This window comes from Coptis chinensis, chromosome 8 (genome assembly GCF_015680905.1).
Source record: "Coptis chinensis isolate HL-2020 chromosome 8, ASM1568090v1, whole genome shotgun sequence".
Taxonomy (NCBI): domain Eukaryota; kingdom Viridiplantae; phylum Streptophyta; class Magnoliopsida; order Ranunculales; family Ranunculaceae; genus Coptis; species Coptis chinensis.
The window spans coordinates 77373002-77443779 of NC_141463.1; the positions used below are offsets into that span (position 1 = coordinate 77373002).

General features: G+C 37.7%; 1 protein-coding gene and 2 long non-coding RNA genes across 3 annotated transcripts; 2 read left to right on the plus strand and 1 right to left on the minus strand.

The window, feature by feature from the left end:
• Nucleotides 1-3699: 3699 nt before the first annotated feature.
• LOC147483175 (protein NRT1/ PTR FAMILY 5.5-like) lies at nt 3700-4446 on the minus strand. The gene has a single exon (XM_086579506.1). It carries the CDS (start codon nt 4444-4446, stop codon nt 3700-3702), a length of 747 nt encoding a protein of 248 aa, XP_086435632.1.
• Nucleotides 4447-45564: 41118 nt separating this feature from the next.
• On the plus strand, nt 45565-59822 carry LOC147483176 (uncharacterized). Its single transcript, XR_015204656.1, has 4 exons — nt 45565-45673; nt 53785-53821; nt 53975-54045; nt 59096-59822. It is a non-coding gene; the product is annotated as an uncharacterized LOC147483176 (long non-coding RNA).
• On the plus strand, nt 48872-50337 carry LOC147483177 (uncharacterized). The gene is made up of 3 exons (XR_015203935.1): nt 48872-48954; nt 49494-49608; nt 50205-50337. It is a non-coding gene; the product is annotated as an uncharacterized LOC147483177 (long non-coding RNA).
• Nucleotides 59823-70778: the final 10956 nt, after the last annotated feature.

Sequence of the window (70778 nt, forward strand, 5' to 3'; positions counted from 1 at the left end):
TATGAATTGTCAGCTGAGAACCAAGTGTCGATCTAACTTAAGTTGGTGTGTCGAATACTGTAATGAACTGATTAAGAAGCACTTGGTTAACACCAACAACAGTTTCTGCACTGCAGTTTCTAGACGTCAAAGTAGACTCTTACGACAAATCAAATTGTTTTATCTCCATGATTTTCACTTTGTTGACTCTCAACAGATCCAGTCATATAATGTTTAGATTCAAACACCTTTTAAGGTTATAGGGACAGATATTAAGACACAACCACCAAGTTCAGGTCACCAAATGTCTAACAAAAAGTGAAACAACTTGTTTTCCTCCTGTCCTGTCTTTGGCAAACTATACTTTATTAGTTCATCTCCCACTCTCTTTAAGTTGTTTGAATAATTATAAGAGTTAGAGCATAAGACACATTCCTAACTTGGTCTAAGCAAAGTCATAAGAATCAGTTTTTAACATTTTAATATGAGTTGGGTCCGAGGGAATTTGTTGTCTTCACTTGTTTTACTTGCTCTACATGAAAAACCTATACTCGAAATCCGTTTTGCGTGCTTCAACCATTCCCTAGGCATATTCTTCTTTGCGGTTGCATGGATCATCTTCTTAAAGTCTTAAAAATTACAATAACAACAATTACATATACGAATTCAAATGCTTTCGTTAAGAAAAATTAAACTCCACAACTCACATGAAGACCTTGTATGTTTATGTTATCTTTACTGTTTTGAAAACATTTTAGTATCAGTTTAGTCAAACGTAAGAGCATCAAACGACAAACGAATATAGTTCCAAGAGTTAGAAGGGCGAAATAAAAATAATTCCTGTACAGATTCTCCAAGTATGATAACTTCAAACTAAGAATCTTTTAATGTTACTTCCTACTTATACAATATTAGGAAATTTAGCTTCTCAAAATGAATTTTGAAACCATATCAACTGACCATATGCAAAATGATTATACAACATCAACTGAAAACCCTAAATTGCCCAAAAAAAGAAGAAGGTGATTTAACCATTAGGGAAATTGGAACACTTAAGATTTGTTCAAACGCTAGTCTAATAATAGAAGAAATGGTCAATAGCAAACAGGGTTATCAAGCACATTTATGTAAGGTAGTGATTTTGAAGAAAAGTGTATAATGGTATTCATTGAGCTTAAGAATAATGAGTTATCGAGTGCATATTAGAATATAGAACAGGTTGCTCAACAGTAACCTTGAATCAAGTTTCAAATAACATAAACAGAACCATATCAGAGCTGAGAAGCATATACTTCTCAGAGTAATCAAATTACTGGCTTATAGGATAGAACATTTGAGGATCACTAAACATTTCATATATCCTCTCGTATTAATCAAAACTCGCAGATTGGGGGTGCATGAGAGCAGCTGGACACAATGAACTCTAGAACTTACATCTAAGTGAAATTCTCTAGTTTACATTTCATCCAACTATGCTCGTTGGCTAATGGCCAAGGGCATGGAGAAAGAGAACAAGCAATGCTTCTGTGCTTGGGTACCAGTGTCCTTTACATATCGTCTACGTTAATCAAATCCTTGGAATGTGTCTATTGCATTTCCAAGTATTTCAGAAAGAAGAGACTAGCTAGATTTAAAAAAGAGGTGGGGATCCCAACTCAGATACACTCGTACACCTTACAGACAGAAATGTTTTTCAGTGATACTCGCGCAACGACTAAAATAACAGTGCAAGACCTAAATCAAATGTATAAGACCTAGTCTTCATTTACTGTTAAAAAATTTGCACGCCTGAATTCAAGGTCATCCAAATTTCTGTCTTTCTTTCTTGTCCTCGTGAGGCCTGTCGGGAGTTTACTCCCCAAAGCATACTTGTTTATAATGTAAACTTGATCAATTACAAAAAAATTGATCAATTTTTTTTTGTTGGTTTAACACCAAATATGCCCATGACACATATTTAACTAGAATCAAAATGGCTTTGCCTATAGGCTATAGCAAACAAACCTACGAACGTGTTACCGTTCAGATGCACAATGACAAAATGTCCTGCGTTGGCTCGCACTAGTCGTGAAACGTCTCTATAAGAAAATGCTTGTTAGGCACAGTGGCACATCTTTAAGTAAGGCAGGCAAGTCTGTTTTACAATTCCGTAATGAGTTAGAGAATGAGAGGTATATGCACCTGAGTCCACGTACTTGTGTAACACACCAGTTATTTTGAACGTCGTTAATAGTCTTCATAGAGTTGTTGTTCAACCTTTATGCAAGGAATATGTATCTTCAGTGCAGAAGCCACAAACACACGGGTCACACGCGTGAAGGGATCGGACTTCCTACTGGTTTCACAAGGACATAGGAACCAGATCCGCTGACAATTATATTGTTGCAGTTACAGTCTATGTTGCCGGAACCCAAAAACGTATTGAACAGGGGTTTACAAATGAAAGGACTTTGATACCTGTAATTAGGACAAGGAGCACAACCACTACTGTGATTTGAAATGAAAAATAAACCCTGCTTTCTATTTTCTAATCATCCACCAATTCCAGAGATGGCCTTCTGGCAAAATTTGTCCAGCATTTTTTTTTTTGGCTAAAAGGGTAATTGATTAATGTAAATAGAATAAAGATTACAAGGAGAAAAAATAAGAGAAATATGATCTGAAGAAGGATATCATGTGTCTGTGTGTACCCTTCTCAATACATCAAAGGTTAATTTATGGACCTAAAGTAGGTGGTATAGTGATTCTCCAGATTTCTCATGAATGGAGGTCGGACTTCCCACCATACTTTTCGACCCTTAAGCAATGACACTCCATGTCTTGCACAGCTATCCGCTCCAGAGTTAGTTTCTCTCCATATTGGAGTGACATTGATCCATAGTGCTTGCTCTTGTCGTATCTGCCATGCTGACCTTACTCGCCAGTGCACTTGACCTGTCTGGAATGCTTTCACAACCAAGGAAGAATCAGATTCGACCCAAATGTGTCTCCATCTTAATTCCAAAGCTTTCTTGACTCCTTCCACAATAGCATAGGTTTCAGCAATTTAATTGGTTGTGATTCCTAAACCTCCCGCTGCTGCACCTAGAAATTCTCTTTCATGATTTTTGATACAAAGAGACCTGCCAATCCAATTAACTGATATGAAAACTAAATAAGCTGTGTAAATGCATATAAAGGGATGGGAAAAGAGAAGGTTTAGGGCCTAAAATCTGTTGTAGTCTTGTATAACATAACCGTTATTGTGTTCGGGAGAAATATTTAATTCGTAGGATTTTACAATTAATGTAACGAAAAGTTACTTCGCTTTGGTCAGTACTTTCGCTTCTTCTATACAACCTGTTTATTTTTATAATCTTCTCTTGTAAAACTACTATGATCTATGAGATTTAAAACATTTATTTTGCATTGTGTTTGTGCAGAAATTCAGCATATTAGAGACAAGGTTATGATGAATATGATGATGATAAAACAGATACTAGAAAAAGTGCATGCTTTTTAAAGAAGAAATTGAAGCTTAGTAGTAGCAGCTTTTCTACTTGACAATATATATATTTCACTGATTTCGACTTCAACACTAAAGACAATACTCTGGCACTCTGCGACCGACGCAATAGTCAAGTGCTTCTACACATTATCAAACGATTGATTTGGATTAAACTCTAATCATCTCTGAGGTATACAAGATTCTTAATTATGTCATTTCATGTTGAATCTTCATTACTCCAAAATGGGTACCAAATAAGGATTTTCTAACAACAGCAAAACAACTGTCCAAAATCCTTCTTGGGCTGCTGTTTGGTCCTCGTCTGTTTCTGAATCCCTATAGGCATACAAAATTGCAATCATGGCATAAAGAAAAAGGTTGATCAAGCTTAATGCTGCCAATGTCCAATAGTAATTATCCAAGCGGCTTTTGTTTAGAGTATCCCCAAACCAGCTCGGTTGTCCTCCTTGTTCACTTATCCTACCAACTACAAAAACAGAAAGAACCTCCCCTACTATTCCTGCTCCAAAAACAGCCTCAGTGAATAAAATCATGTAGTTCTTCATTGAAGCGGGAACTTGACCATGGAAAAAACTTGCAACGCTCTCACAAGCAAGTGCATCAACTCCGCCAAGAAGTAAAAACTGTGGAAGTAGCCAAAATATGGTCATGGGGATTGTGTTGTCAGGCTTCTCTAGCAAACCATGCTTTTTAATCACACTTATCCTTCTTTCCTCAACCTTTGCAGCAGTAATACAACATAGTACGGCTAGTATCATTCCAAGTGCAATCCCAATTGCTGGTGCAAATTTTCTTCTAGATTCACTCAAACCATTTTCCATAGCCTTGTAGAACTTTGTAACCTGAGACTTTGTCATATCATAGAACATTAAGAATGTTGGTAATGGTACTTTGAGCTTTCCAACTTTACGGTTCATTTTGTTCGCTTGCTCAAGAAAGAAAGTGTTCCCTATAGACATTATTAGACCAATTGCAATAAACGTTATCCACATAGGAATCATGTGAACGGTAGTCTTAGTTTCCTCCACTTCTGTAACTGTACAAAGCGTCCATCTATTCTTCTCTTGGGCTTCTAGACTTCTAGTGATTGTGAGGGTTTGATGATGGCAGCCTTGTCTAGGCACCTGGTTTACATCAAAATTTTATTTGCAAGTCAACATCTCAAATAGTTTAAAACCGCACCTCAGTCCTCACATAGATAAACTAAGATTTTCTTTCTAGCCACAGCGTTTTCAGTTTTTATTTCGCTACATTTCAGCGAAATATGCACATCACAACATGTTCAAGCAATTGGAGACTCCAGGCATATTCATAGGCAGAGTACCCTGCAGTAGAATATTTAGAGGGCACCTTGCTGAAGGAGAACGAATATCACTTTATTGCAGCATAAAAGATCTGAGTTACTCGCATTATTGTTTAGACTTTTAATTCTATATCCTTACTATCAAATGTTAGAGAAAGAAGAGAAAGCACTTTTCGCACCTTGCCCACGGGTGCTACGCTTCAAATTATCCTTATCTCTTAGAGCAACGTTAGGCACCAACTCTTCATTAAGGTCACGCTTCTCATAGAGTTCAGAAACATCATTTGGGTGACGAATATGAATCTTGAGCGTAGAGGCCACAAAGACTCGACAAACGCGTGTGAGAGTACTCCCCTTCGGTTTCACATGTACATATGAGCCTGTCCCACTGATAAACACAAGCATCGCGACCAAAGTACATATTGCTGGAATACCAAAACGAATGGACCAAGGCTTTATATAAGGAAGTGCAAACCCACTTACTACTGGGACTAAAATCACTGCAACAATGCTCAGAAGTGCAAAAGCAGTGTTGCTTTCTGCCTCTGCTGTATCAGTTTGATCATTGTAAGGCTCCGCTCTAAAACCATCACTATAGCACACGTGTCCAGGTCGTATCTTCACAGCTCGTATATCTCTAGGTCATACTACGCCACCAGGACGTAACAACGACCCAAACTCAGCTCGTCCCAAATATCAGATACAGCCATACATGGAAACAAATGATCTACCGCGATCCTGAGGCTTAGTCGGCGCACCAATGAAGGAGACATTTACTTTGTAACAGCAGAAGTAATGATGGATCATCAAGATAGTACAAAATATGGATCTACACTTGATAACAGCCTGGAGCAAATAAAGAAGGTCAGCTCAAACATCTATAAGTAGATAGAGATGAACTACGTAAGACTTGATTCAAGTTCACCCAAAAAACTTGACATGTAGGCAATTCTTATCCCAAGAAAGAGTGCATCCATTCCCTATCAACCTTAACATCAGGTCGTAGATACAAATCTGCACCTCTACAATCATCTTGATTTTGTTATGCTATGAATGCTTCTAAAGATACCAAGTGACCAGCTACGCCAACTGCTATTTAAGGTAATGCCGTGTAAAGAAGTATTTTTTGTACATCACTAACACATGCAGTTTCATATGTGCTACATGTCCCTGTGGCCTTTGAAAGAACCGGAGGGGTTGACATTGATAAAAATCCTAGACCCTGCAAAAATTTAGGAATCATTGGTGAGAATATATTCTAGGATCTTGAAGATATTTACTGTTAGCTTTGGATGGAAACAAACAATTTTTTTTTCAAACTTTTTTATAGCATTTCTGACAATGCATTCTAGGAGTGAATATGAAAGGTATGGTATGTACCACTTTGACTTAACTACTGCGTATACATTTCCACTTTATATATATATAAGGGTTAACGAGTATTACCCCTTCCTAGATGAGCCAATTAGGATTTCCCCCCCACTAGATGGGAAATTAGGGTCTCCCCCCAAATACACACAAAAAGAACACTGTCAACCCCCAATTTGATTTTTTTTTTTTTTTTTGTAGGGGGGGGTGGTAATACTTGTTGTTGAAGTATGTAAAGTATCCCACGTTTCTATAAGTGTGGATACGTATTTAGTAGTTATTGTTTTGAGTAGCTTGACACCTAAGTAAGTCAAGTATAAATATATGAACTAAGGGATAGAGAAATAACACTCTTGAACCCTATTCTCCCAGCTTCCACTCTTCTCCATTCTTCTCATTCTTGGTTTTCCTATTATAACAATGTCACAACTCTCCTAATATCACCACTAACATAGTATCGAAGCATCAGGTAATCTAAGTTTAGTGGTATGTTATGAGAGGTATCCTCAAAATCAATATACAAGAAAAAAAAAATCAATTCTTTTTTAGTTTTCAGAGTATTCAAGTTTTAATCTTTCTCATAAGAAAAGACCAACAAAGTTTGAAGTTCTTCTGTCTCGATTCATAGGGGAGCGCCTATACTTTTGCCCTCAATCATAGGCGTGCGCCCATCTGTATGAAATAACACATTTCTGCCGGTGTTTGCTAATCTAGTCTTCTCTTTCTCTAGATGAACTCTTTTTGAAAGCTCTTTAGTTGACAAGGCTCAAGCTTATCTGCCTTTTATTATTTTTGGTGATAAATGTTTCTTTGAGTTGGAGATTTTATTTTCCGACGAGCAGATCTGGTGCTGTTCTCGTTGATTTTTTTTTATGCTCTTGTGTTCGAGGTACTGTTCACGGCACTATTCCTCGCTACTGTCCGAGGTACTGTTCAAGCCACTATTCACCTGTTCAAATATTTTCTAGCCTATGCTTTGTCTATTGGAGTATGGAGTATTGTTATTTAAAGTGGGCATTGGTTGGTATTTAGTCGTATTGGTGAACAAAGTATTTGTCTTCCGTTTCCGCATCCAAGTTACATGTTTGTTAAAATGCTCAGCTATGTTTTGTGGTAGTTATCCACCTACTCTAAGTATCTCTTGTTTTGCTTTGTTCTTTGAAGTGGGTATTTGTTGGCTGTATAACTTTGGGGATGGTTAGTTTTTTGTTTGCGTTGGTATTTGGTTTCTTCCGTTTCAAGTTCAAGTCGGAATAAACAAGTCTTTGTATGTTCCAACTCAGACTTATATATTCCAACTTGAGGGGGGAGAATATGGAGATATGAGGACATTGAGTAGTATTTGAGGCAAAGAGAATATGGAGACATATGTGGAAGAGTACTCATGTCTTCATATTCCATCATGTCTTGGAGTACTCACTTTATCCGGGCGTGCCCCTCCCCCTCTTGGCATCTCAACAGTATGAGCAATGACATCCCCACTATTAAGTATTCATCACTCAGGTTGCAGTCACGCCTTAACTGCACTATTTAGCTCTCAGGTAGCAATCATGCCTAAACTGCACTCATCTATTCAGGTAGCAGTCAAGACTAAACTGCACTCATGTTTCCGATAGCAATCATGCCTAAACTGCACTCATCTATTCATGTAGCAGTCAAGCCTAAACTGCACTCATGTTTCCAGTAGTAGTCATGCTTAAACTGCACTTATCTATTCAACAGGTAGTAGTCAAGCCTAAACTGCACTTATATATTCAAATAGCAGTCATGCCTAAACTGCAGTCTTCATTATTCATGTAGCAGTCAAGCATTAATTGCACTCTTCAGTATTCAATATTTAGGAGTACCCAAAACAGTATTTTGTTGACTTCAACAGTGATTAATAGTAGCAACCAAGAAGCGCAAATCAAATCAGTGTTATTATTTGCAATTTGTATTGTGACAGTCATAATAGCAAATGGAGTGAGCAGCAACCAAGCAGTGCACCACTAAACATGTGTTATGGTTACAGTTTGTGACTATGGGACTACTTCAGTATTCAGGTTAGGCCCAACTGACAGTTTCATTTTCTAGAACGTCTCAACAGTTGTTCGAGTTCTTAAACTAAAAACAATTCTATGACGAAAGGAGGAACAATATTCTTATCTTTATTTCTGTCATCCAAGTTGTAATATACATAATTTGCATAATTACAACTTGAGAGGGAGTGTTAAAGTATGTAAAGTATCACACGTTTCTATAAGTGTGAATACGTATTTAGTAGTTGCTGTTTTGAGTAACTTGACACCCAAGTAAGTTAAGTATAAATATATGAACTAAGGGATAGAAAAATAACACTCTCGAACCCTATTCTCCCAGCCTCCACTCTTCTCCATTCTTTTCCTTCTTAGTTTTCCTATTACAACAATGTCACAACTCTCTTAGCATCACCACTAACACTCGTTAACCCTATATATAATAACAATCTTCCTTTGATGGTATAATGAGTTTGAAAATTCACACGAAAATCATCATTCATAGATAACCATGGGCTTTAAGAAACATGTTGGAAGAACTTACAATGTTATAGGCCACACTAGAGACTAAAAGCATCCAATAGTTACCGGTAAAGCTTTCAACTAGGAAGGAAATTCCAATTGGCATTATTGTTGTGACACCCTGAAACAGATTGACTATAGCTGCGGCATGGGTGAAGTTCAACTTCCATACATCGGTCGGGTATGTTGTTTCGACCCCCACCTACGTGGAAAATGTCCATTAGTAGGGGTCTCTATTTTATTCATTTAATCAACAGGGCTAAAGCCCAATTCGCAATATCATGGATCAATGTACAGGCCCATTAACTCATGTGTGTCTAAAAACCTTAGCCACATGGCTTGCCACTAATGTACATTGATTTATGTCCGTGATCATTTCTTATCAAAAGATAATTATCGGTTGACAGTTATATTCTATCACAATTACTCAAGCAACAAGATTACTTGAGTTACAAGGATTCTCTACTCTACCTATATAAATACCACATTATTTTTCATAAGGAACTACGTTGAAACTTGATCCCTAGATAATAGATCTTGGGTACGTAGGCAGCCATTATTTGGTTCAGTTTCATCTCCCCCAACATCAAATTCCTCTGTTTCTTAGTGCGTTCTTTACCATTATTGCTCTCGTTGTGTTGAAGCAGTTTACTGCCGAAACATAAGTGGCGCCGTTTGTGGGGACCGAACCCACGACCACGTGAAACAATCAAGATGGTAAGCACAAGAAGCAGACCAAATAGTCGACATATTCCTCCTACTAATAATACTCGCAACCCTCGAAATTCAAATCGGCCAATGCAAGAATCGTTGAACAATCAAGTTGCTCCTAGTGGTAGGATCAATTCTCAACATCCGACTGTAGCAGCACAACCGCCACCGCCACCGCCACCGCCAAAGGCGCGATAACCACCGCACCAACCCTAACGATCTTTGCAACAAGAAAACCGACAAGTCGGAAATCCTCTATACGGTCCGCCCTGTCCATGTCGATCCTTCAGTTGACATGGATATGGGCGTGGACATTACTCTCACACCAACTAACGGAAAAGGTGATAGTAATGTAAACCAATTCACCCCTAATACGGTTGAGCGTGAGTTACGACGAGTCAAAAATTTAAATAGGAACTTGAGAAGGAAGCTGGCAAAGAGGCAAAGGCCGGTGGATGATGCTACAAATTCAACAACATCAAGGCGACCACAAAGGGACGCAGGCCATTCTAGTGTATGGGACCGTCTTGAAGATCCACTTCATCGTCCTCAGCAACGTGTTATTTCTCAAACACAATCAACCAGTGCACGCTCTAAGAGTAATGACCCTATTACCCGTACTTATGGGGAGAATCGGATTGGAATGGATAACTACTACCCTAGACATGTCCAATCTAAAAGGGAAGATTTACCTCTGAGAAGCAATTTCGGGAAGGAAGACCAACCGAGATATGTCCGACATGACTGGGAAGGCGGGCATCCCAGACAAGAGCAACAAAACATGGAGAAGTGGTATAATTATTTTGACCACCCGGCCAAAGGTGACTACCGGCCTAGATAGGCTGGTTACAGGGATAGACAAAGACAATCACCGGTCGGAGCTGATCGTGCGTACCTCCAAATATCTCTAACTCCAATAAGAGATAATGGAAGGTATCCTTCTCCACATGGGAACGACCGGGGGTGTCCAGTTGTTCGAGCCAATACTGTAACTCTAACAGAACAACAGTTGAAAGAGTTGATTGCAAAATAACTTAACGATAGAGACTCGGAAGGAGATCCTGTCTTGCATGTTCTATCGTTCAAAAATAAGTTGGTGTTATGGGGTGGAGATTATCCGCTCATGTGTAAGCTCTTTCCATCAACTCTAAAGGGAGAAGCATTACGCTGGTTTAGTGAGTTGCCTTCAAGATCAATTCACCAATACAATAAACTAGAAAATCAGTTTATTAATCGTTTCTGCCACAATTGCAAGACGCCAAAGGATGTCGACTCACTTTTGAACATCAAGCAACAACGTGACGACAAGTTACGTACTTTTGTTACTAGGTTCCGGAAGGCAGCAGCACCGCCGCCACCGCTACCGCAAACGGTGGTAGAAACGCCTCCGAAAGAAGGCGTCACGGAAGAAAGTATAAGGAAAACCTTCATCCTAGACTAGACCGACCTGACATGGAAGGCCAACCTCGCAGATTTGAGGAAAATCACCATCCTAGACAGGTTCGACCAGACAGGGAAAGAAGGCATCACGGAAGAAAGTATAAGGAAAACCTTCATCCTAAACTGGACCGACCTGACAGGGAAGGCCGACCTCGCAGATTTGAGGAAAATCACCATCCTAGACGAGGTTCGACCGCATTGCGGGGAAGAAGGTGTCACGAAAGAAAAGTATAAGGAAAACCTTCATCCTAGATCGGACCGACCGACAAGGAAGGCCGACCCTCGCAGATTTGAGAAAAATCGCCATCCCGCATAAACCGACCCGCATTGGGGAAAGAAGGTGTCACGGAAGAAAGTATAAGGGAAACCTTTATCCTAGATCGGGACCGACCGACGACAGGGAAGGCCGACCTCAGATTTGAGAAAAATCGCCATCCCGCATAGTCCGACCGTGCAGGGAAAGAAAGTGTCACAGAAGCAACTAGAGGGAAGACCACAATCCCAGACAAACTACCGACCTAGATAGGCTGGTTACACGCAAAGAAAAAGACAATCTCCAGTTGGACCTGAACGTGTGTACCGCCTAAAATCTCTAACTCTTGTAAGAGGTAATGGTAGGTGTCATTTTCCACATAGGCTCGACCGGGGGCGTCTGTCTATTTAAATCTTCTGGGTGAAATGGATTTCACTCTTCAATACAATTTTTTCCGATCTGCTGGTGAAAATAATGGAAGCTTATATCGATGATATAGCCGTTAAATCGAAGGATACGGGTGATCATCTTTCCGATCTTTAATTTGTTTTTGATAGGCTTAACAAGTATAACATGAGACTCAATCCCGCCAAATGTTCTTTTGGGCATCTCTTCTGGAAAATTTCTTGGATACCTCATGACTCGTAGAGGTATTAAGGCTAATCCTGATCAGATACGCGCCGTTATTCATATGCCATCACCCAAAAATAAGAAGGAAATTAAACGACTTACTGGTCGGCTTGCCGCTTTTCATAGATTTATTTCTAAATATTCCGATCGTTGTCATCCCTTCTTCCAGACTTTAAAGAGGGCGGCAACTTGGAACATTGATTGTGAGATGGCATTGCAACAACTGAAGAAATACTTGGTCCGTCCTCCTATATTGACAAGTCCTTCAACGGGTCAACCTAGTGGCATATACCGGCATTACAACAACTCAACCTTTCAAGTTAGTCCGTTTCTTTTCATTGATGATGGTAGACCCGTCTTTTTTATCAGAATCAAGTAGATTAGCTGAATGGGAAAGTTATCTTAATGCATATAGCAATATCTTTGAAAGTCGTACTACTGAAAAAGGATATGCTCTGGCTTCTTTGATAGCTGATTTTTCGATTGATGATTCTCCTATTGACGATTTCTTGCGCCAGGAAGAATCTATGGAAGACATTCTGCCGCCGCTAACTGGGGAAGACGAAGACCAACATGAAAACGCAATTCCTAATCCCATTGACCTATGTATTGTTTACTCAGATGGCTCCCATAGTAAATCTGGGTCTGGAATTGGATGTGTTTTTGTTAAACCCGACGGAGAAAAGATTGGGAAATCTGTGCGACTTGCCTTCACCGCTTCAAATAACGAAGTCGAGTATGAGGATGTCATTTGTGCCTTGAGAACAGCTTTGACACTTGGGGTGCGAAAGCTCCACTTATACACGGATTCTCGCCTTGTTGCAAATCAATTTGGTGGGTCTTTTGAAGCAAGAGATGAGCGTATGGCGACTTATCTTAGTTTGATACATAGTCTTGCTCGACAATTTGATAGCATCTCTATCACTCAAAGACCCCGAAATGACTTACGTCATGCAGATTCATTGGCTTATCTCTCCGCCGCCGTTAGAAGCGAAGGGCTTGACACATCACTTTTGCAGTCATCTTTTCGTCAGTCTAAGTTTGAACGTTTTTACACTCGCTTAGTTCATTACTATCATTATTTAAAAAAATCGGCGGTTACCACATTTAGCTTCGTCAGCTTAAGTTTGAACGCTTTTACGCTCGCTTAGTTCATTACTATCATTAAGAAAAAAATCTGACGAAGTTACCACATTTAGCTTCGTCAGCTTAAGTTTGAACGCTTTTACGCTCGCTTAGTTCATTACTATCATTACGAAAAAATCTGACGAAGTTACCACATTTAGCTTTGTCAGTCTAAGTTTGAACGCTTTTTACGCTCGCTTAGTAATTACTATCGCTACAACAAAATTTGACGAAGTTACTACATTTAACTTCGCCAGTCTAAGTTTGAACGTTTTTACGCTCGCTTAGTCCGTTACTATCACTACGACAATATCCGACTAAGTCATCGCGTTTCATTTTGTCGATCGGTTCAAACGTTTTACACTCGCTTAGTCTAATTTTGCCGAGTTAAGTTAGCATTGGGGGCATTTTTTCTCTACATGGGGCGCCTCGTTCTATTTCATTTCAATTGTATAAATCTACAACATTGTCGGTTTTTCAGCGGTATGTTATCCGACACAACAACAATATTCAATAACAAACCCATCTTTATTTTTTTTTTTTCATCAAAAGAAGTTTTAGCTCTATGGTATTACATTCACATGATTACCTAATCAATTGTCTCACAATTGTCTTATGGTTGTTCGATTAAATCTTAATTTTCATCTTCAAAATCTGCATTTGCTTCACTTAGCGCTTTCGGTTAACTATTTTCCGCAGTCATTCCTTTTTCTAAGGCATTGTGCCGCTCTTTCTCAACGACACTTCTATCAGCTTCTTTAATTCATCTACGACATTTATTGACGCCTTTCTGTGCTAAACTTTTCTCCGTCAACTCTTTATGAATATAATTTGCTCGTAATACCGCCGTTTCTCCGTGCAGCGAGAATTCGCATTACATCACCTTTCTTCTCGAAAACTTTCTCCAGCTTCATTATTTTTTATAAGGCATTAAGTCGAACTTTCTGAACGAAAAACTTTCCGAGTTAAACTTTCCTTCAGCTTTATTATTTTTCTAAGGCATTGTGCCGATCTTTCTACAAAAAATTTTCCGAGCAAAAATTTTCATCAGCTTCATTATTTTTTCTAAGGCATTGCGCCGATCTTTCTACGAAAAAATTTCTGAGCGAAAATTTTCGTTAGCTTCATTATTTTTCCTAAGGCATTGTGCCGATCTTTCTACAAAAAATTCTTCGAGCGAAAATTTTCATCAGCGTCATTATTTTTTCTAAGGCATTCTGCCGATCTTTCTGAGCGAAACTTTTTGAGGCTCGTATAACCGTCGTTTCTCCGTGTGGCAAAAATTCGCATTACGTTAACTTTCTAAGCGAAAAATTTATTTAGCTTTTTTATTTATTTTTCTACGGCATTGTGATCTTTCCGTTCGAAACTTTTCGTCAATATCTTTTGCTCGTAATTCCGCCGTTTCAACCTGCGACGAAAATACAAATCTTTTCGTTAGTCTTTCAGACTTAACCAAAATTTGAAGCTAACTGAAAAAAAAAAATTGACATACCTTTCATCATCTTTGTTGAATTTTTTACCACCACTTTGTCATATTCTCCGAACTTTTCTCCGTCTTCTTCGGCAGCCCAAAATAACTCAATAATTGCGCAATTTCTTTGCTTAACGGAATTGCACTCCTGCAACTTAATTGTGAGTAAGCCATTACTACTTCATCTTCTTCAACTTTCGTTTCAAATGTATAAACTTCGTCCATCTCAAATCTCTCGAGTACTAGTATTTTCCGTAGTTCTTTAAGTGACCATCGTCGTGGCATCGTGTGTTCGTTGTATTTGTCCCCTTCTTTCCACCTCACCAAATCTACGATCGTCATCAAGTTTTCTTCTTCTTGATTATCTTTTGCCTGTTTAATATGGTCGTTTCTACCTGTAAAATAAATATAATAAAAATAAAAATAAAAATAAAAAAAAAAAAGCAAAGCAAAAAAACCGAAGTTCACGGACCAAATCGGTCGCGACCACGGCACGGTGCCCCTCCTTTACTTTGAACCAGATCGTGTTTGTTATTTTCACTTTTAAATTTTGGCGCCCAAAGACAAATATTTCTTCTTCCACAAATAAAAACAAAGGTCAATTTCAGAGCTTCCTCCAAACTATATACAAACCAAACCAAATCTGTTTTTATACCGAGATTAATGGCGTGAGATAGTTCCTGCTTGTTAACGAGTAGACTAATAACAAGTATGTGTTTTCATGCATGGCGTTAGACATATAGCGATAGTTGGTTGTTTTCATGCTCACTGCCGGTTCCCTTAAGGAACTTGTGTATACACGCCAGGTATATGTATAGCAGCTCTCAAATCTTGCTGTATCAGGCAAGATGCAACAAAATATTTTGAAGGCGTCCAAGTAACAGGGTGAGCTTTGTGAATGAGCAATTTATTTCGTGATCTTTTCGATCAGTTTTACTAGTGCGATAGTTAAGATGGGATGAAGAAGATGAGAAGAAGAGTTGCCTGAAACCAGAGGACCGTATAATAATCAAACATAGTACTAACCTTTTTTCGTCTTCGAAACCAGCGACGACACCGTACGGAAACTCGATGATCCCTGTCACAATGGTGTAGTAGTAAAACGGTGGTGTTTACTGGTTTTGGTTAAGGTTTTTCTCACGTTCCTTCTGTTTATATTCTTTCTCTTTTCCTGATCTTGCGTTGATCCAGTATTTCAGTCCATGTATAATTCTATTAGCCAAACCGACTTAAGGTGCGAGACTTGATAATAAACATTATCCAATCCGGATTTAATTTTGGAGTCCTAGTTTTTATGTGGTATTTTCACGTGCATATCTTCTAGTTATTTCGGAACAAATTTTTGACTCTTGAACATTTTTCGAATTCCAATTATTTCGTTCACAATAATTGGTGAATTTTTCTCGACAGTTTTCAACGGTCTAATCCTAGTATCGCTATTCCACTGGCACGCGTCGTCGAAATCAACTTTCGTATTGTCACGTAATGCGTTCGGTACAGTTTTCGGCAATCAATTTCTTTCGAAATTTTTTCTGTGCATTTTTCAGCCATTTTTTAACTACAATGCGTCCCGTATACGTTAGTTTGACATTATTTCATTTCCGATAATTCACGAATTTTTTCCGATTGTCCATTTTCCTATCGTTTATATTCACACGACACTTTGTTATACATTCCGCTTACTCTTTTCTTATTCCAAGTTTTCCTTGATTTTTCTTCTCTTCTTTGCCATGTGAACTTTGTTCGCATGACAAAGAGGGGGCGGTGTTTCAACCCCCACCTACGTGGAAAACGTCCATTAGTAGGGGTCTCTATTTTATTCATTTAATCAACAGGGCTAAAGCCCAATTAGCAATATCATGGATCAATGTACAGGCCCATTAACTCATGTGTCTAAGGCTGAACCTTAGCCACATGGCTTGCCACTAATGTACATTGATTTATGTCCAGATTCATTTCTTATCAAAAAGATAATTATCAGTTGACAGTTATATTCTATCACAATTACTCAAGCAACAAGATTACTTGAGTTACAAGGATTCTCTACTCTACCTATATAAATACCACATTATTTTTCATAAGGAACTACGTTGAAACTTGATCCCTAGATAATAGATCTTGGATACATAGGCAGCCATTATTTGGTTCAGTTTCATCTCCCCCAACATCAAATTCCTCTGTTTCTTAGTGCGTTCTTTACCATTATTGCTCTCGTTGTGTTGAAGCAGTTTACTGCCGAAACTATGTCATCAAGACAAATATAACATATGCAGCTAGGATATCGGCCCATGTAAAAACTACATAGGAAAACAAGAGCCAAAAAGTATGTATATCATCAGCAGGTAGGAGCACTTTTAAGAATTGTAATTTGGAATGCAAAATATAAGTTAGTCTTGCATTTATTTTTATTTTTTATTTTGTTTCTAAATTCCCTAATTTTGTTCAGAACTCATTAGATGATAAGAATGTACATTTCAAAACTTCTAAGTCATGCTACCAAAATTAATCAAATCTGTAAAGATTAAAATATTACAAATGGTGACTTGGATCTTTAATTTATCCAAGAATACATATAATAGGATTATCGTTGTACAAATATATTAAATGATACAATAGTCGGTGTTTGTTGCATTAGAGCATCTTTAATGGTGAGACCAAATGAATACCAAACACCAAATGTATCATATCTTCAAATGTATCTTCAATTTGGTGTTTGTTTTGGTGTTGTATCAAATGTACGTCGCGGTTTACCCAACACCGCGCGGTTTTTCGAATATTGCGTGGACTTTTACTGAATTATGGGCTCCTACGGCGCGGTTTTCTAAAAGCAGCATGGACTTTATGTTCAGGCCCACGCGGTTTTGATAAAACCGTGCGGTGTATTGAAAGCAGCGTGCTCTAATTGAAAAAATGGTAAAAAGTGGCCAAAATACGGCTATATTTCTAATTCTTGCACTATAACTTCATGCACTCCAAACTCTCTACTCTCACAAACTCTCTACTATTATCACAAACTCTCAACTAAACCACAAATCCACAATGGCTAATGAAGACCAAAGATCCAAGTTTAGAGGGGCTTTATGGATACTTGAAGAAGATGTTGCTCCCACCAATAGTTAGCTACAAGTTGGTTAAGATGGTATAGTAAGAAATGAATAAAAGTCAAATGAATTTTGGAGTAGGATTCTATATTCATTTCATGCAAATCTCGGAAGAATGAACGAACGCAACTTCATGGGCATGAAACACCGATGATCTACTATTCAATCCAATATCAACAAGTTTCACGCTATTTTTTCTAAGATTCAAGCATCTCCTCCAAGTGGCTATAGTGAAAATGACATTGTAAATATCATTTACTTTATATTTGTTTTTTTATTCACAATTATATTTTTCAATTCTAATTTAGTTTTTTGTTAATTGGTAGGTTGAGTAAGCAATAAAAGCCTAATGCAAAATAGGGTTTGGAAGTGAATGCAATGCTATAATATAGTGAAAGACTCACCCAAATGGAGGAGACTGCAATTGAGAAATGAAATACGACCTAATAAGAAAAAGTCGAAATCAAACAATGGGGAAGAAGGTTCATCAACTCCAATATCAAGTGCGTCCACTCAACCATTGGATTATGATCCACATTAAGTTGATGGGCTTGTGGATAGGCCAATTGGAAAGAGAAAAAAAAAAAGCAAAAAGAGAAAGAAGAAGGTGATTCTAAAGTAGATCATATCAATCCGCTAAGAAACTTGATGCTTTTCTTGTAGATCTTTCTGAAACCATAAAAGAAGCCAATAAATTGGAAGCTCAAAAACAACAGAAGAAACATGAACTCGAATGCGAGTAAACTTCAATTGAAGAAAGATGTACTTCGAGTTCAAGAGGATGAAAATGATAATAAACTACTAGGAATGAAATTAGATGGATTACCCGAAGATGAGCGTGAATTCCTACAACTCAAAAAGGCAAAAATTATACAAAAAATGAATAATCGAATTCATGGCATGGGTGCATGCTAGCAGTGGAAGTAGCGCAAGGGGATATTTTGGTTATGATGATGAGTTCTAAATGATTTACTTTCTATTTATGTATTTCAATTTAGCACATACTTTAATTTGAGTTTGTATTTTGATTTTATTTAGAATGTACTTTAATTGAAGTTTTCCTTTAATTTGAGTTAGTTAATTAATTATTTTTGCATGTACCTTAATATAAAATTGATACTCAAACATCAGTCTTTATTGATAATAATAATAACAATAACGGGATACAACATGGGAATTTAAAAAGACACACAAAATAAATAAACATAATAAAACATGGAACATAAATACATAGAACACAAACACATAGAAAACGATAAATAAAACAAAGTCCAAATGAAATAGAATCAACGTCGACCATGGCTACTCCACAAATGCTGGACCAAGTCATTCTTCAACCTATCATGAACAACTGATGAATGAACCCGATCAACGCCAGTTGCCTAACGAGACAAACCAAAGTGGCGTTCATCGATCTTCAATTGCCATTTCTCTACTTGGAGGTTCATAATCAGGAAGATACTACGGTATATCGACAACACGTTCATCTTCCACAATCATATTGTATAAAATGATGCAAGCCCCCATCACTGTAGCCATGATCTCCAAATACCATAACCTACACGGATTCGCTAAAATAGCCAAACGTGACTGTAATATACCAAATGTCCGCTCAATGTCTTTTCTAGCAGCTTCTTATTTCTTTGCAAAATATTTGTCTTGTCCAACAGTTGGATTAGAAATTGTCTGAATCAAGGTGGCATAATGGGGATAAATACCATCACCCAAGTAGTATCCCATATCATAATGATAGACATTTACAGTGTAATTACAAGGAACAACTTCGTCATTGACTACATCATCAAATATTGGTGACCGGTCAAGCACATTCAGATCATTGTGAGAACCTGCCATTCCAAAAAAAATATGCCAAACCACGTGCCATGAGAAGCTACCGCCTCCAGGATCACTGTTGGTTTACACATATGGCCAGTATAGTTACAAGGAACAACTTCATCATTGACTACATTATCAAATATTGGTGACCGGTCAAGCACATTCAGATCATTGTGAGAACCTTCCATTCCAAAAAAAACATGTCAAATCTACGTGCCACGAGAAGCTACCGCCTCCAGGATCACTGTTGGTTTACATATATGGCCAGTGTGAGACCCTTGCCACAAAGATGGGCAATTCTTCCAACGCCAATGCATGCAATCAATGCTTCCTAGCATTCTAGGCCATTCGTATTCCTCCGACTCTTCGAGCAAGCGCTGAATATCTCCAGCATTTGGTTTGCGCAAGTATTCATCCCCAAAAAATCTAATACCATCACAGAAATGGCGCATGTTTTCATGAACAGTTGGCTCAACAATATGTAACATGTCATCTATTAGATCAGCTGGAGAACCTTAAGCAAGCATTTGTAAACCAGCAATTGCTTTGATTTTTGGGTGAATACCAAACTTACCCGCAGCATCAACTTTTTGTTGAAAATATGGTACATTGTGTTGAAGATTATAAAACATACGAAGGAACAATGACTAACCCATGCGAAATCGATGTCAAAAGTTGTGGTCGGGGAATATAGGATTTGTGCAGAAGTAGTTAGTATTTAAATGCTCCAATGTTGCCTCATACTGACGATGCTTGTATTTTCTTCCTTTCTTCGAACCACCATGTGGTTTTATAAGAAGACTCTACTTCTTGCTGACCCAATAAAACCATGTGATGTTGGACCAAAGGTAGAGCAGTAACCACCAGTTTTGAATAACGCCTAATTGTAGTGTTATCATTTGAAGAGCTTGATGAATCAGAAGAAGAAGAATAATAAGATAAAGACTTAGAAGGCCAGTATTCATACATGTTCTCCATGGTTTTAGAAGAGATTGTAGAAGAGAATGTGCATATGTAAAAGAGAGTGTTCACTGAGATATATAGAATGGTGGAGTAAATGTGGTTGGTTGAAGTTGTGGATATAAATGAAAATGTGGTTGTAAGTGAAGTTGTGGAGTGAAGGCAGATCGGCGCTTAGGGTGGCAGATGTCCTGATTTATAATTGTTTTGAAGGAAAGCATGCATACATCAACATTACAAGAGTATCTCTAATGGTAGGATTCGATAATGTATTATTTGTGGTTGGCCAAAACAACTAAAAATGCACCCCCTACGAAAGTGTAGAAAGATGAAGGAGCATGTGTATCTAGCTAACTAATGCTACTTTATCACATTTGTGTTTGATACATCTGGTTCTCTGGTGTCAAAAGTAGTTGAGTTGCTTGGAAGGTTGCACAAAGTATTGGACAACAATGTGATGACAGTTGGCGCCAATAAATATATGTGTAGGAGAAATGAAAGATTATTTATTCCGCTATTTGATAAGAGCTCTTAGCATAATTTGTAGCTCGTTGACCTTTTATATCTATTTGGATATCAAATAAAAGATTTCTTTGAAAAAAAAAAAAAAAAAAAAAAAATCAACAACTTAATGACAAAAAAAATACTTCGAAGCATAGTCCATGGATTGCACATTCACATTTTTTAGTCATTTTACATCAAAATATGAAAATTTGAAGTGGAATGCATTTCCGGTAATGCCAACCCATGTGGCTAGGTAGGAGGTTTATTAAGTATGATCAGAGCCGAGGACCTTGCTTGCTTAAGTTGGATGCAAAACCCAAGCTACCATACATTAGAGCATCTTTAGGTGAGATACTATCCTAGCATCAAACACCAAATTTTCAATAATTTGGTATTTTTTCATATTTAGGAGAGACACATGTTGATGAAAACACCAAAAAAACACCAAACCAAACACCAAATCGGCCAAAATTTGGTGTTTGTTTTGGTGCTGTATCAAATCTCTCTCGCAGTTTTAGAAAAATCATGTAGTTTTTCGAACACCGCATGTGCTTGGATTAGACAGTGGGCTTCTATGGCGCAGTTTTACGAAAGCCGCATGGGCTTGGGCTTCTATGGCACAGTTTACCCAAAACCGCGTGCGTGATATGAATAAAAATGATAGAAATTAGGAACTATGCAATTGTATCTAATAAGAATGGTCCAAAATGATAAAATGATATAAATGATAAAAAAATGATCCAAAACCTATGATTATGTATCTAATAGAAATGAATTGTGCAATTATTTGAGAATGAAAATGATACTAGGAATGAATTATACTCCGCTCATGTTATATATTCTTATACATCTCATATTATATAAAATTTATTTAGCTCTCTTCTTACTCCCCTTACCACTCGATGAATCTCATCTTTCTATTTGGATGTTCTGAAGCTGCTCCTCTAAGTTCCTAACCTGAGAACCAAGATCTTCTCTGTCTACACGAAGGTTAACTACCTCAGCATGAAGTTCATCATATCCTTGATGTTGTTGCGTGTACACCTGCTGAATATCCTCATACAATTTTCAAGTCTCGTCATACGCACGTTGGGATTGCTGATATGTTTGAGAATATGCCTCCTCTCTTTATTGGCTATAATGATACACGGCAATCCTCATCCCATCAAACATACTAACCTTGTTCTCATATCTTTCTCGTACCTCAGCCTGAAAATCCAAGAAAATACAGTGTGAGTACATATTATATATATAATGAAGAAGATAAATAAAACAACTAAACTCACGATGGTATACTGATCAATCTGCAGCTCTAACTCATAGAAACGAGCATCAAGCACCTCAGGAATGGAAATGTAAGTAGCCTCCCCATCAGGTCCACACACGGCAAACATCTGAGGATTAGTGGCAGACACAGGAGTTGGATGATATGCATTCATAGGTTGTGGGTTGTAAACAGGTTATGGCGGATAAGGAATACGTAGCTCACGTCTCATCCCTTCTAGGCCCACAAACTCGAAGTTGCTAGCCCGACCAACAGGGGGCAACAACGGACCCATAGAGACACGGTTCCACCATCTATAGTACTGATCAGCAGTCTACTCAACAACAAAAGAAGATACATCTGGCCAAGGACTACTACTGGCATGAATGTCACACCCCGAATTTCGACAAAATTCGGAAAAACATTATTTGTCCCCGACTCTTCGATCTCCGAGGTGTGACGACACTCTCCACTTCCAAAAACCCATAAACAGTTTAAATATGTGGATAATTAAAAATAAATAAAAATTTCTATTATACAAAAGTCCTATTCATTTCAAAAATTCTCAAATACTGATTACTTACAAATCTCCTTTCAACAACTATTTAATTAAAATTACAAATGAAAATACAAATAATATTGCCTCAACTGAAAAACCTATATCACCTTAAGGGAAAACAAAACACATCCTGAGATGCAATGCTAACGCAAACCACAAGCAACAACCAATCTTCTTCATCACTAAACCTGTCAAGACTTATCAACTGTGTTCATTTAATGAACACACCCGATAAGCAAACATGCAAATCGGGTCAGCATTATAAAAATGTTGGTGTGAGTAGCCCAAAAATACAACATATACTTATACCAATATATACACAAACCATACGGCAGTTAGTTCCTCCACCGAGGCGCCTTAACTTTCAACAACTAATACAACATCCTTAAGTACAATAATCTCGGCAGGTAGTTCCTCCACTGAGGCGCCTTAACTTCCAACAACTAATACAACATACTATACGCATCATAAATAAGGCATGTAGTTCCTCCATCGAGGCGCCTTAGGTTCTAACTAAACAAATAACCAACCAAACATATTACCATAATTAGATTATTTAAGGCTTTTCTTGCGTGTCCCTAAAATTCACGTCGTATCTATGTCTTACCTAGTTTCCCTGGCTACCACAATCGCTACCCAACGCCGAACATGTACATCCACATGCCTCCCCTTACATAATGAACCACTCCGTGCGTAACCACCCTGAGCGGGATGCCGCACACCAGGTAAATCCTCACACGGAAGCAATTATGTAAGTAATGCCACTATTCGGCATAAAATATCGCGCGTCATCGTTCTATTTTACGAACGGAATAATCAAGCCACTATTCGGCTACGCCAGGAGGGCCATTCAGCTTTACTGAAACGCCAGAGGGCCAATCACATTACTTACGCCCGAAGGCCATTCAGATTAACTGAAACGCCAGAAGGGCCAATCACATGAGTTGTGGTAGCTAGGTTCTAGGATTTTCGTTACGTAATTTATTCAAGTGTCATACATTAATGACTCATAATAAATCCACTATATCACGTCGCGGTGTCAATTGCCTTATTGCACTAATCCACAATATATAGAAATATCTCAATATATCTCATAACCATTTTCATACTTTCACGTGCCAATATATTATTGCACTACACCACACTCCCGTGGGCAAATATTCACCAATACTATGCTACCTCATAGTAGCATCTCACATATATAATAATGGAGCGTTTATATAAATTTCTCCAAGATATTACATTAATATATATATCCCAACATATGATATCATGTCATAATGCTTCAACGTATCGCATACATTTTTATTATAACGTATTAGGAATATAATGTCTCCTAACATCTCAATATCGTCACGTGTCAAAAATACACAACATCAATGTCAAATCTTTCTTAGATAATGACAACCAAATTTATACAAGCTTCCACAGCATTTTATTACTATGTGTGTCCATATAATATACAACATAAAACGTAACACAATTAGACAGTCCACAGTCCACAATCAAAGCCCAATATATATATGCTTTACACGCTACTCACGTCAAATCTTAATTAGATAATGACAAACAATGTTATATAATGTTCGACAATATATTATTACTATATTTATCCATATAATCAAATATGTGAAAAACTGGAAAAGTCAACATTCCACAGTCAAAGTCAACGGTCAAAGGTCAAAGTCAAAGTCAACATGTCATGGTCAAAGTCAACATGTCATGGTCAAAGTCAAACTGTCGTTTCCATGTTCGACAGGTTCAAGGTCGTAGCCATGGTTCATGGCTAAGGTCAATGTATGGCTCGTGGGCTCATGACTAAGGTAATGGTTCGGACCCAACTGGCCGAACCCAAACCTTAGAACCCGAAAGTCTAAAAGTTGAAAGACCCATATAGATCTATTTTAAGTCCTATGGACTGGCCCCAAGCAATATTAGAAACGGGCCCAAAACTTTTAGAATCGAATCGCCCAAAGCACAACTGAGTTCGGCCCGAAAACAAACAAAGAAAACTGTCCCAAAACTTAACTTAAACTGGGCCCAAACTAAACTTAATTAAACTGATCCAAAATACAAAACAAATAGAAAAGGGCCCAAACAAAACACTCTAAACTAGCTAAGGCCCAACCACTTAAACTAGAATCCGGCCCAAACCAAAAAACAACCTAAAATCGGGACCAAAACAACCAAGGCCCAAGCCCAACCCGACCAACAAGTCTTCTTCTTCTCCAAATCCCTCACCAGCGTGACTCTTCTCCACCCTCCCCACCACCACCACCACTCACCAACCTCCACCCCAAACCCGAACCAACTTCGGTTTTGTACCCCGAAAAACCCATCTTTTGCTACCACTCAAACTCGAAGTTCCCTCACTTTCAACCAAATAGCATTCAAATCGCGTCCGGCCACCGCTAAGTTCCAATCGCCATTTCAACCCAGCGGTTTTGGTCCCGAGGAAATCCCCACCACTTTAATACAACCAAAACTTTACTACCTAACTCCGAAAATTCAGCTCCCAACATCAGTCCGACCGCCATTGTCAAGCCTTCAAGCTCCCAACAGCCCTATGCTAACCACCAACCATCAACCCACCAACATCACAACCTAAAACCCCATGTCTAGTTTCAACCAAAACGGTACAAAGCATAAAGCGACAATTTTTCTCTTGCCGCCATTAACACTTTTACAGAGCACCAAAGATAACTTGTACAACCACACTTCCTCTCCACCAATACGGACCCACGACAACAAAAAAGCGATTCAAACAACCAAAAACACAAACCCACAATAACAAAACGAGTTCGAACAACCCAAAAGCGGGGCGATTTCCATTATTTTAGTTTTTAGCGCCATTAACGACCTCGAGTTCGAAACTCCAACAATTCCAACGAATCCTACTCCTAAAGTTTTAGTAATTCAACACCTAATGTTTAAGAGTTAATCATTTAACTGGATGAGAAATAAAATCGATAACACAAACATATATAACTTCTATTTATTTTTCAATGGAAACAAAAATGTAACTACTCACAATAATGAACAGCTCGACGAAATTCCTCCGAGTCCGAGTCGTCGCGCTCCACCCTCCAGCAAATGAGCTTCAAGCTCTGCCTCCATTTTTAATATTTTTATTATTTTTAAAACCCTATTCTCTAGAAAAAATGTGTTTATATACTTGGGTTCGAAACCCAAGCCCAACACAGACTCGGGCCCAAAAACCAGGCCCACATATCCAAATCCAACCCGATTTTTAAATAAATAAATTTAATTAATTAATAAATAGATAAAAACGTATTTTAAAAATATGGGCGTTACAATGAACTTCATGAACTTGAGTTCTACTCCATGACTTAGCATCACTAATATCTGGTATGGGAGCACATGGAACTCTTTAACGTCCTAGTCAACTGTCTCTAACATCTCTCGCCACAGTACCAAACCCTACAGGCATGTGCAGCAAAAACAACTCTATGACATGACAAAATACAAGCATGCCGCACAGTTGGATCGCTAAAGGTAGTAGGCAATCGCCAAGGTCTCCACTCAATAGATGACAACGATCTAATATCAATCTGACCACGAGCCATACACACATTATTTTTAATCTGTCCTCTATTACGAGTCAAGTGAGGCCCTGACCAACCTGCAAATCTAATGCGAGTGTCAACAATCATGTCTATGTTAAGACAAAGACAACGGAAGTACTCGTAAAACCAAACCTCCAAAAGTCATATGAATCTTACAATCTGGGGAATTTTTTTTTTAAATGTATGCGAAGATTTGTCTAATGTCGCTATCAATGTCACATATACTGAACTACCAAGGTCATAATCTCTCATACTATGCAAATCAGACATATAAGCATAATGCCCAAGTCGTACAGTAGAATGACCATTTGGAAACAGAACATGACCAATGAAAAACATAAAAAAATCCCTGACATACATATCAACACTCTCACTACTAGGTATAACGATTAAAGCTAAATCTGCTCGTGTATGAGCATCCAAGAGAGGATCCATGTATGCAGTCTTAATGTGAGAAAGCTTAATCCTAGAAGAATCATACGCATCCGGAGGCAAAAGAGCAAAACATTTCATCATCTGCAAAATGTTCTCGTAGTTTGTACTAAAAGATATCAATTGGCCTATACCAATACTCAACCCAAAAATCATGGTAAAGTCTAGTGGTGTAAACGGAAAATAAAATGTATGAGTTGTATTCCACCATCTTTCTACTAAAGTAATCACTACTGCCCAATCAACTCTTTCATAATCTACATCTACCAAGGGACCCAAAGGTGTTTACAAAATATTATCTCTAATATGTACAAACTCATCCAAGTTCTTAAGAAGGTTCCACCACTCTCTTACACCATATAAAACTTATCTAACTCGGTAGTCTACTACTCTCTTGTGTTATAAAAAAAATAATGCATATAAGATAAACAATTAATTTAAACCTAAATATTTAAATTAATACGTAATATTCAAAATATTTAATCCAAACTAATTACTTACCTAAGAATTAGTCACTACACTCGACACGTGTTTTGGATCATGTGTAGAAGACACTATTTGCATATCCACCATTTTATTCGTATGAAATTGTCAACCGAAGTCATGCATTTGGTAGTCAACGACATATGGATGTAAATCAGTTGGCTCTGCTTCCTCATTTTCTTCTTCCTCTATATTATCTTGTTGTATTTCATCACTAATATCATTTGTGTAATGTCAATATTCATCATCACTGTTAAAAGGTTCAAAATCATTATGATCCATAGAAAAATTTCAAGAGTTTCAGTAGTATTTTTATTTTTATTTTTTTACTAAGGAGAGGAGTTTAATTCTAGAGAAGAATGTGAGAAATGAGGAAAGTCGCGTGGTTTTGGTAGATTATATTATAAGGAGATAGCACGCAGTGTATCGAAAATCGTGCGGTTTATCGAACACCATGTGGGTTTGGGCTTGTATTTTGGGCTTATATGGTGCGGTGTTCTGAAAGCTGCGCGGCTTTTTCACGTGGTGTACCTAAATCAGCGGGATTTGATGTTGAATCTTTAATGTCTGGACTAAAGATGTTTGGCATTTATTTGGTTTGGTGTTTATTTGCTCAAAATATTTTGTGTTTTTCAGGTCTCACCGTTAAAGATGCTCTTAGGAATGTTAGAAGAAATTGTTGGATATCCCTGCTTTAAAAGACATAAATGTTGCTTATGAGAACAAGAGATATAAAATGTGATTAATCCTATTGCCTAAACCTAGAGTTCACTCAATTAATTTTCAAGACTAGATAAACTTTCATCCTAAAATTTGTTGAGTGTTCAATTACCTATGATTTTGACAAGTTTTCTTGACAAATGTTTTTGTTGTAAAAGTAGTTAGATAATCGACTAGAACAAAATGACAAAGGAAGAACGGACTGTTAAGGCGTGTGAATACATTATCCTTAAGAAGAGATTTCACCCCTTCATATGGTGTAAAGGCTTCACAGGCACAACTCTCTCTGGCGACTAAGGCTTGAATGAAAGAGCTGGATTTAGGTCTCTGTAATTGAATATCTTTACTTGATGACTACAAGCCTTTATATAGAGGTTCAAGTCACTCACAATGAGTTAACTAACTGATATAGGACTAAAATAATAATATAGAATGCAAAACTGGTTTCTAAGAGTTTACTAACCAATGTGGGACTATCATACAAAATACAAGGAGAAAAAGAACACACTTGTTCATCTTCTCAACCAAACTTAAATAATTAAGTAATTTGAAATATCAAAAGGAGAATTCCAACAATCTTTGACTATTTCAAAATATTTATAGTCCCCCACTATTTTAAAATAGAATATGACAAAATGATTAACGAACTGCCAGAGAGAATCAAAATTATAGTGCATAAAATATTGGTGCCTTACGGGCTTGAACCAGTTGCAAGGCAACAAATCATATCTCACGTGAAAGTGGTAGAATAAAATATTTGAACCAACATTCCCTTGTAGTGAGATAGAGGACATGCATCCGGCCACACTGCTCTTTCATTGTATTGTTTGTTCTGCGGTGTTGCGCTTTTTATCCCTACGCTACCTGTGCTACGTGAATGCTCTAGAATATTTGCCCAAATATCCATAAGAACCGACCCAATTCTACATTCACATGGGTGGATATCCATCACGTGTACATTACAGTTTAAATACACCACCTCATTAAAATATGGGCTATGGAATCCATTAAGAGTTAAAGAATTCATCCTTATTCACTGCAATTCTAATTATACAATGTATAATATAGTACCATCTTGCCATAGCATGGGACTTCTCAGAATAAATAAAACGCTAATATTGCAAGATGATGATGTGACTTGTTTTTCCCTTTGAACCTACTTCATGAGATCCCCAATCACATAGATAGGGTTGTCGTCACTGTCGCCCTATATATAGGCATAAATCCCATCCACCTTGACGTATAATCACTTGCCTCCAAATAAGTAGGTGCGGTCAGACATGTGGCCAAACTAAGTCTGACCTAATATAATCTCTAACAGCTGCTTGATTAAGTTATATCTCAAACTTATATGAATATTTTTCTCATTGCACATATTTGTTTATGTCTTAGCTATTGCAATGAGATAGTTGAAAAACATATACACATCTGGAGGCTGTTTCGAGCTAATGGGAAGATTTGTCAAGAGGTTGCTAACCCACTCAACATCATCACATGCCTTTTCGAAGGCAATTAGCTTGGATAATATCCAAGACACTCAATTTCTACCAAGGGTAAGCACATAAACATTACTGGATCTAGTTTATAACACATTACCCTTCCAGCAATGATGGAAATCTACTAAATATAAGTTCATAATCAATGGCTCCACTATAAAACTTGGATAATCTAACAATATACATCATTGTTCCTTATAAGGACAATGGGTTATCAGCTCAGTATGCCATTAATGTAGGCATTATATATGTCATATCTCACATATATAGTCATATTATGTTCATGCTATCTATATGAAAGGAAATCCACGTATTACAAATGATTCTAATGAATCTTAAAGAATAGAAGAATTAGATGAAAATGTTTTCTCCAAGATAATACTATTATCAATCTTCTTTTCATCGTTCAACATTCCAAATTTTATAGTGAGATAATCCACGCACTTATACATCACCTTGACTATTAATCCATAGTCAAAGGAGGATAATGCCTAATAAAATAATCCACAAGTGTTTCATCTCATTGTCTAAAATAATCACAGGAGGATATTGTCTAATAAGACAATACATAACCTTTCATCTCTTTGACTAAATTAGGTTTAAGAGGATATTGATTGTTTCACATATTGTTTCCTCTTGTAGACAATGATGGTCATTACTTAAAAATTATATGACATGGTTAAGCTTCATGCCAAAGGTAAAAAAAAAAAAAAAGGTAAAGAATGCATTCATGCCAAACATACTTAATATCATACCATTGGTTTAGGAAAAGTAAACTTTAATTGTACCCTTCACAACAAAAGGTATATGATATTCAGTGCCAGCTCAACCTTTAGGCAGCTGCCTTAAGGCCTCAAATTTGGAAGGCCTCATATTCCCTAATTTATCCACATATTTGTTTATCATTACCTAATTTTATAAAGAAAAAAACACCAAAAAAGGATATGATAATCAATTTGTTTACAAATGGGTTTTCTATCCTCGCACTAAATTTCAAAGTGAATTAATTTGGAGTGTATACAATCCAATAGTCCACCGCACAAATGACATCTCGAAGTATTAATATGAATTCAATGGCTACAAGCGCGTAGTAATTTCAGTTTTTGTAAGAGTGTGCTAATTTAATCAAATTGTATCATTGGAAGAATAAAAACAAATGGGGAAATCCCACATTTAGTGAAAGAATCTCCACATTCTATGCCTTTTCTTCTTCTCTCTTAATTAATCTGTCTTAATTAAAGAAACTACCATTACACTTCTTTCATTAAATATTTCTCTCTCACTTGTTCTATTTCACCAATTTCAAGTTTAACCATTTGTCAATTTCGCTCTTTGAGTTTTAAACGGTTAATCATCAATTCATCATCTAAAACTCACAGTTCTTGCGAAACTTGATTTTTTTTTTTAATTTTAATATGAATCTATTATTTTATCTTGCCCGTTATATGGACTCCACTTATACGAACTCCAAAGAAACTCCACCATGAAAAACAATGAATTAGAAGCTAATTTTTTGGTGGAGATGTTCTTCCTACATTATAGATCATCCTTAGAAAAAAATCAACACATTTGAAGATGTCTAAACGTATCAAAATTTGCTTACAGTGTTATAAAATTATCCAACGGTCCAAATTTTTTAAATTTGAAAACAACTTTTGACAAGGTTAAACATTTTCATTTGGGCTGATTTTTTGTAGGAAAATTCTCTATTATAAGAAGACTATCTTCATAAAAAATCAGCCCTCAATTCATCTTATAAATCCACTTTTGGTGGTGGAGTTCATATAACGGGCTCGTTTATTTATTTATAGTTTTGACGTTTATTTGGTTACGTTATCGTCGTTTTCGTTTGATTTGCATCTTCATACTAGATTTTGGCTCTTAATTAATTTATGATAAAATTGTGAACATATAGTGAATTTTTTTGGTGATAATAGATGGCCTAGGAAATAAATGCCACATCTTGGCTTGAGCCGACCTTGACAAAACCACAAAAGATCAATAAAGATTCAATCTTTAAATGGTTTCCCTAACAAAAATGAAATGATTAGAAAATTTCTAAAGTCACAAACAATAACTCAAAATAAAAGACTTATCTTTTTAATTGTCGTATGAAAACATTATCCTCTGTTATACTATCTAGAATCTCTTCATAAGATTGTTGTAAAAGCAGTTAGATAATTGAATAAAACAAAAGGACAGAAGAAGAGTTAGATAATTGAATAAAACAAAAGGACAGAAGAAGAACGAACTGATATACACTTTAATAGCCTACTCTACTAGAACAGCAACACAACTATCTCTGGCGGCCAAAACTTGAATGAAAGAGATAGATTTAGGCCTCTGTAATTGAATATCTTTGGTTGATGACTACAAGCCTCTATATAGAGGTTCAAGTCACTCACAAAAAGTTAACTAACCAATGTGGGACTAAAATAATAATATAGACTATAAAACTGGTTTCCAAGAGTTTACCAACCAATGTGGGACTATCACACAAAATCCAAAGAGATAAAAAACACACTTGTTCATCTTCTCAACCAAGCTCACATAATTAAGTAATTTGAAATATCAAAAGGAGAATTCCAACATTTCATAGCCTTGCTCCATTCCACTTTATCTGGAAAGATGAAAGCAAGAGCTTGCGTACTTCATTTATATGTTTAAGCAAAGTGAAAGTACTGAAGAACCAAAATAAAATAAAGAAATAACAACAACAGTAGCTTTAGGTGTGTAAGGTACACAACGGACTAATTCCGTACCTAGAGTGAAGATGTTAATCTGCCCGTTGGAAAGTTGGAGATGAAAGTGCTTCACATTTAAAGAACCTAGAGATCCAAAAGAGTTGGAGATCAACTTCCTTCTGTTTTAACTCTTTCCCTCTTTTCTAGTTGAATTTGCAAAGTACACAACAAAAGATGAAACTTCGATGAAAAGAAGTTTGTCATATTACATTATAGATACTTAAAAGTTAAAACATTCATTGATGCATATATGTTTAGCTAGTTGGTTGACAATAATACGGCGTTCTCATTTTTTTTTCCGGAAACATGTACTGTTTAGTTAGTTGGTTACTCACTTGCTTTCACATCGTGATTTAAGAAAAAAATTTAATTCATTTAACTATTCAAGTAAACTAACCTCCTCTAGTATCCTAAGATCGATTCTCCGTATCATAGTACAAAATATCAGGATATGGGTGTTTATCGATACTCAATTTCTTAATATGTAGCGTGGATATATCCCCCTCTTTGGAGATATTTTACATTGTTTGATATGCAAATATCGTTGATATATCTAAAATATCGACAAATATCATGGGTATTGTAGATATTTCTGGATATATCACGATATATCATTTATATTTATTTGAAATATAATTGTAAATATTAAATAAAATTGTTATCTAAACAAAATATCTCAAAATATCTCAAAATATCACAATATATCCTAAAATATCATAAATATCAACGAAATATTATCGATATTTGCAATTGTATATATCTCTAAACTTATCGCGATATTTATATATCTTTTGCTGAAATCTCAATATTTATCACGATATTTCATGATATATCGTGATAATTTGTACTATGCTCCGAATTACATATCTGTCACCAAGTTTACTCGTGACGCCAAATAGGCCCATGAACTTGCTAAAAGGGCCTTAATAAGCCGAGCCATGGGTTATCCACCAATTTCTACTTCTAGTTCTAGTTCTTGTACACTTCTCTACACTATATATCATATACTAGCCATGCAACCCGACCTGCGGTCGAGCCTGCTATTTTTTAAACCTATCATGTGGATCTGTTACTTTTAATTGGGCTTTTATGTTATTCAATTTCTATTTAACTTTAACGGGGGTTGGCCATTTTTTATTTTGGGCTTTAGGCCTTAGTCCAATTTTATTTGTATGTTACTACGGTTATTACCAAGTGTTACATATGTAAGAAAAGATAGCACGTGTACACATTTTGGATAAATGTTTTTGAGGATGTTTTGAGTAAAAAACCTTCAGTTATCTTATCCCCCATTTTTTATCTCTTTAATTTAGCACTGAATTTTCATTAAAAAGTGAACTCTCCATAAATTCTTTTTCAATATAATCACTTCTGAAACGAAAATTGAAATTAATGGTGGAAAAATAAAATTGAAATTAATGATGGTAAATTTATTGGAAATGAGGGTGGTTGAACTATTGGAATTTGAGAATCGATGATGAAAGTTGCAGTAACTTTGAAGAACCATATGTTGGAGAAGGAATTATTATCAATTCTTCAAATACTGCAGTTGGGCTTAACAGTAATGGCTTGCTCTCCAAAGATGCCACTTCCAAAGTGATAGAGTAGGCTGGGAATACAGGACATGGAAGGAAGAAGGTATTTCAGTTTCTCAACTATCTCGCGTTGCATAGCCATGGAATCTTCTCTAACATATGTTTTTTTTCCTTTAGGTTAACTGCAATCTGCGAGATTGGCTTTTTGCTCGCCAACGCTATTGGGGAGAGCCTTTTCTAGTAGCTTTCCTGGATAGTACAACTGAAATTTTCTCGCTTCCCAAAACTGAACTGCCTATTATTTTACCTGAGTTAGATGATTTTACTCCAACTGGAATGGGAGAACCACCATTGGCAAAAGCTGTCTCTTGAGTATGTACTAATTATGTGGAACATACTTTATCTACTTGTTGTATTTGTAGTTGTGGTTGATTCCATGTTCGTGAGTTTGAAGAACTTCAAGGTTTAGTGTAGACATAGTATATTTAGACGTAGAACTTCGTCATACACGTTCAAGAACTTAAAGATATTGGATTTTCAGCTATATCTAAAAGTTAGTTGACTTGTTCTCGAGTGTATACAATATGTAATTAGATGGTAAAATCTAAACTATTTAACCTATCATGGTTACTTACATCTGCGGACATCCATTAGGCCTTTATTAAATATATTTAATAAAAATTAGTATGAGCTACTGAACTTAGCAAAATCAATTGTATCATTTGCTTTACTAAGTTTAACAAAAGTAGATATTCATCTTGATGGATTCCATTATAAAAAATAAAAATTTATTTAGATGAAATGATATTGATTACAATTTCAATATGTATCTTCATTCAAGCATTCTTTGTTTCAATGCCTTCTTTTTCTACTCTCCGATTGTCAGCGTTGCTGTTTTCTCTCCCTTGTTAAGATAGTTGTATAAATACTTCGTTGAATAAATACTGATACTGATCTTCTCTGTCTATTTGTGAATCTATTTCTAATACATATGTAAATGTTAATTGGTTAGAAACTATAATTAAAAATTATTTGTGAAAATAACATGTGGCATATCTTCTTCTTCTTGTTCCAAATATAATGAATTGAGTAGTCAAGGTAATCCATTGTTTGAATATGATGAAAATTTAATGTGAAAAAGTCTTTGATGTACTTTGAACAACAGGTATAGTGTTGTATTTATAGATTTTCTTTTAGGTATTGTTTTAGAAGTTAAGTGAAACACAAATTGTTAAGAGTTATCTAAAAGGAAATTCATGCAAAACAGACTTCTATCTTTAGAGTTATGCAAAATGAAAATTTCATAGGTTTTCTTTTAGGTATTGTTTTAGAAGTTGAGTGAAACACAAATTGTTAAGAGTTATCTAAAAGAAAATTTATGCAAAACAGACTTCTATGTTTAGAGTTTTGCAAAATGGATTGAGATTTCTGAATTAAGAATGAACATAATTTTGTGAATTCTAAACTGCTAGTAATTTAGACGGTTTCCTAATTATGATTGGCCCTTTGGGAAAGAGAAGCTTTTTATGGTAGTGGACGTATTTGTTGTTGAAAAGTTTGTTATTGGATAAGTTGGAGTGTTACAAATAAATTGATGTTATAGGAAAATAAGCAAACACATTTGAAAATTTAATCAAACTTGATTGGTAGTTGAATTGAATGAATTCTCTCTTGAAATAACTATTAAACGAACAAATAAATGAAAATTACTCTTAAAATAATTTGAGTAAACAAATGAACTAACAACTTATTCTAAAATCATAGTAAACATCGATGATTTGTTTAATTTATTCATCTTCGTTGTCGATTATGCATATCGAATTGTCAATACTACCATATGACATTACTAATTTTCTTTCCAAACTCTTTTTTGTCTCAATCAAACTACATATTATTTTTTCTTGATCTTTATTAATCCCAATGTAGTGTTTGAGAAGATCATAATTGCTGTCATATATCTGTAATTTGTTGTAGACATCTTGTAAGTACTTTATTGCATTTTTTGCTGCTGACTGTTTTGAATCAATCCTCGTACATTTTCTTTCTCCAAGAATCTTTTGAGTATAACTTTTGTATGTAGTGATCTCAATTTCGACCCATGCTTCAAATTGATTGTTTTCATTAAACTTTACTCCATAGACTGCTTCAGGTGTGTTAATTTTCTTGAGTGTTCTTTTCAGTACACTTTTGAATGAAACTGGAACAATTGTCATTGTCTGCAAAACAAATCAATTTGTAATTAAAATAAATGTAACAATATATGTATTGTTTATATAAACTCTAACACATAACTATTTTTTGAAAAACATAAGAAAAAAATAAGAGAAGTTATAGGTGCTAAGTAGAAGAGATGATATTTTTTTCTCTGGCTAAAGCACGAAAAAAATGAATAGAAGATATATGTGTGAAGTAAAAGATACGACCTTTTTTCTTTGGCTTGAAAACAGAGATTAATGAGCAAAATTTTATGAATGATTATTGGCGTATGTATAATTCTGTATTTATAGGATTCCTTTTAGGTTTTGTTTTAGATCAGTCTGGTATAAGAGCACCTGATTAACCTCAAATTAAGTTGTCATGGCTCTGATACCAAACAAAGAAAGAATGTTGTTTCCATATATAGATAGTAGTATGTACATACTACTTGTGGACTATGTTCATTTATTTTTAAATCTTACTGCTGTTATGAAATCTAAAATATGCAGTTGAGCAAACCAGGTTTTAGTGATGAATTTGACTCGATGAGAAAGAGCTCTTTATGTGCTCTCACTTTATCACGATCAGAAATGCGGGAAACTTTGATTGGTTGAAGCCAGTCCATGAAGATTTTCTATTTTCTTATGTGTTATTCCCCTCTATCGTCGGTAAGTAATCAGTATCTCAACAATTGAACATTTCTTTTAAGCTTATCTTGTAGCTTATACGTTTCTTGAAAATTTCTTTCAAATCCCAAGGATTTGTTACTTGGTCAAAGATATTTGTGACACTTTAAGATGTTTGTATTGAGTGCACCAAGTGAGGCTAACTTTAGAATTCTGGAACACCAATTCAAAATCAATTGATTTATGAAGACAATTGGAAGTCTACACCTCTACAATGGGTCAGTTTGTGATTAAATTCTTAGGTTAGTCTGCCACACTACTAATTTTTCTTATTTCTCTAATTGTTACTCTTTTCTTCTGATTCTTCTATGCTTTTTTTTTTTTTATTCTTCAGTCAATTTTTTACTCATTTTTTCTTTTGTGCTCGTCCTATGACCGGGGTTATTTTTTTGTCTTTTTAGTGGATGTTAAGTTAGAATCATTCGTCTACTAAGGAAAATAATGTAATTAGCAACTAACTGAACCACCAATTTAAGTTCCTATATTTGAAGATACACATGCTGATATTGGTTGAAAATATAAATATTGAGAATACATTTGTTTAGTTTCAGAGGAATTCACATCTGAATTTTAACCAAAGTGTAGTGCAAACTATCTTCAATATTAAAATTGATGAATTGTATCTGCCTTCAATCAAACTTAAATGGCTAAGAGAATTGAGTAACCTAACCAAAGTACATAAAATGATAAAATGCTTGAAATGATATGAATCAAAAACAATATAATGAAAAAGAAATTGGTGCAAAACATTAAAATTTAATTTAATATTCAAACACAATCCATAATAATAATAATAATAATAATAAAAATAAAAGTCTAACAATCAAATATACTAATCATTGTCCCATTTTTTTTTTGGACTTCCTAATTAATGCATCTGCTGCAATATTGTTCTAAGCAAAGAGTATCACTCCTCAAGCTCATCTTTCTGAAACAATTAAATCGGTTATTTAATTGTAAATGGATCATAGCACTATAATGAAAAAAAAAATCAATCATGTACTTTGTTTACCTTGAATTTCAAGCTTTTGCAAGCTTTTTTTATTATTATTTTGGTGTTTCTTCTGGAGGTTCTGCTTTAATGGTCTTTTTAGTCTTCCATTCCTGAATGTTGCACACAATATTGTTAATTTTTTTGGGTAATTTTAATGAAAGTTAGAAATTTACTTTTCTAATGAATAGATTTACCTTTTTTATTGAATCAGTTGGTGTGAATTGATCTGAATTTGATTCCTGCATTAATAGATGTAAAACCCAAAAAATTTAAAAAGTGGTACAATAATTGTTTTGTGTAAGATATGATAGTAAAGTTGAATAGTACCTTTTCCGTGAGATCAATAATTTGTGATGGTGTCATAGTAGTTTTCTCAGGGGTTGATAGCTCCAAAGATGTTTGGCTTGATTCTGATTTCTGTTAAATAAATAAAAGAACAAAAAATTGGTCCGTCTTATAGTACCACAGTGATTTGACGTTGTCATTATAGACTCTTGAAACCTTAGCTTTGCACATGTATGATTTCTCCTATTGACAAATAAAATTAATTCATTTAGATTGTTTTCTAATATCATTTTTTAAGTAAAATAGGTAATTAGACGTTCTTACCTTTACAGTGTTATCCAAATCCATTATTTCTGCCAAGGTTTGAAACTTTTCTTCTTTTTTTATTTGGAGTGAATTTATATTTCCTCCCTGCACTTCTGCTGCTTCCGTCTTGATTTGCAGCGCTCTGCATGTTAAATGATTAAAATAAGGTGTAAACGTTGTTGTCTTTCTATACATTAAAAAAAAACTTAAATAAATCTTACCTCTCTATAATGGATTCCACTTCTGGAATTTCAAGATTTGTATATATCTTGGTAGCGAATGTTGACTGGAGATAATAACCTAGCCAGGTTTAAATATTAGCTAGTATTGTAACTTATTTTGATAAACAAAACCAAAATTATTTATGTGTAAAGAAGTAATTACTCTTAAAGTTTTTAACAGAAGTTGACGTCACTATCAAGACATATACTTTGTCTGGTGAACAAAATCATGTGGAATTTGATCCATAGTACGGCCCCACAAAGTAATTTTCATTGTTCTATATCTGCATTTAACACAAAAAAATGGGTCAACAGGTATTAAAGTTTTCATATAACAGATTTAATTAAAAAAATATTAATACCTCTCATCTGCAAGTATAATGTCACGCCTTTGTCTTGTAATACCGCCTCTGATAATTGACGTTTCTTTTGGTTTGACCTTGAGTAGCATTCCGACAACAGCTACAGTATAACAAAATAAGTTATTGTTTGTTTTGTTATTTTTTTTTTTAAAAAAAATCACATTTATTTTCACAGTTTGGAAGTATACCTGTGAGTAGGGGTGGGAATTTGGCCCTAACGACCCTAACCCGGCCCTGACCGACCCGACCCTAAGCCCTATAAAGCCCTCACAACTAAAGCCCTCACAGAGTTTAGGGCCGGGCCGGCCCGACCCTAATGCCTTCTAGGGCAGGGCTAGGGCTAAGATTCTAAAACATAGGCCCGACCCTAACCAAGCCCTAACCGGCCATGTTTCATACTTTCACTATAAATACACATACCATAATTGTCCAACTCTTTGTTAAATATTTTCAATTAAAATAACATTGTCCTTTGTAATTTATCACTTACACCCAAGGGTACTTCCAATAACTTGTTTTATATAACAAAAACTTATCAACTTAGCAGCCATGAAGAACAATGAGCACTAGCCTAATAAAAAATAAGACTTTATTCCTTTGATTATCAAGTCAAAGTCCATAACTTATTATTCTCAATTTCTTTTCTCACTTATTTCTTATAAATTATATTTTTATTCACATCCAAGCCAAGTCTAAAAACTAAAGGTTTCCTTCCACACCATTAAAGCAAAAATACGAGTAGACATTTGTAACATAGAAACCAAAAAACACCCTTTGTCAGAAAAATGACATTTGTAATCTCAAAATTTCTCCATCACTTGTTCAAAAGCCAATATTTTCATTTCCATATACAAAGCTTGAATCACTTTTAAATTAGAAGAAAGGTAATATTATATTTGTTTGAATCTATTATAGAAATAATTTATGATATTACAAATAGTTTAACAACTTCCATGACCCTTAACCAAAACTATTATGTTTCTTCTTTATATCTATTACTTCTTCCTTTAAAATGATAATATAATTATTTATCTATGTATTTCAATGTTAAATGTAATTTTAGTGAGGTTTGAGTACAAGGAAGAACAAATTCCGAACTCTCGATGTACTTCAGTTCATTAGATTGTGGATGTGCATTTTAAATTTGTGAACTTATACAGGATTATTACTAGATTGGTTGGACTTTGAGTTTGTAGATTATTGTACATTTTTGTAATATAAATGAGTTTTAAAACTGATGTAGTAAAAATATATATATATATATATAGGCCCGGCCCTAAAGCCCGGCCCTAAAGCCCGACCCTAAAGCCCTTAAAGAGGGTTAGGGTCAGGGCTTGAGGTTTAGACTTGTGACCCGGCCCGACCCGGCCCTATGCTGACTTTAGGGCCGGGCCGACCCGGCCCTAATATCTTAAGGGCTTTAAATGTTTAGGGCCGGGCTAGCCCGACCCGGCCCATTGCCCACCCCTACCTGTGAGTACCATGTTGTCTTCTCTTAAATGAATGTCTTCGAAAGGTGTGAATAAGAACATGTTCCTTGGTATTTGAACACCTTGCTTGTTGGTTTTATTGATTATTGTTTTATCATTGAACTCAAGTTTGAAGTCATGATTTGCAGTACGAAAACTTCTGTCACTTTTAATAACTATGAAATTTTCCAAAACTATTACCGTGTCTTCTTGAAGATGGTTATTGAATGTTTTTGTTAAGTTTATCGGATACATGGCTTGGATTTCATGTCCCTGTGATATTAAACGGTAATTAGCATTGTTAATTTTGTTTTAATAAAGACTGTGTTTGAATCACATGAAGAAAATAAATGGCTTACTTGTTCATCTATCAGTAGAACATCTTTACTTTTGATAGCAAGATTCGATGCATAAAGATCGTCCCACTTACGTACGACTCTGACTTGTAGCTTCCATGGAGTATATGAATCTGTGTTGTTGATCGATGTTGTTTATTGCATGATATTTGATAGGCATGTTGTTAACCTGCAAAAAAATATGTGAACAAAAGAAATCTAATTCTTAAATTTGTTTTTTATGAAAAGGTGAATTAAAAAATAAGTAAAAGTTGCAAAATTTTACCTTGATAGCAGTAAAGGTCGATGGAGCCTAGGTTTTTGTTTTGTTTTCTTAGGTCAACTTTACAATCATATGGATATTTATAACTTTAACATATGAGTAGAATTTGACTTTTAGGTGAATTCTTTTTATGGGAGTCCTTGTTTGTCAAAATTCTTGTTAAGATAGAAATTAAAAGTTTTTTATCGACCTTTAAGTATACTTAATATATCCGGAACTTAAGTTTTGTTTACAGTTTGTAGTTTATGTAACTTCTTTTTCTGGAGTCTTTGTTTGATGAAATTCTGCCTATATTAGTATATTTTCTTTTGCCGAACTAAAGTTTTGTTTAGAATTGAAGTTTAGGTAACTTCTTTTTTTTGGAGTCCTTGTTTGATGAAATTCCGCATGTATTAGTATTTTTTTTTTTTTTTTGGATCTATTAGTATACTTATTAACACTTACTAACATATGTTGGAGTGAAACTGGACTCATATAACATTATGGATCTACTGTAGTCTTTGCTTTAAAATTACTATTCATGTGGAAAAAGCCCAAGACATGCCGAACTTTAAATATGGATGTTCTTGACTCATAATTGAATTTGATTAGTGAACAAAAATATTAAGTTATTAAGTAACTAATACAACATATTTTTTTTAAATGTTTTTCTCTATGTTTGGACATTGTACTTTGGATCACTTTAGTCTTGTTAGGACATTATTTTTCATAAAATTATACATAAAGAATTTTACTTGATGGAAATGTGATTTCTTTGTTTCTCTGTCTCATGTTTCATATCGAATGAGACATGTTAATTTTAGGCATGTTAATTTGACTTGTGAGGTTTAATATCGAATGAAATAAGGAGCAAGTATTTTCCTGTTAGACAACAATTCGTTACGCAAGGCTAACGTGCAGCTCTTGAACTTGAACAAATATACCCACAACAATCATTCTAAATACTAGCTAGCTGATATGTACAATTCAATATATATCGCCACATCTTCGACCTCCAAAGTTCAAATGATCTAACCATAAGTGAGCACAAATCCGATTCCCTCAATGAAGTCGTAGTAAATATTGTTTTCTATTTTACTCAACTAATAGAGCATGTTTATGTCCATCTAGCTCCAGGATTGAGAAGTCCTCGTACATGTATGATTTGTCACAAATCAATCATTCCCACCACTTAGTCAAGCTCCAGTAGTACAATTCATCTAAACTTTTTGCCTTACCAAATAAGATTTCAGTCATATCCTCTTCAAAATCATTACTCACAACAACCGTCGGGACGCTCCTATCATAAACTTTCATAATCGTCATCAGAGATTGAAATTGTATTGTCCAAACCCAACTCCTATCCATGCTCACATCTCGAAAGTGGTTGGTAATTAGATTGACATGCTTCCTGACACACCTGGGGGGGAAAAAAAACAACAACAACAACAACAACAATATTCGTTATTAGATTAATGCTCAAAACACTTAGGATCCTAAACTGAAACTAAGTGGGTAGCTTATGTTCAATGATAAGGTACTAACCCATTATTATTTTGTTGGTATTAGTCTTATATATAGAATGATATGTTTCTCAACTTGGCACCGTCAAAATCATTGGTTAAGCGCTGAAATTTGTTCTTAATTAGGTAGGTTCTAATACTAAAATCAATATACTCAAATAAACTTTTGTTTTCATCAAACAATACATACTAAACATTACCTCAAATTCGGCCAATTGGTACCTACTCAGGATTCTACAGGGCAGTTAAGGATCATATTGCCAATATAGAGTTACTGAAAGAAACTACGACACAGACCGCACACACCATAAACACTTGGAAGTATTTATCATAATATCCTTTAATTTCAAGTTAAATAAATTTAAGATATAGCGAGCTTCACTCCAACAATACAGCCTAAAGAATGGCAAAAAAGAATGACTCTGAATAACGGTTATCCCTTGTAGCAAGGAGTGATGCCGGTATAGGCATGGCAGGTATGAGTGTATGACCCTCAAGACAAACGTATTATACCAACACACTTTCTCTTCTTATTACAAAATGTGATTATGTGATCATGATTAATAACTAATCATGTAATCATACTACAGTTGATACTTTTTATTATATACCAAATAAGTGTTTAATATAAGTTTCAAGCAAAAATAGTTTTCTGTAATTAAACTAATTTGAAGGATACTCTCGAACCTACCTAACAGCATCTGGGTTCGTTTAACGGCTAAAGAGTTTCACATACTGCACCAAAATCCTACATAAAAATATTAGAGCATTTAATTACATAAACAGATGCAAAAATAGTTGATTACGGTGTATGTAGTACCAAAATTATTTGGGCTATTGGATCGTTTAGCTTTGACAATCAAAGATTGCATTTATTTGATTGTTGCAATTGTCTACAAACAGTAAAAAAATAATAATATAAGTTTTTGATTTTTTAGATTCTTACCTTTTGACAAAGCTTCATTGTGGCAAATTGTTGAATACTTCATAATAGACAATATTTTTTGTATGCTACTTCAAATTATCTTCTCTGTCCTCGATTAGAATTTTCAGACCATCACTGGAAGTTACACATGATACCGCAACATATAGTTGGCCATGGGAGAAAATAGTGTTTCTAAGATAAACTCCAACATTCTTCAACGCATTTGTCCTTGGCTTTTGTTTATTGTGATTGAATAGCAAAGTTTTATTGGGTATTCTCTTCGCTTCAAGATGAAAGGCCACTTTGTGTTTTCAGACAAAAAGTCTATCCGATGGATAGTGAGTCTGTCTCCTCTATTGCTTCCAGTAATAATTTCAGCTTCCAAAGCAAATTTTGACAAATCAATCACTATAAGTCTCGTACCATTGCAAAGACCTTTGCTCTGGTTTATGTTTCTAAGAAGCATTATAGGTGCTCATCGTTTTAGCTGAACCAAATGATTAGCCATTCCTGGGAGCTGGAGAGTGTTGAGGAATTTAGTAGGATACAAAAGATCTTGATTTGCAACCTTATTATCTGAAAGCGGACTTAATGTGTCTACACTTGAGTAACTAACCAATTCTCTAGGAACTAAAGATAGGACATGAGAATTTATTTCATCTACTGATTCATTTGTAGGTGTTAGAATGCACCTATCTCTAAGATACTCAGCATCATCATATTTTTGTAAAAGATCTGTGTACACCATCTTCACAATGTTTTCTATCCCATCACCTTCTAATTGAATAAGAATGTCTTATGGGATTTTAATCCAAGTAGGCTCTTCTCCCTCACACAGTGATCTTCTTGGAATTGTGCCTTCACTAATAGATAATATCCATTTGTTGAAATCTACATCTGATTGTCCAGATTCTCTGTTATGCAACCGCATGTTAATTGTCAAACGAAACACCTCTAGGTAACACCATAAGTAGGATCTGTTTATGGATGCAGAAACAATTGTTTCTCTTGAACCCTTTTCGATAAATGGTAATATTTGTCTAAAATCACCACCAAAAAGAATAGTTTTTCCTCCAAATGGTTTATTCTTGAGCTTTATATCATTTTTGACATTATATCTCTAAAACTATTGTCAATGGCCTCGAAGTCAGTCTTTTTACTCATAGGTGCTTCGTCCCAAATAATTAAATCAGTTGCTACAATCAGGTCTGGCAAGTGAGTTCTTTTTCTAATGTAGCAAGTTTTAGACTTATCTTTCTCCATTGGAATTTTGAATCTTGAGTGAGCTATACTACCTGCATGAGCACCATATAGCAAATATTAAAAAATGTAGTAATGATAATAATAACACTAATAACATTTATAATAAAGACAATAATATATTTTTTTAAACACCTGGCAAAAGAAGCGATGATATGCCTGATGATGCAACTACAAGCACTATTTTTCTCTGTGATCGTAACCTTGCAATGATCATATTCCATAGATATGTTTTCCCCGTACCTCCACTTCCATATACAAAGTATAACTTCCCTTTACCACTCTCAACAGTAGCAATGACAGCGTCAAACACCTGTCTTTGTTCAACATTCAATCCAATGTGCAATTCTTCAAATTCTGCAAGGAGTGCTTCAAAATCATAGTTCAATTCCTCCCATAGTAACCTGTTATCTAGTGGATCTGGTTTTGGAATATCAAACTGGAAATCAGCAAGTGTTCGGCCATTTTCTTTCATATCATTTTCAAGTTCAAGAAGCGTACATTTTTTTAGTTCCTCATTGGTTAATTGTAGTTGATTAATCGTTTCATAGCCAATATGCCATCCGAAAGCATCTCCTAATGCTGATCCCACAATCCAACTGTGTCAGATACTTGACAAAATAGTAAAATTGTAACCAATAACTTGCGCAATGATCTACTGTTAGACCATTTAATTTTCCTGCTTCTTTAATCGTCGAGTGCCATTCACTGTCACGTTGTAGCAATCCACGCGCACGACATACTGATTTGAAGTCTGCATAAGTTTTACCATGCACAGTCCTTATATCTTCAAAACTCTGTGGACCTTTTACTATATTGAGAAGCATACGCAAGTAAAACCTTTTACCTTGCGTTGGTTGTGCATAATATATCCTACCAATTTTGATGCCATTATGAGCTCTTTCTGTCCAGATCTGCAAAAAAATATGACAATGTTAAAGATTACTTTAATTTTTGTTTCCGATCTAACAAAATTATAATTCATACCTTTGTGTCTTTGTGCCACACAAATTCTAATAGGAAGTCAACATAAGTTAATTGTCGAGCTTTTTCACTTTTCTGATTAGTAAGCATCCATTCTGTGACCATTGTTCTCTTAGCCTTATCACTTTGTATAACCTGAAATGTATTAGAACTATCACAAAATACAACATTTTGTTGATTCTCAAGATGATAATTCATTCTCTCAACAGATGGATCTCGAAACTAAATGTCAAAATCAAAGATTCTCCAGCTTCCTTCGGATGCAGAGATATATCGAAAGTCCAGATAATGTTTGATTTCATCAACTTCGTGAATGGTACATTTTCTTGTATTTTTGTCGTACTTATAAGTCTCCTCAATAATGCCTGTAGCTCGATCTGGACCTTTGGTAATATACTTGAATAAGTATTTAATCATCCGTGTACGATTGCAATGCTCAACATTAATGTGAGACTGAAATTCCTTGCTGAGTTTAGGATTGTAAGGAACAACCCATCTATTATCAATCTCAACTGGGTTATAGTGACCAACCATTACAGTGCGCTTGTTGTTTCTGCTTCTTTTGTATACAACAAAACCATTTTCATCAAATTTAGTCTCACTGCAAAAATCTTTAGGGAAATGTCTAGAACATTTGTTCTCTTTCATGCAAGGAGAACCCTTTTTCTTTTCACCACACGGACCATGAATCATTGTACTGACTATATATAGTTTCGTAAAGTATCGGATATGTATCTTTGTCAGATAATTCTGCTGAAATCAGCTTGTCTATATTGGATCCAGTTTTAGGTTTGTCTTCCGGATGCAAAAATAGCAAAATGTGAGCATGTGGCAACCTCTTTTCTGAAATTCAATAACTTACAGCACTGTGAAAATAATAATAGTTAGATATTAGTAAAATATTTGTAGAATTAATAATATCATTGCGTATTGTTACCAATTCTTCCTTACTTAGTTTTATATATGTAAAATAAAAAAGGTAATTTTAAATAGTATGTACCTACAATGACTCTACCAAAATGATTCCCATAACGGAGTCACTACAACAAATATGACATATGACATCGCTAATTTTACATCACTTTCAGCGAAGTGATGTCATAAGAAAACTATGACATCACTTTTCTTAACATGTGATGTAATAATTATCATAATTTTTTTTTAACATCACTTATTTCAGAAACTGATATAGTAGAGTTGTACAACATCATTTTAATTAGTGATGTTGAGATAATGATGTAGTAACACTTTTTACGTCACTTTCATTCACTTATAAAGTGATGTAATATCTATGTATTCAACATCACTTTAAAGGTGTTGTCACTCGTATCACTTATAAAGTGATGTAATATCGATATATTCAACATCACTTTAAAAGTGAATTTGCCAAGTTTTCAAAATCACTTATAATGTGACTTCTAGAAGTATTATTATTAATATACCTCTTAATTAAGTTAATTAGTTAGAAAAAAAAAAACCATCTAAAAAATTAGGTTAAATAGAAATGAAACAGGGTGGACGCTGGTTTGCTAGACTAGCCGCCCTTAAACGAAGAATAGAAAATAAAAAACCGCCACCAATACTCAAAAGGCTTCAACCCCCACTACACCATAACATGATATTTGTAACACACACTTTTTTTGCTTTGTCACACTTTTTTGCCGTTGGTAAGTCGCCTATGCTTAATAAACGTTTCGAATGTCGTTAAGTGTTATTTTAATTCGGTTGGTTTCTAAAATTAATTTGTAACACTTATTAATTGCACCAAACTGTGTGAAAAGGGTTGCAAATCCAAAACCCATAAACAACTTCTGAAATTTCGGAGAGCCAAAACCAACACAAAATCGCTCTATTATTTTCCACAAACCAGAGAAACACAACCATCTCTTTCTCACACTTCTTCTTCTAAACTTAGGTTTCCTTCTCTTACGCCACCTTTCAATCTTCTCAAAACAAAAACACTTCTGGATCCGCTTCTCAATGTTCTCTCTTGGACGCTTATTCAATCTTCTCTCTCTCTGCCGATTTAGTAAGTACCCATTCGAATCTTCAACTATCACTTTGAATTCTATTTTCCATTTTATAGGGTTCCATTGCTAAACTAGGGTTGATACCAATTCGATTTTAATTTTCTTGCTTCAAAGGTGCAATTTTTATTTTGAATTTACTTGGTGGTTTTGCTTCATTTTATTAGAAGGCTTGTTGAATTTACTTGGTACATAGAATGAAGCACTTTCGTGGTTGAGAATAGCCGCCTCAAGGAAGATTGGGATAAAGTGCATTAATGAAATTGTAGTCAAGGTCAAGATGAGAAATCGTAAGATTGTTTAAGGAGAATATTGTGTTACGAAATGAGGTAGTTTCTTCATATATGATATTTTATATTTTATTGCTATCACCAATGCTAAGACCATCTTAGCTTAATCATATTGCACTATGAGTTTCGACGAATACCCGTGTAGTTTTATGAATTTTGAGATAGTATCGATAGGGTGTTATGTCCCAAGTCCCAACCTAACGGCCTCGGTGGTGATGATTTCATCTTTTTATGTTTCTTGAGCATATGTAATTGTGTGGTTCCTTACAATTCCCAAATAATAAAAAAGTTCTCTCTTGGAAACTTGATCACTATTCACCGAAGATTTTCATACTCTTTTAAACAATTTTGCAGCTAGAAAGAGCAACCGCCATTCTTTGGCAACCTAGAAGATGCACGCCGGATGTCTTCATATCAACACATGTCAATGATTGCTTGGACCTACAAGCTGCAAGGGGTGATGCCGACGTAACTAGCACTTCTTCCTCGTCCCGATAGTATGAAGAGAGTATACAAAGACCAAATTCATACTTGGTGCAAAGATCCTTATTTTGTCGAAAATTACTTGTTGTTTCGTCTTTTTAGGATGGTTATGGGAGGGGAAGGCCTAATGTTCGAAAACATGTACGCTTTTTCTAACTTTTCAAGTTACATTGGGAGGATTTTCTTTGTGCATCCTATTTGTGACCTGTTTTTGTTGAGTCGCTTTACAAAGACTTGTTTATATATGGAGTATCTTTGCTACATAGCTTTAGGAAGTCTTCGGGCTTGATAATTGTTTCTTTTCCTGGTTTTGTGTGTTCGGTGCCGGAATGGGTACCGCGCTTTGTTGCTAATGGTGTTGTTGTTACCGCCTGGTGCCGGCCGCCCATGGACCTCTTGGTGCTTGCTTGGGGCGGGGTGTTCTTCATACGGTGTCTATCTTGGTGTCACTACCACTACTGCCTACTACCGCCATGGACCTCGCTTGTTGGGTGTTGCTTTGGTTGAACCTCGGCCGGTGCTTGCTATCACCGGTGGTGGTGTCGCCGGTGCCTTTGGTGTTTAGTTCTTCTATGAAGGGCTAGGTACCCTAATGTAATTAGGGATTACCAATCAAAATATATAAAATATATTGTAGTTTTTGCACTTTTGCTGACTTTAAAATCTTTTCCATGTGTTTTGATGGATGAAATATGATTTATCTTACGGCCCCGAATTAAATTGGGGACTTTGATGGGTGTATTTGTACCATGCTTGCAAAATATAATGGGAATCATCTATTTTATCCGATTTTCTTGGTAAATACATCTACCCTATGCTATTAATTATTATCCGTATTAGTCCGTAACGGTAGACTTTGCATGTATAAGTTAGTAGATCAGTTGGTGTGTCCAATTCTATTTTCAGAAATCAAGAAAGAATGTTAAGGGTGTAATATATGGTCAGTTAGGATTCTGATCATTGTATAGGAACCTTCTTGTGGATATGATACAACTAATCCTATCGAATGATTCACCTGTTTGAAGAGAGATTAGTATGTATCCTACGAAAGAGACAATGATGGGAAAGGAATTTAACCTTGGATAAGGTATTAAAAATGATTTGAAGAAATAGAACAAAATAGGTGGTATGACATACAATATAAAGGGTTGTAAAGTGAGAACTCTTGTGGCTGACGTCATTCACAAGGGATTAAGGCAAGAATGGTTAGGAGAACAAACAACTGAGGTTCTGTCTTAGATACGATTTTTTTGCTTTTGTTGTTGTTGTTTTTTCATTTTTTAAACGTACTCTCTAGTAGTGTTAATGGAAAAATACTACCCTCTTCCCTTTTCAGGATAGTTGGTATGGCTGGCATACTAGACTCGTTATTGTTAGTCTCCTTTTGTGGCTTGTGCACTTTCTTGACTACATTATCGTTAAGTGCTATTGCTACTAATGGTGCAATGAAGGTATGTGATACACGAATTATGCCTTTTATCATTTTATTGATTATTGCTTGTCCACCTTTTTTTTTTGAATAATTTATTATTGCTCAAGTTCGTGTTAGTATGAAAAGAGTATTGTAACTAAATTATGTAAAATTCTGTTGTAATGAGGCACAATTAGAAATCACCAAAGTATACATCCGTGTTGTAACTTGTAACGGATTCAGACTTTCTGTGATTGTGTACAAATTAGACACCTGTAGAAACAATATAAGGAGGTTATCTATGACTTATGTCTGTATGTTGAGGATGAAAGACTTGGACACACAATAAGAAAAGTTTTGAAGGAGAATGTCTAATTTTTTTTCTTCTCTGATAGAAATTTTTCGTGGATCAAATAGTTGTATGTATATGGAGTAAAACATTGGAGAGACAGGTGGATGGTGGATGTTATCTTCCTCCTTTTTATGTAATGTATAAGGAATAGAATCTTGGAGAAACAACAATGAATAGAATTTCCTCCTTGCACCTCAATCGAAAGTGTAATCGGGTCATTCTTTTAGGTCTTGCAATAGATGTTGATTCCTTTCTTACCAGATTTTTCCTTTTGTATCTTCTAGGGTGGTGGACCATATTATCTGATTGGTCTAGCTGTTTATGGTCAGTGGGAAAAGAATCCCAGTTTCCTCATATCCTATAGTTGTTTGGATGGAAGAGCCATTAGTGGACATATGTACTTGCATTTGAAGGTCCCACTTGTATTCTCATTTTTTTTTTGTATAACATTATTATTATTATAAAATTAAAAAAAGAAAGAAGTTACATGGAAGGCCGATGGATCTTCTAGTCTTTGGGCAAGTTTCCAAAGTTAAAGTAAAAAAAAAACTGACTAATGAGAGGCCAAAATCTTTAATCAAAGACAAACCTCGGACCTTAGTTAATTTGAAATGAAAATTCAAGGTTATTTAATAAATGAAGTTGCTAGGAGGATTGCAGAATGCAGACCAAGAATAGGAAGATAAGTATACAAATGGACACTCTGAGCATTTTCCATTGGTATTTCCAAGTTGTAGTTGTGATTTTGTTATGAAAATACCTCTAACCAATTGAAGATTATCTGCATTTTCTTTTCTTTTATAAGTTATCTTTTCTTTTAGTTTATGCACTAAAATTAACTCGATAAATGGTTCCAATCTTTGCACAAATTTGGAATCACGGGGGTTGAGCTCAACGACATTTAAAGACAATTTGAGTTCAGAATTTCAACGCACCAACAATGTAGGGGTACCGATCCTGATGGATCAATTGACAGAATTTTAAGTAAGCAACACAAAAATGCTTAATGGTTTTCGTGCGGTGTATACCTATTCTCGCTTTTGTTATGGTGAATATGTGACTTATTTGGGATCTTATGGGCTCCCTTTAATTAGTGTCACTATTGTTGGATAGATTCAGAGCTTCGTTCTTCACACTTTTGGATATGCTTTTTATGTCTACACACATTGCCTTTACCATGTAGTATCTAGTATTGAAGTGGGTCTTTAGTGGTGAAGTTGATTTTGTCATGGCTGATTTCACTTGTTTCTTTAGATTCATAAATTCATTATATGTACAACCAAGGGAATCAACTCATGGACCTGGGTGTCAAACATTTTTTTTTCTTTCTTCTTTTCATTTTTTTCACTTGTTTATCTTGAAGAGAAATAGATCTTCTACCCAAGTTCAATCCAGGGAAAAACTACCTTTCTGTTGCTTTATAATCTTGTTTCAAGTGGCCACTGAGTTTTTATAAATGTTCATTTCATATATGTTTTTGTGCAATTGGTGAATCTTGTTGGATTCTCTCAGAAGCAAACTAACCTCCTATTCTAGATGACTTCTAAGTTTTCTAATAAAATTGTTCACCATTCCAAAGTGCATTGGTGGGTCTTTTTTCCGTTGTTCTTTCGAATTATGGCTGGTTCAAATCGTTCGCCCCGCTTGAAAGATACTCAGCGTTAGATGCCGGTTGGAACCCCGTCGCTTCCCTTACGACAACCGCTTTATATTTAATCTAAATGGTTGTTATTTGGAGCTCTCGCAACTAGAGAAAAGCTCTTGAAAGACAGTACTCATTTTTTTCAAATTTATTATTGACTTTAGATGGATTGTGTCTCTTACATTCGTTTCTTGGGATTCAGGATCCCTTACTTGAATTTCACCTAGTTGCCTCTCAAGTGTGTGTGTGTTTTCCCCTTTGATTGAAAGTGAGAAATATTAAGAATATGATAGGAAAACAACTTATAAGCATACAATTAGCATTCATCAAAAGAAGAGAAAGGCTCATCAATTATTAATGTACACAATATAGTTTACTTCTCACATTGACAATCTCTCAATTATGCTCAATCCTCGCATAGCTCCACAATGGCCTAAATCTTGTTTGAAATGGATACCGTTCATTTGATCTTCCAAACCACGCTGAAACTGTTTGCAAAGATCTAAGACAGTTAGTTGAAAAAAACATAGTCACAAGGTCGAAAAAGGTTTTGTTTCTTATAACATATTTTCTACGGTGTATCATGTATGTAATCGAAATCGGTTCCATCACTTGAGGCAAACCGCCCTTTCGGTTCCATATTTGCAACATTCTTACTGTACCCCTTAGATTCTTTTAACCATGCTCCCTTACTAGAGTATCTTTTTGATGCTCATCGTGTTTTTTGCTCTTGAATTATAATTTAGCAAAAAGTTGTATTATTAATATCCTGTCTTAACCTTGGACCATAACAACGGAGTGTCGACATTGTTTGTTTAGGTCTATATTTTCCTCATTCCATTGGTTAAAACCTTCTTCCAAGTTATAAATTCTTGTCATATACAGGCAGACTATGGATCTGATATTTTTCCTTGTGCTCTCCTCTTTTGCCCAAAATATAGTTTCTGTATTACTACCTTTGACATATAGCCAAGTTGAACGTGCAGGACTGTTCGATGCGACATCACTGGTTCGCCCTCTCTTGCAGCTAGTCATATGTTGCATCATATCAGGATGCACTACATCTGTTATTTATAAGATGTTACGGCATCTGTCTTCTGCCGCCTCATTTATAATGTCTTCCTCACTTCATTTAACGCATCACATGTTCTAGGTTGAAAATAATAGGAGTACTGAGCCTTACATATTTGACCATGCTAATATCTCCAGACATGCTTTGAAGAATATTTCTCTTAGCGAGTCTCCAAGGGTTTGTTTGTGTAAGATGGATGTAGGAAAACTTGTTATGCTATGAAGTACATTATTTGACTGCCAGGTTTTGTTCCTTGTATAGCCTATCTTGCTTCTCTTGAAGATCCAGACATTGACAAACTATTCTTCCATAAGTACAAGTCTGCATTGATTTTATAGTACAATGTTTCATACTGCAGAAAAAAGAAAATAGAGTGATTTGTTAGGCTGTGATAGGTTCTTGGATTAAATTGATTGCATCAAGCCAGGCTGTGATAGGTTCTTGGTTGGGTGATTGTGGTTCTCTTTGGCTCATTTCGGTACTGCAGATTAGATTTTGTTGGTATATGTAGGCTCATTACAATTATTTGTATATAGTGTAATATTTGTAATTGGAGATGATATTTGTGTGATGAATGTGATTTTAAGATACGTTTCATCTTTATTTGATGATAAAATATTTATTTGATGATAAATGACCAGGAAAATGGTATTATATTGGGATGATATTGGTAATTTTATTTTATTATTATTATTATTATTTTATTTTTTTTTTGATAAATGAGACATCACTTTTAAAGTGATTTATAGAGTTATTTCACATCACTTTACAAATAATTTGGAATTTAAATGAAACGTCACTTCTTAAGTGATGTTAATCGACTTTATTGATTTCACTTAAAAAGTGATGTTAAACGTTATAACATCATTTGTGGACATCGATTAAAAAGTGATGCAACATTATAACATCACTTGTGGACATCGATTAAAAAGTGATGCAAAGTTATAACATCACTTATAGACATCAATTAAAAAGTGATGTGAAGTAACATCACTTGTGGACATCGTTTAAAAAGTGATGTGGAAAACCTTGACTTTTCACGTCGCCACCAGTTACATCACTTGCAAAAGTGACTTCGTATATTTTTGACATCACTTATGGAGTGATTTTAAATGTCTTTTTTGTTGTAGTGAGTCTTTTCATTATGTAGTCCAACTTTATTTTGAAAGCCCGACATCCAACATCTGGTACGTCCTTTAATTTTAATCCAGGGTCATACTTTAAAGAACTCTTTATTTCTTCCCAATGTGGATTGCAAGTTACAGTTATGAAAAGATCAAGGGATCCTGCCCATCTACATATGGCAATAGCATCTTGATAAGTCTGCACCATATATCTAGGTCCTCCTATAAATGATGATGGAAGGATCAAACGCTTTCCAATCAATGATGCCGAGGAATCTCCTGTAAAGGTAAATATTTCTCGAGTTTATCATATTGAAATTTTCTATTATACAGATACAAAAGATAAATGTTATCTAAAATATGATATTTATAATACCTGCAACAACTGCATCCATTAAATGGTTATACATATCAGATCCAATGGTAGCTTGATTTGAAAGATACCATTGTAACCTAGAATGTTGAATACACGTATAACCATCAACAACGTAAGTTAGACAAAGACGACCACCTATCCACAATGTTGGACTTTCTCTAATTCTTCTTTGCAAACGGAAAGCATAAAATTGTCTCATGGTAACAGTACACCTCTTTTAACTATTTTGCACATTGTTTATAGCAACTCCTCTTAGCAAAATCCCATCTCTGTAACCATCTTCTATAACTCGTTTATTCTATGTAGAGCATCTCCTTGAGTCTCAACAATTATGTCCCTGTGATCAATAATTTCTAAATCATCTCCTACTATCAAAGCTGCAACTTCAGATGAAGTTGGCAAATTGTATAACCTTCCATCAGCGATGCGATTATTAATGAGTCTTAAACGAACAGGAAGGACATCATCTTCTTGAAACATGTCTCTTGCTGATCTAAACCACTCAACAATCACATTGTTTTCATCAAACATCTTCATCAATTGGTCAACAATTAATGGATCAGCAGTTCCTTCTTCTTTAAGAACAGCATTCATTCCATTTTGACGCTCATGTTCAATATCATAGATATACAATTGAGCAAATTGAGGGGGCTGATTTTCCAGAGGAAGAAGCAAACCAATTTTATGATGATTCTGACCACTAATTATGTATGTGTACGGACCACCCCATTATTTAAATTCTTGTCTATTTTACCGCCTGTAGAAGTAAACTGAAACATACAATTGTACACTCTCATATTCTCTCTGAAAGCGATAGGTCTAGATCCTCCTTGCAAGTCCATAAGTTTTGTTAACAAAGGAGGTGCAGACTCTAATAAAGATAGTTGGACTTTTCCATTTTGACAACAAATTGAAAAGGTAGGTACACCTTTATGTCCTTTGTTGTTTCTTTCTTCTTCCCAAACTATTGCTCCACAATATGAACATTCTTTATTTGGGGATCCAAAGTAAAATATCATTTACATTTGTAAATTTTATAATTCTAAAAGCAAATATATAAAAACGTTGTTATAAGTCTAACCTCTATGTTTTTTGTTATATTTCTTGTGGGCCAATATACTATATTTTCTTAATCGTGCCAATTTAGCATCAGATGACTTGTTTGACTCCATTTAGATGAAGCAAATGCTTGAATAAAAAGCAAACACATGGTAAAAAGGACTCATCTTAGTTCAAACACATAAGTAAATACTGGATATGTGGTTTTTCTACAAAAAATATGAACTCCAGATGATTGCTTCTTTTGGAAGAGGCAAAATAGGGGGTTAGGTAACTTATCATCTACTAAGATTATATATTACACTATGTCAAATTTATTGATGGTGTTCTTATTTGGTCAAAATTTCATCACCGTCCATTCTTTTGAGTGCACTGCAAACTGGGTGGTAATCTTCTTCATATTTGGATACAGGTGTTTGTAATTGATTAACTTCTTAAATGGGATCCATAACACCAAATCGAAGTCTCCGCATTGGGTACTCTTTCTCTCCCTTCACCTTGATTAATTGAAACTTTGTTAACTTAAAGATGTCTTAGGGAATTAGAAGGAACTGACGTCTCTCTCTAGGCTTTAGTATGAGGGTGGGAATGAAAAGACGAAGAGCTAATTGACTATAGTTACACAGATGAGAGTGGGAATGAGGAGGTCAAGGACGACTGTATAACTGCTTATCTTGTGAGATCGAAAGGTCTCTGGCTCTCTCCTTGGGAATAAGGGGCTTTTTGCTTTGGTTGTCTTCTTTTTGTGGGTTGTACTTGGGCATAAGGGGATTTTTTTTTTTTTTTTCCATTTAGTGTCTTACTGATAGACCTAGGGTTTAATTTAATGAACCTTAACTGGAGATGATTGCTTCTTTTAGAAGAGGCTAAATAGGGGATTAGGTTGGTTGACTGGGTGGGGCAGGTTATTCTCTACTAAATTGTACAATCTTAGAAACCTATACAACTATGTAAGAGTGTTTTGTTGTTGTTGATCCTAAGGTCATGTAAATACTGGGATTGCATATAATAAAGCTCTTAATTTTGTGATAAAACTCGTTTATGTATAACAAATTAGACTTAAAAAAATGTAATTCCATAAAAAGCTAAGGTGCGAAAAACCTGGACAAATAGCAGTTAGGCGGTTGAGTTGATTTAAGGAACCTCTCTGATCAAGCTCTATCACTCTATTAGCAGCAAATTTGAAGCAATCAAGAGAGGGGCACTTGGCACAGATGATTGAAAATATGAACTGAAGATGATTACTCTTTCTCTCCCTTCACCTTGATTAATTGAAACTTTGTTAACTTAAAGATGTCTTAGGAAATTAGAAGGAACTGACATCTCTCTCTAGGCTTTAGTATGAGGGTGGGAATGAAAAGATGAAGAGATAATTGACTATAGTTACACAGATGAGGGTGGGAATGAGGAGGTCAGGGACGACTATATAACTGCTTATCTTGTGAGACCGAAGGGTCTCTTGCTCTCTCCTTGGGAGTAAGGGGTTTTGCTTTGGTTGTCTTCTTTTTGTGGGTTGTACTTGGGCATAAGGGGATTTTTTTTTTTTTTTTCCCATTTAGTGTCTTATTGATAGACCTAGGGTTTATTTAATAAACCTTAACCGGAGATGATTGCTTCTTTTAGAAGAGGCTAAATAGGGGATTAGGTTGGTTGACTGGGTGGGGTAGGTTATTCTCTACTAAATTGTACAATCTTAGAAACCTATACAACTATATAAGAGTGTTCTGTTGTGGTTGATCCTAAGGTCATGTAAATATTGGGATTGCATATAATAAAGCTCTTAATTTTGTGATAAAACTCGACTTTAAAAAATACCCAAATTCAAAGTTAGTTTGGTAAGAAAGCGAGTAATTATTTTTTAAATAAAGACTATTTTAAAAACTTTGGTTACATAGCTCACTACGAAGAATGGATATTAATTGTCTTTAGGAAAACCCCGCAACACTCGAGTAGGCAAATTAAAATCTTTTTTTTTTTTTTTTTTATTTAGTCATTCCTCCTTTATGAGTTTGAAATTATCAAACAACTTAACAAATATTTACCTAATACTGCAAATTAAAATCTCTTTTTTTTTATTATTTAGCCATTCCTCCTTTATGAGTTTGAAATTATCAAACAAGTTAACAAATATTTACCTAATACCCCCACACAGTCAATCGAAATTAGATATTACGTTTCTTCAAATTAGAAATTGCAATCGAAATCAAATTAGAAGTTGACGTTTCTTCAATGTCCAACTTCTATTTCCTCACCAATTTCTCTGTATATATATTCACTTAATTTTTTTTGTCGAAGGGCTTTGTTTTTGTATTTCTATTGTCATGTTGAACACTTTGGAGAAACCGACGGTTCAATAGAGCACCGTGTGTTATTTCTATTTCAATTTTGCCGTTTGATTTTTTCTCCCATCTTTCATCCTTTGTTTAAGTTTTTCCTCGTATTACAATAAAATGGCATGTCGAAAAGTTTCTCCCATCCAAATTCGATATATCTGCTGTAACACTTGTGGACATTATATTGGTGAAGGAACAAAGTTCAATGCACGTAAAGAGGAACTTACCCAGAAATATTTTAAGAGATATTAGAATAACTGGGTTCTATTTTAGTTTTGAGGGTGAGGAAGAAGAGAGTTAGTAGGAAGAGTTTGAAGGGTTTGGAGAGTCGAACTAGGGATTCTAAAAGAGAGATGGATAGAGTTGAAGTCTTTCAAGGATAGACGAGCTAATGTGAGTGGGGATGATGATATGTTGGAGGCGTTGAAATGAAAGGGTAAGGAGAATAAGAACTTGGATGATGAGAAGAATGAGGCTATTGTGAAAGCAGTTTTTAGGCCAAGATAGACGTTAGTATGTCATGAGTAAACTGTCTAGTTTCTGAACTATATATAGTCCACATAATTCCTTGTTCTTTGCTAATAGCGTTCTCCACAATTCTACCCAATTTTATGCCCCATAGTCTCCGGTTAAGTTTCTATCTTTGCCTTCGGAGGAGTTTGAGATTTAATTAGAATAAATTCTTCCAATGAAAAGTCCATTTATTTTCATCTAACTTGAATGTAGGAAACTTGAATTGATATGGCTTGTCTTTGGCAGAGGTTATCTAGAATCAGATTAAGGTGCATTCTTCTCTTAGTACTGTCAGAAACTGATACGTTGCTATCCATCTTTATTTAGAATCAGATTAAGGTGCATTCTTCTCTTAATACTGTTTTCTTAATCGGTAACCTACAGAGTTGCACTCTGTTTTGGTTGCCACAGTTAAATGGTCTTCTACCATTATACGCGGGGACAACATTGTTTGGCAAACAATTCAGATCAGAGCAATGAAATTTTTTAACTAGTTAAGCCGTATGATTTTGATGCTTGCTCAATGACTTTGAAAAAAAGTTGGAACCTTCTAGATCTGAATGAAGGGACTTGAAGATTTTTGTACTATCTCTACTTCATGGTCCTTCAAAATACTTGCAAGTCTGAATTACAATCACAAAATGACATTGCCAGAATGTCTCTGTGTATACCTTCCCAATGTACTTATGAAATGATTAGTGCATTGTGTCTCTGTTGTTGATGCCTTCCCACTAAATGTTTCTTCATGCTAGCATTGCTCTCTTCTTATTTCAATTGTGAGCATATAACAGTTTTGTCCAAAGTTATTGTTATGTTGTCGCAGTGTTAATATTCTGAAAATCAATGGAGTGGCAGTTTGATTACAATTGCGAGCATATAACAGTTTTGTCCACTGTACGATATCAACAAAAGATATTTTCATTTTCGTATTTTTGAAATGGATAGGTATTATGAAATTTTGTGATTCTTAAGCAGATTTTGAAATCTCATGTTCATTTACATTTTTTTTATCAGTTTGATTCCCAGTCGTTTTGATTCATGGAACTAACATATCAGGAATTCCCAAGGATCATGATATCTGCCTATGTCGAAATTTTGTGTCAAAAATCAAAATGGCTGGATAACTCTGCAGCCCTTTGAAAGACACAAAATTGCTTATTGCTTGGTAGGAGCACCTGCTGAAGGCTGGAGAAAGAAAACTTTTCGCATATCCTCAATTAAGGGTTTTAGGGCATTAGCACACAAGTAAGCTCAGTGAGGTATCTTATCAAACACAATTTCTTTAGTTTGAATCCATGTTTAGTTATCTTTGTAAACGTGTAGACGGTGTAGTTGTTCATAGAAGAGAACTGTTGAATATAATTTTCACAAATCACAACCACATTGTGTTTTCTAATTTTCTTAAACCCCCATTTGCCTTTAAATTTATTTTTAGTAACCCCACTGTAAAGGTGTGATTTGGTTTTCCCTTACAAACAGTCTTTAGAGGATTGGAATGGGTTATTGGATGAGACCGAGTTCGACTTGAGAGCGAACTGCCTACGTATCTTACTCTGGGTTTTATGGGGGAGAGTAGAATCAGGTCTGGCGTAGTTCATAGGAGAGGTATTTATAGAGATTGAGCGTGTATCCTTGCTCTCCACGTGTAAAGGGTGTCCTAAACGTGGGGTGGAGATTAGGATGGCACGTGAGAACTGTTCTCATAGGTCTGCTGTAATGATGTGGAGTGGCAATCTGTACAAGTAGCTTGCGGCCGTGATCAGTGGCTGACGGTCAAGATATGTACAAGTACTCTTTAGTCATGATTGTTTCTGTGTCACTTCCTAACGTAGTTCGCACGATATTGCGATCTGTATGTAGCGTTCTACTGGCTCATGGATGCGACCTGTATCCATAGGTCGATGTGTTATTTCCACCATGTTAGGCGCGTGCTGGATAGAGAATATCACTCCCCTACACAGCCCCCTCTCAGTAGGTTGTGAGAACGACCTGCTGAGAGAGATCGGTAGCGCGCGTGGAGTATATGAGAGGTGGAAATCTCCAGCGACTTGTGAGGATTGGCTCATGTTAACCATGTGAGCTAGTGGGTGCGAACGCGTTTGCTGCGGTGTGTAGCACGCGTGACACGCGATCCGGCGATTCGCAGAGAAAAAATGTGGCGCCCCGTTTTTTCGGGATGTGAAAAGACAGGACAGTTGGTTGAAAGTCGTGGGCAGCTAGGGCTAAGGTGTAATCATGATGCCTTGGAAACTGGAGGGGCGGTTGCTCAAAAATTTCACTTGCTCTGCTGATACTTCATTTGGCTGCTTCGTCTGGTATACAGAACTTCATTACCCCATCATCCTTCAGGTTAGTTCTCTACCATTTTTGAACCTCTTCTTCTTGTTTGGTGCTAAACCTCTGTGCTAGAGTTGTTAGGATACCCTGTTAGATACTAGTAGCTAGATTTGTTAGGTTTAGAAGAGAAAATGTCGGACTCCGATGATACTCGATCTAATGAGGTTCGCGAAGTTTCTCTTGGCTGGGATGACGAAGGTGATGAGAAAGATGAGTCTGTGTGTGAGATGGTTGAGAGTGATAATGAAGGCGAGGCGGCTGAGGGGGCTAGCAGTGAGGAAGATGTGGCTCGATCTGCGTCTGTAGCTGCTGAAGCTAGCACTTCAGGTCGCGGTGAGGGGTCGTCATCTTCGAGCGGCCTGCCGCCTCGGGCTGTGGATAAACATGCTTTGAGGGCGTTCCCATATCTGAGAAAGAAATATGGGATAACCATTAGCGATCTGGAGATCCATGAGCCCTGGCCGAACGCCCGGTTTTAGTGACAGTACACCCCACCAAATCATGGGGTAATCATCGTGAGGGACACCGAGGGCACATGGCGATACCGTTCTCCAAGCTGGTTTTGCGAAGTTCCCCGAACCGCTATGGCAAGGCTTCTCTGCTCGGTTTGTAGGGGAACACGTGGCGATTATTTAAGGTGTTTGACCTCTTGAACGCCAGTGGTGAGTACCGAATCGAGGTCGCTGATGTGATCGAGCACTACCTCGTGAAGCGATCTAGGTCGCTGAACTTTAGCCTCGCAACGCGAGGCGTATTTGTCCGCTCGATGGATGGTAAGAGTAATGAGTCGTGGGACAAACGACCGCTGCTCCTTGTAGGACGCTACTGTGCTAGCGGGTTCAGTGTGAACCATAAAATATGCAACTTTACTGGTGGGTAGCGGTAGCGTCATCGATTAGTTTTCCCCATTAATTTGGTTTTGTTGAACTTTTCTATGAAAATGTTGTTTTGTTGCCTATGCAGATATCCGCTGAAAAGGAGTCAAATCGACAAGTGATCGAGAAGTTAAACGCTTGTCACGAGACTAAAAACAAAAGCTACCGAAGTTGCGCATTTCTTTGAAGAGCTTGAGGACACCATTCATTCGGAAAAAGAGTAGAAACGTAATGCCGGAAAGGGGTAACTTGAGTGGGAATACGTCGAAGAAAGATGTGATGGAGAAGCGTAAGAGCAATCTGGTGACGCGGGAAGAAAAAAACGGGCGTCTTGGGTTGAAGCGACCATGGGAAGTCTTTGGGCTTCGGGTGCGGATCATTAAAGGGCGAGGGACGCTCCTTTCGATCTAGATGACGCCCTCTTTGACATCCCAGAGTATCGAGCTGCGAAGGCTGCTCGGGTGTCTGAGACCGCACTGGGTGGTGAAGTGCGAACTGGGGGAAGGGCGGCTCGCAACCCGAGGGCGAGACCGATGCCCGACTTCAGCGTCCTAGGTGAGGACGCCCCTGAGGTTGCCCCGGAGGTCGCTCGACCCCGGGTTGTTGGAGATCCCTCTGGCAAGATGAAGGGAAAGGTTGGCACAAGAGAGGCTGGTAAGGGGCCGTCCAGTACTGGGAAGGACGAGCTGGAGCGCAACCTAATGTACATTGATGAGGTAACTGGGAAGAAACGTTATGTGAGGAGGTCCGACTGCAGCTACAAGTCCGCCCCTATAGCTGCTTGCCTGTTAGAGGGGATGACCCTGGACGGTGATAGGAAAGACTTGGATGCCAAGGAGCTGGAGTCGAACCTGAGGGGGATGGACAAGGCGATGTGCCTGGTAAGTAACTTTTGCGCTCTACCTGACTGTGTGATTGCGCTACATGCTGTTGTTTGATAATAACCTGATATATGGTGCGATCTGTCACAGCTGATCGCTGGGTACCAGAAGCTGAAAACGGCTGCGCAGATAGCTGAATTGGAGAAGGCAGACGTTGAGTCGCTAAAGGGACGAAATATGCCGAATCTGACCGGGTCGGTGCAAGGCGAAAAAGGCCCGATCGGATCTTGTTGAGGCCTCGGCCACCGCTCGACTCGAGAAGACCTCTGCGGTGAACGAGTCGACCGAGTTGAAGCATGAGGTGGAGGCGTTGAGGGGCCAACTAGCCACTAACGCTTTTAAACTTATGCCGATCGTAAGACTTCCACTCTGCAAGCCAAAGAGGCCTATCTCACCATCCGTGCTGAGGTGGAGGAGCTGGAAAGGAAGATGGACGACTGCGGGGAGGAGCCGAACGCCGGGTTTCGGCAAGCTCGGCGCGCGACCGCCTGAAAGCGGCCGCTCGCTCCTCTGCGGTCGTGTCACCCTCCCTCGCTGGTCTGATGGGTGAGCAGCTTCAGGAGTCCAGCGATCTCCCTGTGGTTGGTGCTGATGCAATTGTGGCGTCCTCCGGTGGTCCAAGCTCCGTGTCTGTTGTGAATGTTATTCTTGGAGAAGGTTTAGGCGAAAATGTTTAGGATATATGTTTATTACATGCTGTTGTAATGGGCCTCTGGCCGTAAACAATAGAGCTGGTTTCCTGGGTTGACCTGGGCAGCTCGCTTGTCTTCGTTGTTATTGACTATGATACTAAATGTTTTATTTGTGCTGGATTTCCTGAGTATTCTCAGCAGCACGGTTAATCTGTGAACTGGGGTGTCCTTGTTGTCGTTAGGTCGCTACCTTTTTGAATGTGAACCTTGTTGCTCTTTCGTTTTATGCCTTGTCTTGTGTATGAGAGGAATGTTTATATTTGTAAGCGTGTGCCTGCTATTATGAACTAAATGGTGCAGGTCGTTCATATCGATGAGGACGCCGGACGTTCTGTACTCTGGAGCGGCCTGAACTGCATTGCGTGCGTGGCACGTGTCGGAATATGGGCGGTCAGGGGGTGTGAAATGATGGCTGCCAGGTTGGCTGGCGTTTGGTGTCTCAATGCCATAATGGTGTGCATTGGGAAGAGACGTTTCGTGAGTTTAAATACGACCGGTCTAGGGAGAGCAACGGCATTTGCTTCTTCTTGTTCTTCCTACTGCTGCTGCTCTTCTTCCTACCTGCTTCGGCTTCTCTCTGCTTTCCCTTTACTCAGGTACGTTTTTCTGGCTTTCGTTTAGATTGTGACATAGAAACTACTGGCTGCTCTAAGCGTCTTTGTGTTGTTTTCTGTGTGTAGCTTTCATTATGGCTCGGTGTGTGCCGTACGTCAGAGGAGAAGGGAGTGTAAGAGCGAGTTCCCCTCGCTCATGGAGGAGATGGAGTTCCGTCCTCATGTGCATGGGGACCGTGGTAAGAGGAAAGCTGTTGTATCTGGTGGCAAGAGGAGCAAATGATCCAAGGGGTCGGGTCGCTCGACCGTGGTTGATGCTCCGTGATGTTGATTCTGCTTCTTGGTAAGAAATTTTGTTCGTGTTTGTAATGATCCTGCTTGTTCTTTGCCCCTACGAGGGTTAAACATTAGAGTCGTGTGTCTTGGGCTTGCCCCGAAAGCGTTAACTTTTTTTTTTTTTTTTTGAACCGGGTTTCCACGAAAATGGCAGTTCGTTAATTTTTCTTACTTTGTTCCCTGGTCCGATCTGGATTTCCTGGGTGCACCCAGCAGATCGGTGGGTTTGAACTGGTTATCTGAACCCTGTTGTATATCTCCATGGTAATTGTAAGCTTAATGTTTTCCTTTTGCTTGATTGACTGTGACTAGTGCTAGCTTATTTAGTTTATTGGGCTTGTCTCTAGGATATGTTCTCATTAAGCGTTATACTTGTTTACTCTTGTTCGGAAAAGCGATCTAGGAGATGTAGGTGTCCGGCTAGTGTAGACTTAGGGGCTCGTGGCCTTGTGATTCCCTGAGGGCGTGTTGCTTACTGAGATCGTTCTTTCGTAGGTTCTAGGAGTATAGGTTCTCAACGAGTAACACTCGGAGGGGCGAGGAGCCCCAGACGCCCCCGAAAGCCGCTCGCGTTGCTTGCCCGATCGTCGTAGTAGCCCCGGGCGGGTCTTGCCCCGAAAAGCGTTCTCGCTGAGTTGATCGTAGGAGTATAGGTTCTCAACTTAGCGAGATTCGGAGAGGCGATGAGCCTGTAAGCTCCCGAGAGCGTTCTGCTCGCATGAGAGCGTGTATAGCCCCTGAGGGTGTGCTGCTCCTGAGAGCGTTCTCGCTGAGTTGACCCTAGAAGTATAGGTCCTCAACTTAGCGAGATTCGGAGAGGCGATGAGCCCCAGGCTCTCCTCGAGCGCCCACGAGGCGTTGCTCGCCGCATGAGAGTGTATAGCCCCCGAGGCGCTTTCCGCTTGCCTGAGAACGCTCTCGTTTGCCGAGTTGACCCTAGAAGTATAGGTCCTCAACTTAGCGAGATTCGAGAGACGATGAGCCCAGTAGGCTCTCCCGAGGCGTTCGCGCATGAGAGCGTGTATAGCCCCTGAGGGCGTGCTGCTCGAGAGCGTTCTCGCTGAGTTGACCCTAGAAGTATAGGTCATCAACTTAGCGAGATTCGAGAGGCGATGAGCCCCCGAGGGCTCTCCCCGAGCGTTCGCGCTCACATGAGTCCTCAACTATAGCCCCCCGAGGAGCGTCTTTGCTCCGAGAGCGTTCTCTTCACATGAGTTAACCCTAGAAGTATAGGTCCTCAACTTAGCGAGATTCGGAGAGGCGATGAGCCTGTAGGCTCCTGAGAGCGTTCTGCTCGCATGAGAGCGTGTATATGATGCTTGTGGTGCGATTGGCTTAGCTTGGAGACTTGAATAAACAAAAATTGTCGTTTATGATGACAATCTTCAGTAGCTTACACTTGAACTTGTAGTACATGTGGACATGAATTACAATACATAATGCCGCTACTAGTAAAACTATTTTAGTAAGTATGTGTTCCAAGGTCGTGGCAGCAACTTCCCTTCCTGGGTTTTAATCCAATACGCTCCATTGCCAACGACGCGTTCTACAATGTAAGGGCCTTCCCACGTAGGCGCTAGCTTTGAGTCATCTTGAGTTTTCTTCAAAACTAGATCCCCAGGTTGAAAAGATCGGGGGTGTACTCGTTTGTTGTAGGATTGCTTTAGGACTTGTTGGTAGGATGCTACTCTAATAGCTGCTAGATCGCGCCGTTCCTCGAGGAGGTCGATCTCTCGAGCTAACACTGAGTCGTTAAGGCCTGACTCGACAAGCTCAGATCGGGTTGTTGTGATTGTCAGCTCGGTGGGGATGACGGCTTCTGTGCCATAACATAAGAAAAATGGCGATTCGCCGGTGCTGGAGCGAGCTGTGGTGCGGTGAGCCCATAGTATGTTTTCGAGCTGATTTGGCCATTGGCTCTTGTTCTTTTCAATCTTTTTCTTCAAATTCTCTAGAATAGCTTTGTTGCTGGCCTCTGCATGACCATTGCTTTGAGCGTACTGGGGAGTGGAAAATGCGTGAACTATCTTCCATTTGGCCAGGAACTCTCTGACCGTTTTGCCTTTGAACTGGGAGCCTTTGTCCATCACTAGTGTGTGTGGTAAGTCGAATCTGGTGATGATATGAGTCCAAATGAAATTCCTGACATGTGATTCTTTGACGTGTGCCAACGGAATTGCTTCGACCCACTTAGTGAAATAATCTGTGGCAGCAAGAACGAAGCGAAAGCCGGTGCTCTTCTAAGGGATGAATGGTCCCATAATGTCCATGCCCCACATGTGGAACGGCCAAGGGCTCGCGATGTTGATCAATTCGCTGGTCGGGCAGATAATGTTGTGACCAAATGTTTGACATTTGACACACTTGAGGACATACGATTTGGCATCGATCTGCATACGGGGCCAGAAGTATCCTTGGGAGATCGCTTTGTGGGCCAGTGAGCGACCTCCGACATGATTGCCACATTCTCCTTCATGGATCTCGGCGAAGATTAACTAACCTTGCTCTGGACTGATGCACCTCAGATGAGGTCCTCCTGCGGACTTTCGGAATAACCTGTTATTCAACAAACAATAGCTACGTGCCTGGTGTGGGACCTTTCTGGCTTTGGTACGCTCATCTGGAAGTGTGCCGTGCTGGATGTATTGTATAATAGGCTGCATCCATGTTTGACACATCTGATCTTCAGAGAGTGGGCACAGGTCGCTGATTGCCAAGACATGGTTTGCTTGGTAGGCTGGTCGATCGACCACTTCAATGGTCAGTTGTCTAGGGGCACAATTCGGTGTCTGAGTGGCTAAGTATGCTAAGCTATCTACGTGACGGTTCTCGTCACGCAAAAAATGGTGTATCGTAGCTCTGCTAAAGGAAGGAAGCAAATCATTAACAACTTGAAGGTACTTGGAAAGGTTACCTTCGCTGGTAGTGTACTCTTTTGCGACCTGGCGAACGACCAGTTGCGAGTCACTAAAGATTTAGATCTCCTTTACACCAAGCTGGATTGCCGCACGCATTCCCATTATTAGTGCTTCATACTCTGCTTCGTTGTTGGAAGTTGCGAAGTCTATGCGGACTGCTTTCTCTATCATAGTTCCCTCCGGGGATACTAAAACGACTCCGATACCGCTACCTCCTGGGTTGCTGGAACCATCGACGTAGAGGGACCAAACTGTTTTTATGTTTGCTTTTGTGGGTGCGACCTCTGTTTCTGACTCCCAATTGGGGTCGTCGACTGGAAAATCTGCTAGGAAATCTGCGACGACCTGACCTTTCTGCGACGTGCGGGGGACGAATTCCATGTGGTGCTCGCCCAACTCTTCGGCCCATATTGCCATCCTGGTGGTCTTATTTTCCTTGTGAAGGATCCTCTTCAACGGGAGATCGCTAAGTACTTTGATTGGATGGGCTTGGAAGTAAGGTCTGAATTTTCTTGCCGAGTATAGCAAAGCAAGGACTGCTCTCTCTACGTGGGAGTAATTCCTCTCTGCTAGAGTTAGTGTCTTACTTGTGAAGTAGATCGGCTTTTCTGAATTGTGTTCCTCTTTGAATAGGACCGAACTGATGGCGAAATCCGATACTGCCAGATAAAGCCCCAAAGTTTCTCCGTTTGTCGGTTTAGCTAAGACGGGGGTGTTGTCAGGTATTCCTTAAGAGTGGAGAATGCTTGGTGGCATTGATCATTCCATGAAAATTGCTCGCCTTTCTTTAGTATCCGGCCGGCATTTGAACGGATGCATTTGAATCGGTTGAGTCGCGGATTTGCAACTTTTTGTACTTCTTTGTTTGTGGTCCGCATGTCGATGAACGCCCGAATTTGGTCTGGATTTGCTTCGATACCTCGTTGCGAGACCTGATAACATAGAAATTTTCCGGAGGACGCTCCAAAAAGGCACTTCTCTGGGTTCAGCTTCATTCCGGTTCGTCGTAGTCTGGAGAACGCTTGCTCGAGGTGAGTGAGGTGGTCGCCTGCTTTCTTGCTTTTGACAACCATATCGTCGATGTATACCTCCATGGTATCGCCTAACATGTCCTGGAACATGTCGGTTACAAGTCGTTGATATGTCGCCCCTACATTTTTCAGTCCGAATGGAAGAACATTGTAATAATAAATTCCTTGCTCAGTGATGAATGAGGTCTTCTCCTGATCTTCTTCGGCAAGTGGTATTTGGTTGTACCCATTATATGCATCCATGAATGATAGCAACTCGTGCCCACAAGTCTGGTCGACTAGTTGGTCGATTCTTGGTAGTGGGAAGCTGTCTTTTGGAGTTTCTTGGTTGACGTTGGTGAAGTCAACGCACAAGCAGACTGTACCATTCTTTTTCGGGACTGCCACTATGTTTGCGACCCACTCTGGGTAATCGACCTTCCGGATGAAACCTACTTGTTTGAGCTTATCTACCTCATCGTTGATTGCTTTTTGAAAGCGTAATGACAGTCTCCTAGGTCGTTGTCAAACTAGTTTGGCACCAGGTTTGATGTTTAACCGATGGCATGCCACGTTAGGGTCTATGCCAGGCACGTCGATATACTACCAATCGAACACGTCTTTATTCATGGACAGAAAATTTACAAGATGAGCTTTAAGTGTGGGGTCGAGGTTAGCCCCGACATAGACGAGTTTAGGGTCGTCTTCAGTTCCCAGATTCACTTGCTGCTTATCTGGAGTCGGTGTTTGGTTATGCGCGTTCTGAGTGCTCGCTGGAAGATTGTGCTTTGCCGATGTTGGGCTAGTCTGATGACTGGCTGGAATAGCCGTAGGAGTTGGGGCGTCTTCTGTGGTTACAACAACAGGGTCATAAGTGATTTCGCGTTGCGTGACAACGTAAACCGGTGGTGTCTTTCGCGACTCCCGGGTTGGATGAGAGCTGGTGGTGCGGCCTCGAGACTTTGCTTGCATGCGATGTTTTCCACTGGGGCGACCTCAAGGATTTGCGATGCTGGTATGACAGCTGACTTGGTAGCGGTCGGGAACCGGGCTGGTGAGGGGAAGTTTTTATTGGAGCCCCCAGCGTTCTATTTTGGTGCGCTAGCTCGCACCTCAGCCACTAAGTCTTTGGCCATTGTGTAGCTAGTGGGCTCGTAGTTGACGGTGATGGGAGGTTCAGCGATCTTGTTTGCTGCGATGATCTGGTTACAATGATGGGCCTCGAGCTGGTTGCTTCGAAGCTCCATCATTCCCCTTGGGCCAGGGAAACGGATCACTTGGTGCAACGTGGACGGTACGGCCTGCATCTGATGTATCCACCGTCGTCCTAGAATGGCGTTGTAGGATGACTTGGTATCTAGGACGCCAAACGCTGCGTGTTGAAGTTTAATTTTTGTCTTCCCGAACCCACCGAGACCGGGAGTATGATGTCTCCTATTGGATCGGCCCGGAGCCATTGAATCCAAGAGGGTGTGATGGGGTCTATGAAGACCGACTTTGGCAAGTTCATCTCTGATCGTGTGGTAGAACAAAATATCGCAAGAGCTGCCGGATCGATCAAAACTCGCTTGACGGTCCAGTCACTGATTTTGACGTGGACCACGAGTGCGTCGTTATGCGGGAGGCAGACCTTGTTGAGGTCGGCCTCTGAGAAGGTGATGTCTCCTGTTCTACGCCCTGAACTGCGTGGCGCTGGTGCGGCTTGTGAAGAAAAGTTGTACACTTCATGGATGGCACCGACGCGCGCCTTTTTTCCCGCTAACTTCGAGGCGGAATCATCCCGGAGTGTGATCATGTGGATGGTTCCGTGCCGTGCTCACGCCCTCTTGATGTCGACGGCGATCTTGACGGACGCGTTCTGGAACGCCCTTCCGCCGTGAGGCGACTTTGGGACCGCAGACGCTCCGTCGGGTGGGGTCCCGCCAGTCATTATTATCGGGCCATGAGTTTGTGGCGCAGTCGCCGTCGTCGTATATTGGTGTATCTTGCTTGATGTGCCCGGCCCGACCAGTCTTGCAAGTAATGCTTGAGCCCCCAAAGATACGCCGGTCTCATGGCAATTGGCGCGATGGAACACGCAGTAAATGGTCGAGGCGATCTGCCGGCGCGCCTTTGTCTCCTCGGTCGGTAAAGGCGCTTCGCTTGATCTTCTCTAGTATGTAACTAGGAGATCCGGTGAGCAATGCAAATGAATTCTCGATCATTTCTTGGTTTGGGTTTGGAGGGTTGCCCTTGTTGTTGTTCGGGTCGTTTCCTGTAGGGATGATGCTACCTCGTAAACCTCTCCTTCTTCGTTTCTTCTTCTTCTTGTTCTCGCCTGCGGACCTCTTTGCGACTTGATGTATTTATCTACTCGAAAGCGCATTTCGCCGCCGTTTCGGTTGGTCTTTCGGGAGCGATCCGTTAGGTCGGTATTGCGGGTGGCGGCGGTTGTGAAAGCCATCGCGCAAAATGACTCTTTGAGGCCGCTTTCCATGTCCAAGAGCTCTGTTTTGAACCGGCTTAGGAAGGAGTTGTAGGTTTCCTCCTTGCTTGCCTAGCGAAATGGAAGAGTGAATTGAGATCACCCTTCTTACATCCGTTGTGGGCGTCTTGGCACGTAACGTGCCTGCAAGTCGGTGAAGCTTTTTTTATGGAGTCCGCCTCGCGGAGAAGAACCAATCGAGTGGGCCATCCTTTAGACTTCGCCGGAAATAGTCCGCGGTGGAGATGGTCGAACTCGGTCGCGATGTAGAGGGGCAAGACTTTGAACATATCGTGCTATATCTTTGGCTCGGGCATGCGGCCGCCGTCGTTATCGAACCGTGGTTGGACAAAGTCCGGAGGAGAGACTTTGTCGCGATCTTCAAGACAAATGGGGATGCGGTAGGTTTTCAACATCTTTTGCACTATCGAGTGGAATCCTTCTTGACCGCGTTTTTTGTCGAGCCTTTGGTTTAGCTTCGGTGATCCGTTGGTCGACGCGTTGATGACGCCGTCCTCCTGCCGGTGACTCCTAGTGGGTTACGTGTGTCCACCACGGCGGCGGAGTGTGATGTTTTCTTCGCCGAGCTCGGCTATTTGCTCGTTCACTGTCCCTAGTTGGCCTGCTAGAAGGTGGAGTTGAGCTTCGAGGCTTGCCATGCTTCGTGGGCTT

What these genes read in the sequence shown, in the direction of transcription:
- LOC147483175 (XM_086579506.1), bottom strand. Translation starts at nt 4,446, where the DNA reads ATGTCTATAGGGAACACTTTCTTTCTTGAGCAAGCGAACAAAATGAAC.